We start from the raw sequence: 72,089 nt of genomic DNA, 5'->3' as shown, positions 1-72,089 counted from the left end.
ATTAGGTAGGGGTTATGTTTCATCAAAATAAATGAAGGTAAACTTCTAGAGTTCAAAAAGATAAAATTTAAAAATATATTTTATTGCTACGATGTCGCTCACAGCGACGGCAAACTATACGTCACTACTGGAACGACCCTCTTGCAGTACAACATGTCAGGAAAGTATGTTAAAAAGCTTTACGAACCGGAGAAGTCTTTGAGTAATGCCATTAGAAAATACCGTGACACAATTGTTAGTAAATGCGCTGTAAATGCTGACGGCAGTAGAATCTTCATTCTTGATAATATTGATAGCCAGATCGTCACGCTCGACCAACACGGCAGTATCTTATCAGTGGTAAAAGACGCCACCATAACGGAATTGTACGGTATTTGTGTGTCAACATTTGGGTATGTGTTTGTTGCATGCTCCGATATCGTGCTGCAAATAGACAGGAATGGACAAAATGAACTAATCAAGTAGGCCAAGTTATTACACTCTCAGAAGCCGGTATCATTATGCTATGTACAAAACAATACAGTCTCATCGATGGTCATAATGGAGTGAATAATAAGCAAGTCACGGTGCTCAAACTGAAATGAGCGTTAACATTGGTACATAGTATATTCCCTGAATGTATTTCTATTGTGTACTTATTTATTTAGACAGTACACTTAAATAAAGTTGACTATTAAAAATCGCACGCGGAGAGTCTGGTTACATCTGCTGAACTGAAAACTTCTGAATAATAAACTGGTAAGTATATAAGTTAGCTGTTAAATATTAGTTCTGACACTCTAGAGACAAAACAATATAACTTCAATGCTTTTCATCATTCAGATAAGTCAGATTAATGCCATTGTGAATACCATGATGTCTACTCATTTAGTTGTGCAAATAGGTTGCTTTAACAATAAAATATACTATATTAAATACTGAGTATATATATATATATATATATAATATATATATATATATATATATATATATATATATATATATATATATATATATATATAATATATATATATATATATACATAAGTAATAACGCTCCTGTTAAACCAACAATATAACTCATTCATATGATTGAGAAAAGAAATTGTGTAAAAAGTAAACCTTTTTCGACTTCATCAATTCTTTAAACACTTTTGATATTTAATTAAAAATATGCACATTTTAAGTTTATACTGCTTTCTTATACACTCTTCATAACCTTGTTTACAAATTGATCGCCGTTTAAAGATATTTTAACTTCAACCCTATATTGTGCACGTTAAACAACCTTTATAGTTTAGTGAAATGAATGGCTGCTGGGCTCGTCCCTGTAGTTTCATTTGTATTCCATTGTATTTTTATTTCCAATTGATAACATTTATTTTTATGATCAATATTTAATAGTATCATTTTTTTATTTAAACTAATTGTTGAACTGCTTATAGCTAACAGTTTAAAAGTTACATTTTGTTAATATCTCATGTGTATTGTAAATGAATGGCTTGAAAATAGTGTCATGCTTAAATATTATATATACCTAGGAATTGGCCTTAAACCATTCAAGATACAACAAATACGGTTATGATCAATCCTCTATTGTCTCTAAAAAGTAAACATCAGATTACATTGTCTACGGATAAATAGGCATTCAATCACCAACAACCTTACCGGGCTAGATAACAAAACAGCTGTCAAATAATGAAAATAAATTCAAAACCTTACCTTAAAATACTAGTTCAAAAATGCTGTTTTTCAAGCGTTCTTTGAAATAACGGGTATTCAGATATATGGTACAAAGATTGATACCAGTAAATAAAGTAAATCCACATTGTGCATTTATGACGTTTTTCTTGACTCTTTTTCTCCTATATTGAAATCAAAAGTAAACTTGGCGATTGTTTTGGAGGGTTCTAGTTCAAAAATGTTAATTTTCAAGGGTTCTTTGAAATAACGGGTATAAAATATTCAGATATAAAGTACAGCCGATGTTTGATTATAAGTAATTTGCAAAAAAGGTAAATCCACATTTTCTCGTTGTGTTTACCCTTAAAAGATGATCTGTCATACTTTTCTGCAAAAGTCGTTTGCGGGGATATAGAATTCTTGTACTTAAAACAACCAGAGATTGAAACATCTCGTTTCCGATACTTCTTTATTTGATTTCATTTTTTTATAATAGCGTTTTATGTCAGAATATTTGCTTAAAACATTGAAGTGTATATATTAAAATAAATATTTCCCTAAGACCATTTTTAATTTCGTTTCGTATAGATGGTCTATGAAAGATAGATAGTGTTTAACCTTTGATAGAATATGTACTGCTGCTATCTTTTTTTTGTTTTATTTTTACTGAATACCATTAAATAAGGGTGTTCGTATATAAAGGAAAAGTGTGTTATTATAAAACTGCACATATGATTTTAAAACACCTAGTTTACTGTCTATATATGTTCGACCCAACGGGGTTCAATTGTAGTTTTGTATCTTTTTTAAAAACAAACCAAAACAAAACATCATTTCTCAATGATCACTTTATTTCTGCATTAAAAATTTGTTACAATACACACGATATACAATTGAGCAGTTAATGTAATATCTGTCTTTGTCAAAACTACATCTGCATGCTTTGTCTTAAATATACAACATAATCAGTAATGCATTTGTACCGGAACTATTTTCATTCAAAGCGCTGAAAGCACTGAGGTATGATCTTTGTTACAAAACAAACGGGGATTTATTTGAATGTAAGGTCAGTATTCCATGCACACGCTTCCCATATCCAAAGTCTGCATATGTCTCACACAATTTTATTTCAAAACACAAACCATGTTTCCACAAATAATTTAAGCAAGTAGGTGGAATTTCTTGTTAGAAATTATCAGATGATTTTATATCATTATTAGTAATTGTTTCTACAGTTACCGTTATAAATTATTAATATTAATAATAACATAAGTATGCTTAGGCTGATGTTAAAAAACAACATCTGTTTGACTCTGATGTATCATCAATTAGCGGAAATCGTTCACAGCATGATTCCGAGGGCATTGTTCACATGGAACACCGGCCTATATGTTAAAACATTTCAATTTCAGTTTAAGAAAATGGCTTTGTCAGATAAGAGTTCATATTTTTCGTTATTACTTATGACTGTCAGTGTTCTAGGAGTATTGTTACTTACCATAACATATTCATGACATTAGAGAGAACATGAGTGATGCATATGCTACTCTCTAGGATTTTTTATAAAACAGTCAACATTGTTCATAAAGAAAAAAAAGTATATTACCTATATTCCAAAAATAGGACCGATTCTTTAGATTTTCTCATTTAAAGAAATTTCTTGAAATTTGCATTTTGAAAATAAAATCAGATATCAAACGCTTGGCGTAAAACATAGAGAAACGCGTGATTTACAGTTATTTTTCACTGAATATATTCCCCTTCGCTAATCCAGCGCGTTTCAAAAAGTTGTGTACTTGGGAACGCTGGCGCCATCAATGCATTTGACACAATATAACTTTCTTTAAACACACGCAAAAATCAACCGAAAAGATAATATAAATAAAATAGATATACTAGCATTGTATTTAAGAAATATAACATACCACTGAGGGCCATATGGCATTATAAGGACCGACCAGTCAGCCCCCGAAGGTGTTTATGGACCGAGGCGTTAGCATGAATTTCATTCATGTACATATGTTGCTAAAAATCTCATTTACTGTTTCACCGATATGGAGTGCCAAAATACATCAAACTTTATCTTTAAAATTGCTCTACAAATTACATATCACAGACAAACCATACAATATAAAAAGAAAACAAAAATACATTTCATAATGATAGTATGCTTAAAATAAAATTGCAATGCCTAATTGTAATTTCAAAAGAATTTTTTTTTATTGCAGGAACATTTTATGAATCATACATTACAAATATATTTACTATTATATGATATATTTATTTTAAATTATGTATTCGTATTTTTAATCGTCTTTTTATATGACTTAATTTCATGTTATAGATATTCAGTTCCCATATATTTCATTAAGATTTTCCGACCTACCTACCTTGGGGGCTAAAACAGAAAACAAGCATACAACTGTTTAAGCCGAATTACCTGTTTGTATAAAACAATTAATACTTTGCAGTATGTTCATATACAAATGGATATTAAATGCTTGTATATTACATCAATAAGATGATGTAGTTTCTGCATGTCATGTTTGTGATATTTGAAATTATCAGTAAAGACCCTGTAAGAACTTCACAATATTAAAAATGCCTTTGTATTTGTGTTTGTGTTCAAGAGCGCTAACACGATAATTTATTTTGTTGTTGTTGCTGCTGCTGTTGTTTATGTTGTTGTTTTTCTTGTTGATGTTAATATTGTTGTTAGTGTTGCTGCAACAAGGCATAACAGTTTCACAGTGAAGACATTATCAACTGTGCTGTAATCTCTGTGTTTCTAGTGACCACAGTTCGAGCCTATCAAAGAACAAATGCTAGTGCCCTTTTGATGAGGAAATTTTGTTTAAGATAATAGGTAGCATTAAAAGTCCCAAAACTGATTACTGAATAGAGTAGACACCCATTCATATTATTGCAGGACTTAAGCCTTTCGCTACAAATGTGTCCCTATGAAAGAAAGTATTTCAACTTGTAAACAAGCTGGGAAAAGTAAACTATTCGATTAGTAGGGCGTCTTGGAATCAATCAGACTTTCGGGGTCTATGAAGTATTCGTTGTAATCCGGCGGAGCGTACCCTTCCTTGCACTCAAGCCAATACGTCTTCACGTTGCCCTTGAACGTCAGCATTAGGTCACGGTCATTCTGTCAAAAAAAAAAATGTTAAGAACATCATATTGATGATACTTCTTTTTTTCGTTTTGTAATAATAAATAAATGTGTGGACAAATGTGAAGTTACGCATATATAAACTAGTTTAAAAAACGGAAACTCGTATTCTAGTAAACTCGTCCCATTACTAAAAATATACATTTACGAAAACATAAATGTGTTCAAACAATTCAAAGGGCAGATAGAAATCCAAACAAACGGGTTCTTATATGTATTACATGGATTGCTATTTTTTTATCCCATCAATGTATCCAGCTCACATGAGTCAATGAGATGGCGACGTTTGGGTAGAAATTGGCATAAATAATGATCAGCCTTGATTGAACAGCCTGTTACAGATGTTGGCAGATACATTTAACTTTTAACTATTGCAAAACTACACTTCAATATGTATGCGAAAAACTACAGAAACAAGCTCAGTAGCAAAAAGTTTAAACATAAACCCGATTTAATGGCACTGGGTAAACGCCAAAGACATAGAACATAAAAAACAAAAAAATCACCAAGAAGAAATATGGAAGAACAGCACAAAACTCCACAAACAGCACATTGCATACATACTATATATAAAAAACAACTAGGTATGTTTATCAAGGAGTGTTAGGTACCGCCTTGGAACGGTCAGTAAAATGTAAATTTACTGGGGGTTTAAACCAGTTTAAGTGCACAAACCTCACTCTTTTTCCAACAATCCGAAATAAAGAAAAAACGCAAAAGGTAAATCTTATCAAAGTATACATTAACTTGAGGAAACTTTATTACAAAACAAATAATAATAAACTAATAGGTAATACCCAAGTACTTCAATGATTAGGGATCCCAACTCTTTCTGCAGATGGAGGAATACAATTCAAAGTACCTAATGCAAAAACTTTTCAAAGATACGATGCAATTATTGTCTGAAACTATGAAGATCACACACAGTCTGCCTTAGAAAATAAAAGGTTTCAGACTGTGTGATCATATAGTTTCATAATAAAAAGCATCATTGTACTAACACTAGGAACAAATAAAGAAAACATTATTAAAACTAAAAACGACATATATTAGCTAAACCTTTCTTTCAAATGAATACCTATTTTAAATATTAAAAGAAAAAGACGTCACATGCCGGAAATTTCTAGCCAGTCCAAGACGGTTTTAAAGATATCTTGAATCTGCAAAATGTTCATAAAATCAAAGGACTGAAAGTTTAGTTATGTAAGGACGCTATATTCAACCCTATATTTTGTTTGAGGAATTCAATTTCAAAAACTAGAAGGCAAGGACTCTTCAAAGTATTGCCATTATATCAACGGTTTAAATAAATTCCAAGCAATTAATTAGAGTCTATCTGCCCAACTTCCTGCAACAATGATTTTTATTCAGTCGGAAATGTAATATCTGAAGTTTATAGTTCATTTTTCATTTGTTTTGGTATGTTATTGAAAGGTTGTAAATATTTCAAATAGTCGGCATTTGGGATTTGGTATAAGTCTTATCATTAAGGTTATAGTCAATGTAAAGGTAAAGTTTGAATTTAAACTTTTTTTAAATGAATCGGAGAACTGTCTTAACCAGTCCCTAAACTTACTTTTTTCACTCTACTCAGCATGTAACTACCACAAAGACATCGATGGTGTTGAAAATGTTGAAAACGATGACACCATTAAACTAAATTTCTACAGCAATTCGATTATTTTTTCAGCCGCTGTTCAGTCGTACATATCCCTGTCTTAGCTGTTTTAGGATTTCGCGAAACTGATGAGTTCAATAGACTGCCGGACGAGGTTGAAGAACTTAGGAACCAGCTCGAGGAATTCAGAGAGTCCAGGAAAAGGAGTAAAGAAAAGATTGAAACGTCTTGGTATAAAGCACTGATGGATATCAAAGTTCTCCGTGGAAAAATAATTGGACAACTGGATACAGTTGAAAAAAGAACGATAACAGAAATGATCAAAGTAATGGCGCCGTCAGTTGAAATTCTGACAAAAGATGTTGACAAGTGTAACGATATGCGCGATCGTCTTAAATGTTTTATAGATGAGATTAAGAGCAATAAAAGTGAATCTCTTTCGTACGTTGGATTCACAAAATGTAAGAGCTTGACGGCAGAGGCGAATATCGTATGCAAGGAAATGATAAAAACCAAAGACTTTGAAATAGTCTTTCAACCAGGGTCCAACGTAGAAACTACCGTTTCCTCCATTAACACTTTTGGAGCAATATTTGATGTGAATCATGTTTTTACGGTTCACTCAAAAAAGTCCATAACAATGGACATCTTTAGAAGAGGGTTCACAACAACTGGTGTTTGTGAAATGCCTAACGGAAATCTTGTCGTTTGTAATAGAAACCCTTACCGCGAAATTGTCTTGCTAGCTCAAAACTTTAAAGCTGTAACACGCCTCCAATTTCCCGAATATCCTGAAGCCATTTGTAACATTGGAGAAAATAAATAAGTTGGCGGTTGCTATAACAAGTGAAATGGGTTTACGTTTAATCCAAGTAACTGAAGGAAAACTTCTACAGACTAATAGTGTTCGTTTTGATCACTCATGCCTCAGTGTCGCTCACAATGATAATCATCTCTACGTCTCATCTGAAGCGGCTCTCTATCAGTACACAAAGACTGGCCAATTGGTCAAACAGTTGTACAATACAGGGAATGCAAAAAGGTGGGACATGAACGTTCTTAAATGCGCTCTAAACCATGACGGAAGTAAAATATTCATTCTTAATAAAATGGCTAACAAGATCCTTACACTCGACCGAGACGGAAATATTTTATCAGCGATAAAAGATTCAGATATAAGCGAACCATGTGGAATTTGTGTGTCATCATTTAGATATGTGTTTGTTGCCTGCTGAAAGTGTGTGGTGCAAATTGACAGGAATGGGCAAAAGAAACTGACCAGGTTGTTCGAGATTTCGCCAAATTGCATGGTGACGTCGCTGCGCCACGTAACGAACACAAACAGTCTGATCATGGGTCTAAGCGGACATATCGAGAAGGGAATAGCTGTACTCGAACTGAAGTAAATATCGCCATTGTTACACACTTTGTTTATTTTATATAACATATGCAGCAATGTATTTTTCGTTTAGACACAACACTTGTCTTTTAGTGAATTGTTCTGGTGTGTCATTTCCCAGGTTGCAACTTTTTGAGTGGAAACACGATCAGCACCTACATCCTTGATAAGCTATGATGAAGTCTTTTTTTTCCTTTTCACACTGCAATAAGTTTAAACATCATTGTTCGGCTAGTGAACACAAACTTTTTTTTCTTTTTATCGTGAGTTATTTTGTATTACATCAAAAGGTTTTTTCGACTGTGTATTGTTTTGGCTACTCATATCGTTTTTTTTAAATAAGTTATATTAGAAATCAACTACTATTTTGCTTGTTGTTCTCTTTTTTGCCATTGTTAAATATTATTTGTTCTTTTAACTATAATCATTTATAATCATCAAACAAAATAAGCATCAGACTATATTTTTTTATTGTAACACTTTGCTGAATTAATATAAACTTACATTAATATAATAAGGAAGTAACAAAAATTTGTGTGTGTGTTTGAACTAACTATTTCCAGTAATTCTATCTAATCATTAGCGGTTCCAGAGGGGAGGCGCATCCCGAAACTCGTCCAAGTTTACTTTTTATTTCAAAACAGGAGTAAAAAGTAATAAAATACGCCCAAAATTAACCATTTTGGACTAGAAACTGCAAAATATTTCTAGGGGGAGTACCCCCGCCAACATTTTATTCCCAATGTTATTGTTCGATTGCTTCTACATTCAATTAACTGAATGTGCATAGACTGCAATCGATAAGTTTAAATTTATGGAGTATTTTTATTCTCATTAGAAATTTATAATGAAAAGTACACATTGTTGATTTGTATTTATTACCGTATAGTTTGTTCAAATCTAGTTGTTCATTTTCAATTGACGGATGGCGCCATCTTTGATTAATTTCATCTTTGTTTGTTCTGGCACCGAGCGAATAAGACTCTGATATGATATGAATTCATTACCATTTATATTGTAAAGATACCTCGCTTGGTAATAGTCACAAAAATTGTTTGTTCTATAGTGAAATATACGTTTAAGATACTTAATGCCCTTTTCAAACAATTTGTTATAGAATAATGTATGGTTTATGTTACAAATATTTTATTGTTACATATAACTAGTCCTGCATGTAAAGTATAATTTAGATCATACAATTGTTAATAAAAAAAACTTTAAGGACGTGTTATATGAACTTTATTTAGAAATTCTATTTCATTTCTTTATTTCAAAATCAAAACTTAGTTCATTTCCAAAAGGCATCAACATCTAATGAAAGAATATTTTCCATTGACTTTTGTTTCTGTCGTCTAAATATATTTTTAACCAAGCACCTTATAAATTTTCAATATTTGTTATTTTTGTCCACCATTTTCAAGTTTTTTGTTATAATCTTTATCTTTTGATCTTACCAACCATTATTATTTTATTATTTTATTTTGGAGATGTTAAGATTGCTAATAGGTATTTAAGTTTTGAAAATGCATATGTTTTCACTATTATTACGCTCCCCATGAGTGTAAGTTTTCTGTGTTCCCATTGTTTTAATGTTTTATAGAAATCTTCGATCGTTTTATGAATATTTTCGTCTAGTTTTTTTCTATTATTATAAAATGTTATACCAAAAACTACGGAATAGTCTGAAGTCCAAATAAAAATATATTTTGGTGAATTTCAATGTTATATATATTTTTAATGTAATCACTCTCATGCTAATTGCTTGTTTAGGTTTAGAATAAACCATTTTGAAATGAATCCTATGTGAAAATTTAAGTTTCGAATGATTTTTCTGTACCGCACAGTACAGTACAAAGTAGAGTAATAACAAAATAGATATTTTAAAACTATGTGAAATGGCAGACTAAAAACTATTGCGTGTAGTGTATACTATACATGATGTATATTATACATGATTTATATTGTACTAGTTAATATGTATCAATATGCTTTTCTCAAACGCATATACTATAATTGTTGTTCGAATTTTACCTTACTTATAAATGACTCCCCCATGACTCTCACATGGTATTAAAAACACTTACAATGGTGTGACACTGTCCAATACCTCTGGGGAAGAATATATATTTATGGTGGCATACTCCTGTCGTAAAATAACCTGATAGCATTCGCGGAATGACTCGTGTTAACCACTTAATTTTCGCGATTATTATCTAGCTATCTAGTTAATATTCGCGATACCTTTTTGGTAAGATAAATATCGTTATACTAAAAACAAGTTTAAAAGTGCACAGAACTGTCACCTATTACCTTGTTTAGCTTTACAACACTAACAGGTAAACTAGTTATGGTTTGCGAATTCCACTTAATAAGTAACATAATAACTGGTTAACTAGATAAGATCCGTGATACCACTTATCTATAAATGCATTTTGGGCTTCTAGCAGTAACTGGTTATCTGGTTATTGTTTGCGAATTTCAATATGTCGTACAATTGAATCATAAAATGTAAGAGCTTGACGTAAAAGGCGAAAACCGTGTGTAATGAAATTATAAAAATCAAAGAATATGAACTTGTCTTCAAGTTCAAGGGTAGGAACTATCGTGCCTTCATCTATAAATCATGTTTTAACAGTACAGTCGTAGAAATCCACTTTCATTAATGAAATTTACCGAGACTAAAGCAAATGTGGTGTTTGTGACAGACTTAACGGGGTAATCGTCCTAAGCGTTGCAAAGCCAAACTTTCATGTAGACGTTTGCAAGATCGAGAAAAATGTTGGGGTCATTGCATCAAAGTATTTTTATTCTTGCTGCAGGTCACATTTCATCGAAAAACTGATTGCACTCTTAGACATACCAAAACAATAAAGTTCGAACACCCGTATAGTTGCGACTGTGTCGCCTCCTACGGCGACAAGCTATACGCTACTTCTGAAACGGTTCTCTGTCAGTACAGCATGTCTTGCGCGTGCCTCAAGAAGCTTTATGAATCACTGAATTCTATAAGTAATGAGATATCCCTACAGTACTGTTTTTAAATGTGCTGTAACCCTGATGGAAGAATATTCATTTTTAATGAAACTAAATGGCAGATCCTCACACTAGGCAAAGATGGAGTCATATTATCACTGCTAAACAATCCAGATATAATAGCGGTGTTTTTGTCTCAATATTTGGGTATGTGTTTGTCGTCTGCTTTGATTCCTAGATGCAAATAGATAGAAATGGGCAACGAGAATAGCAAAATTAGTCGAGTCTTCCAGCTATTTGAACTCGATGTCACCATGCTACTAGAGCACGTACATCCTCCTCCGTTGGTCATAACAGACAAACGGTTTAATAAGGACAAGGATTGTACGGTGTATTGTTTTCTTCACTTTACATGGGTGTATGTCTGCGTGCAATTAGGTGATTAACTGTTGACTATGTGAAACAGTTAAATAATTAGCACCTATAGACTTGATTGACCATAGAGCAATGACAATTTACACGTACTCAAATTGCAAAAAAAAAAAAACACCTTCCATTAGTGTTTTAAGTTGACAACAAAAAGTGAGGACGTGAAATATCCATTAAACTGTATACATATATGTTCTAAAGAAACTCTAGTCGCATTGTTTGATTTTTAAAGAATGGCACTTAAATTGAAACTGCAGTAAATGGCATAAGGAGCTCATAACGTTGGCCATACGGAAACTGAAGTTACCAAGTTTGACACTATAATAGCATCAGGAGAATTGATCATTCAATGGTATTCAAGTACAATGAGTAGAAAACGTGTCAACGCAGAGCGCGTTTGCTGCAATCTCGCCACCAGTAGGTCATAGTGTTATCTGACGTTTCCAAGTTAACCAAATATCTAATGAATTTCAAGTTTGTATAAATATATACTGGAATTTCTTGACATAAAGACTAATGGATTTCTTTGTATTTAAATTGTTTAACTGCTTGAAATATTGTTGTTGTTTTTTTTCCTTATTCTATCAAATAAGAAATTGTTATGCCATAACATTGAAACAAGCGTGTGCCATGTTTTATTTATCTTACAATGATGTGTGAAACAGGATGTTGAAATTGCTTTTATCTTCTTTAATGTCAATTGTATTAAAAAAATAAAACAACTTTTTTAATGATCATTTTATTTCTGCATTAAAATGTATTACGATATACAATAGAGTACATGAAACTGCCATCAAGCTTCATCGACTTGCTTTTTCTTAATTTTATTTGAATGTAAGGCCAGGATTCCATGTATACGCTTTCTGCATCCGGAGTCTGCATATGTGTTACACATAACACTTCAAAGCACAAAACATTTGTTCACAATGAAATATTGTGAGAAAGTTGTATTTTTAGTAAGAAAATGTCATATGATTTTATATCACGTGTCGCAATTAACATGACGCGGCCTGTCAGTCTAACTAGCCGGTCGATACTCGACCAACCAATCAACGTCTTGATTAGGCGGGGCTTATCAATTGCCCGTTGCTTTCCGCCATGACCACTGACAATCTGCATTTATCAACAGTAGTTTAATTACGCTGTTACGCAAATATGTTTCTCATAACTGAAATATTAAAGGCCCAGTTTAAAGAATGTTTGGCATGACAATCCCCTGTTGTGCATCTCCTGCTAATTGCACTTATGTCACAGTAAGGGCCAATTTCCTGTTTATTTGTTTATTGGCTCAGCGCCATTTAGGGTCCATTTCTATAATAAAACCTCTAAAACTGCACAGCAGGATACTCAGATCAGGGATCTGATAAGACAATTAGGCAATTAGATTAAGATCAATACACAGAGGTTGAGTACAGTACACTGTTGTTATTGTTGTAGCTTTTTGTTGTTGTTGTTGTCGTTGTTGTTTTTTGTTGTTGTTGTTTTGTTTTTTGTTTGTTTGTTGTTGTTGTTTTGTTTTTCTTGTTTTTTTTTGTTGTTGTTTTTTTTTTGGGGGGGGGGGTCACTTATAGAAGGATTTAACTAGGTCTTTAAGAAAATCCGAAATACTGACATTTCCCTTAATGTTGGTCAAATTATGCATTTCATTGTACTTAACAAAGTAACCTTTATGTAGACTATTTCAACCCTTCAAATCAAATGTATTAATCGTTTATGTATCCGTACATAATATGCGTATATTATCCATTAGTCTTTAAACAGGAAATATCATTAGAAGTTATCAGTGTTAGTGTAAAACATTGACGATATCATGCGATTAATTGATTTTTCTTTAGAAATTTGTCTCCTTTTTGTGCGTTGAATTTTAAATCCTACTTTAAGGAGAAACCGCAACTCAGCTGGTTCGCGTTACATATTATTATTTTTTAGCACAGATAAAATATCAAATATCATCCGGTATAGGTCCGTCATACCATATAACTAAAGATCACAAAACGTATATACGAATATATAAAACAAAATCATCTTTGTAAATGACGTAAATCGAATTATAAATTTGTGATATGGCTATGATCATTTCTAACTTCTTTGTTGCTTGTTAGAACAGTTTTGCATTTCGTTTACGGATATTTGTGAAATTTATGTTAAATTTGGCCAAAAGCATGCATTTAATGGTATTGCCAATAAACTGAAACTGAAACTGATATTCATACATTGAGAGAAACATTAAGGTAGTTATATCAATACTAATAATTCATTAAACTTGTAAAAAAACAAGTGAATTTTAATGGAGAAAGGAAGAAAAACAGCAACATCCATTTGGCTTTGACATTTGATATAAACAAACGTCGTTTTTGTTGACTTTCGTAAAGGAAATTAATACAGGTTTTGTTTCCCTAAATTTGAGTTTTTAAACGAGGCTTGCTGTAACAAAACTCTGATGTTATTTAAATATAAATTGTTTTAAAGTTTCGACATGAAATCATTTCTATTTGAATCATAAATTGCATTCAATTGATAATAATGAATTAATTTAATGCTATACTTGATTTTACTGCTATGTTTTACCAAGTTCTATGGGTTTTTTTATCTGGGTGTCAAGTATCACTTCGGTATTATTATCGTCTGTGTCTGTGTATTTGTCGTAGGTCCCTTACTAAGGCGTCACGTGACACTGTAGGCGTCGCTATCGGCGTGGTGTCAATTGTTTCCACAAGTTACAGTTATAATTGCTTGATATGGTAGGTCTGATAAGAATGATGGTAAATCACATCTGCTTGGCTTTGATGCATATAAGCAGAAATCGTTCACAGCATGATTACGTAGATAGGGTTTACATGGAAAACCAGCCTCTTTGTTAATGCATTTCAATTTCAGTATTATAAAAAATCTCGTTCGAACAATTTCATTCATGTGCATATATTACTAATCCACCGATATAATATACCAAAATACTTCAATTTTTGACTTTTAAAAGCGCTTTACAAACTACGTATCACAGATTATGGACAAACCAAACAATATTAAATAAAACAAAATTACATTTCATTAAAAAATAGTATGCTAAAAATAAATTTGCAACGCTTAGTTGTAATTTCAAAAGAACAAAATTTATAACAGGTACATTTTATAAAACATAAATTTCAAAATACTTATAATATTATATGAAATTGTTTTAATATTATATAAAATTAATTAACATTTTCTTTGATATCACTTTATATGTGATAGATATTCAGTTCCCATATACTTCATTCAGATTTTCCATCCTACCAACCCGAAACAGGACACAAACATATTATTTGTTTAAGTCATCTTACCTGTTTGTACAAAACCATGTATAATACACAGTACGTCTATGTACAAAAGGCAATTAAATGCTGTAGCTGCATGTCATGATTGAGGTACTTAAAATTATAAGTAAAAACCCGCCAGAACTTTACAATATTATAAATGCCTTTGTCTTTTTGTTGTTTTCTAAAACCCTCATACGAGAATTGTTATTGTTGTTGTGGTGGTGGTGTTGTGGTGGTTGCTGCTGTTGTTCTTATTGCTGTTAACATTAATATTGGAGCTGCTGCACTAAAACTAGGCATTTCACTGTGAAGAACATTATAAACAGTGCTGTTATCGCTGTGTGTCTAGTGGCCACAGCTCTGTATGTTATCACGTATAGATTCGAAACAACAGTATGCATTAAGGTGCAGTTCTATTTATTTTCGTTAAAAAATTATGTTTATCGATACCCAGCGTTTCAACTCTATCAAACAATAAAAGCTAGTGCCCCTTTGATGGTGAAATGATTTTGTTACTTATTTATGTGAATAGGTAGTAATAAAAATCCCAAAACAGTTTACTGAATAGTGTAGAAACATATTCGTACTGTTGCAGGACTTTTGCTTTTCGCTACAAACGTATTTCCAAGTCCAGAAGAAGTGTCCCGATAAAGGACAGTATTTCAACTTGTATGCAAGCTGGGAAAAGTAAACTATTCGATTAGTTAGCCGTCTTGGAATCAATCAGAATTTCGGGGTCTACGAAGTATTCGTCGTAATCCGGCGGAGCGTACCCTTCCTTGCACTCAAGCCAATATGTCTTCACGTTGCCCTTGAAAGTCAGCATCAGGTCACGGTCATTCTATCAAGGCAAATGTTAAGAACATCAGATTGATGATACTATTTTTCGTTTTGTAATTATTCATAAATTTGTGGACAAGTGTGAAGTAACGCGTTTTATAAACTAGTTTTAAAACAACGTGACTCATGAGTCAATGAGAAGGCGACGCAGTTACCTTTTCTGTGAGATCATCCCTCTCCCGAATGACGAAGCCGCCTACTTCTGTCAAATGATCAGCCGTCGACTTGCTAAGGTGGACCTTGCAAGCTGGAAAGATATGTGTTTGCTGAATGGGATGCTAAAATTGTGTATATTTTATGAACATCATTTCTCATTCCGTTTGTAAAGTATTTTCTCGGGACATAAAAGTTAATGTTTGTATGAAAACAAGGAAGAGCAATAGACAGAAAACCATTTAAATAATTACCATACCAATTAACCTTACGTTTAAGCTACTGATTAGCTTAATTTTAAAAACCTTGTTGGGAAAATAGCGTAGACCTAACAAATATTTGTATTAATATAAAGAAGGAAACACGCATGTCGTACGGGTTTTTCATTTTCGGATAACCGCTTGAAACCCGCTACTCCACATTCACCGAAGGATGTATTGTAGCTGACAACTCATTCATTTCCCATCGGTAACAACCTCGGATGCATATAGACGGTTTACAATGTCAAATTATCAGTCAATCATAAGGACTTTACTCTGAAAAATCTAAATATGATAAGCTTCACTTGGAATCAATTGCAACTGAATAATGCAAATTACACGAGTAATATTATCAATTTTACGATGCACTTGCATACATCCGAGGTTGTTTTTGATGAAAAATTCCAAAAAGTGATCCGATCTGCGCAAAGGGTATGTCGTGGTTATCTGACTTTGCGGTTGTTTTAAAGGTCTAGTTAAAGGCATACTGGCATCATAATCACCTGGCCCCAATTTCTCAAAACTTCTTAAGTCTCTTATAACAGGATTAAGTTAAATCCACTATTTTTGTCTTTCAGTATTTTGCATTTTATATACTCCTTTAATGTTTTAATACTAAAGATAGAAAGTATCGTTACAATTATCACAATTAACCATTTTTCATTTATAAAAAATCACTATAAGTTTGTATTTTGGCTAATTGAAATAAGCAACTTAAGCCTGTTAAGCTTAAGAAGATTCGAGAAATTGGGGCCTGCGGTGCATCTCCTGCGTATTGCACTGGTGCCGCAGTAGGGGCTAATTTCCTGTGTATTTGTTTATTAGCTCAGGGCCGTTTAGAGTCCATTTAAAAAAACCTCCAAAACGTCTCAGCAGGATACTCAGATCAGAGATCTGATAAGAGGGTACAAGGCAATTGAATTAAGATCAATACACAGAGGTTGTGTACTATATACAGATTGTGTGTGTGGGGGGGGGGGGTCACTTATAGAAGGCTTAAACTAGGCCTTTAAAGTTCAATTCATATTACGTTTTCCGAGCGCCTCCATCATGTTTGCGACATTCACTGCCTCTCCAAACACGCAGTAGTGTGGCATCTTCGTCCCCACCACACCAGCAACCACCGCTCCTGAAACGAAACAAAACGAATTTATATATTTATAAAATGTTATACATTGTTTCTAGTTAAAAAATACTAATCACATACCTTTCTGTATTACACATCTGTAGTATAACAATATCATTCTGCACTTTTGTAAACAATTTTATTGGAAACAAAAAAATGCTTTCTTAATATTCCAGCAAGCCATACCTGTATTGCTCATAAAGATGTATTTGATTAATAATAATATCAATTTCAATTCTAAGAGAGAAACGTGTTATTTTTTCTTGATTTCATGAAAAAACTTTCTTAAAAACTTTATTTTTCAAATTCAAAGAACGTCATGAACATATACCAAATAATTCATTTACTTCATATAAGCATTCAAAATAAATAAAATTTCATTCGTCCGTCTCTCGTTGAGCCTCGGTATATTAACGCTCAACAGTGCCCATGTTATTGCGTATATACATGGTTTAAAAATTGATACAGACATTCAAATATATTACTGTATGAATGAGAACTTGGAGGCACCATGTTCTACGTTTAGCATAATGGTTTCGGTACTATTTTTTGTTAAACAATAGTGTTCTTATTCTGCTATAAAGAAACGTTTCAGAAACTAGGGCCATAATCTTCTGGTAAATATCTGTATGTCAAAAGCTTTCAAATGAGAACAAAATTAACCAAATGATCAGCGAATGTTTTATTACGTAGCTTATTTTCATCACCGTCATACTTTTAAGACATGGGAGTGCCAAACTGTAAGTTCGCAAAATGTACCTGAATGGCAACCGATGCGTAGTCTGACGTTCGTCCCTGGAATATGGGGGATCTCCATCCGGTTGACGTGCTCCAGGATGTCAAGAGCAAGGGAGGCGATCTCAGAAGCGTGACGGTTACCGTTTGGCTTTGGAACACCTTTGGTAGTAAAAACGTATAAATAATATGTTAATAGTCAGATAACGATCTAAATAAAACGAAACAACAACAGGAAGGAGCAGCGTCATTTAAAAAAATTAAACCCTCGCTTTAAGGTAAGATTATCACAAGACAAACCAAAGCGATAAAGTAGAAGAACATGTTACAGAAAATCGTATTGAAAATGATGATATTTTGTATCATTCGGTACATCAGGACTTCACTTCCAGCTTAATTGTTCATGTTTCAAGCATATTATATAACTGTGTTTCAGTTTCATTTGTTTTCATTTAGAATGCTTTTTAAAGACTTTCGTGTTAGAGAATATTTTCAAATTAATAGCGAGAATCGATTTCCGCCGTCCTTAATCGATTTTCAACATTACCCGATTGGATAAGTCACTTTATTTACAGCAGCAATATAAACATTTCTAATAAATACATGCAATGTATAAAAGTATCCATGTATGTATTTTTATTGTTAAATGATGACGCAGTGTAGACGACGTAGGAAATCATAACTGCGAAATGTTTGCAAAAAATAAACGCTTTGAATGATCTTAAGCATTGCTTTGTCAGTTTGTGATATCAGCTCATCAACAGCGGAGGTGAAACTGGTAGGTCTTTTTGTTATTTATTACCGGAAAAAGGCATGTGATAAAAATAATATGCCAATAGTCATTATTTAATATACAGTTGTATTCAACTCGTTGAGTCAATATGTAAGTAAGCTAGCATTGTTGATTAAAATTGTGTTTCTACGTATTTATGAAGTTGCGCCCGTCTTGCTCTGACCTTTTATTTACAGCACCAATGAAAACCTAAATGCTTTATGCAATTGATTTTTTTTGTCTGTATTTTTAGTGTCATACAATGACGCATTGTAGAAAACGCAATAATAACTGCGAAATGTTTGAAAGAAAAAACGCTTGGAATGATCTTAAAGAGTAAATATCACCATTGCTGAAACAAACATAGTAACCGTCGACCCGTTCATCGAGAAACCAGTAAGAGTAAATATCTTCGTACCTGAAACGACGAGATATGCGTCGCCAATCGTCTCCACCTTGTACACGTCGTACACGTCTATCCGTTCATCCAGACACGAGTATATCGTGTTTAACATCTCGACGATCTGCAAAAAAGGTGATCATGGTAAAGATTTTGATCCGATTGTTCAGAACTGCGTTGAAGTTAAAACGTGATTAACGACATAATTGTTAAATTTTAAAAGTCTAAAATTTAATGACAAGATAATGTATTAAAACAAACAGATACAACTTATATATATAAAGCAGTTTTCTTAAATCTTGTTATTAAGATTTGAAAGGTAACAAGGATGAGGCTAAAAACGTTGTAAAAAAAGGTTTCGAACAATCGACTCAATATATTCAGTTAAAATATCAACGTTAAACATGCCATATACATATACATTATGTCCAAGGTGTAATATCATATGCAAGAATATATTGTAAAATGATTCTATGAAGTAATTCCAGTGATCTCCTGTGTCGCTCGTCGTTCCAAAGTCAAATCCCGAACATTTATACACATTTATTTTTGTTTATGTTGTATTGTGACGCTGAGTGTTTTTATGACATGAGTGTTCGGCCTTAACATCATGCCTATCTATCAACAGGGCAATCGTTCATTTTTAGATACTGAATAGTTTCCATCGTATGGTCATGATAAACACATACATAGTTGTAACCAGCAAACCGTGTTTGACTAACGTTTCATTCTCGAATCTACGAATGAAACATCAATAAGACTTTATTGATAACATGATATTTGTAATGGTTGTCGAACCTCTACAACATGTTTTTTCTTTCATTGAAAGCAATGTGTTTTTTACTCTCAGACCACTCGTTAAATGATTCGGTTCATTCAAATCTAAATTAAATGCAAATGCGATGTTAATTAAATATTCTGTATATATATATATATATATATATATATATATATATAGGAAGTAATAAAAAAATGCATGTATAAATAAAAGAACACATGTACCTGTAATGGCGAGCTGCGGGAACAGATGTTGGTGAACCCAACAATGTCAGAAAACATGATGGTAGCGTGTGGGAACTCCTCGGTGCTTACTTCTTGGTTCTGTTTCAGCTGTTCGGCTACCTCCTTCGGTAACATCTGGTACAGCAACGTGTCCGTCCGTCTTTTCTCTTTCGATAAGGCTTTAGTCCTGGAAAAGATCGGGAATAGGTTTGAGGACAAACTGTGTGAATGGCAGAATATATTCTATAACATAAGTTTAGGTATACCCTATTTAGTTTTCAGATTAATCTTTAATATTAAGGTTGTTTGTTATCTTTTATTGATATTATCATCAGAAAAGAATCCCAATTCCTTTGGAATTTAAACGTTTGGTGGAAAAAGACAAAAATAGAATATACTCTATGAACTTACTTTTGGTGCATTCGTGGAAGCCAATGGCAATCGAGATTTTGTTTTATTTAATTATTAAACATAATCAAAAACAAAACAAAAATAAATTTTCCATTGTCATCCTTCATGAAAATGCAAACACTATTGTAATGTTTAAACCTGTCGGCAATGTGAAGCGAGCATCTCTGAATCTCCACAGTGAGATTGTAGACTGCGTATATAATGACTGGACAGAGAATGAGCACTGCGCTGAAGATGATGCAGATGATGATGATGTTGGTCAGGTCCGTCTGTTGTCTGGCCGCTAACAAACCGTCGATTGTCAGAGCAAGAGAGACTTGTGCTTCTCGGATAATATCCTGAAATAAATTTAATGAATTTGATGGATAGTATATCCCATGTACAATCATAACAATTTGACTGTCTGGTGACCCAACATTGTTTTGGTATTATTTGAATTTTTTAGATGTGTAGTAAAGAATATGTAAAATTAAACAAACAAAAAATATTACAAACTAATTTTGCTGGCTATGCAGTAGTGCAAAATAGCTAGTTCTTTCATGTCCGATTTCAGTTGAATTAAAGAGCTAAAGTATACAAACTGCATTACCTTTTTCTACAATGTGTTGCCCAGTATAAATTTTACAACCCATATTCTTTCAACAAACCTTACCCGTACCTTTCCAAATGATATAGAAATTATATGGGTTTACTAGGCATCAACGTTTTCACATTACTACGGCAATAGCCGAATATAGTAAAAAATCGCACCTCGAAATGACAACTATTTAAACATCTGATACCTTAAATTATTTAAAGGAAAAAAATTAAAATGTATTGTTAAGTTTACCGCTCAAAATAACTTGAGGGTCACATTTATTGGTTGGTTTATCTTATATAATGTAAACTGCAATACAAGTTGTTTTAATAATAAAATGTACATAACTGGAGATTAGGCTAACATTTGAATAGAGAAGGAATACTGGAAAAGAAAATTAACAGCGAATGGGAGGGAAAAGTTCAGGCACCGGTCAAAAATACAATGATATCGACCATATGGCCAGTGTGCACGTAGTTTTTGAATGTCCATACACGTAGTACTGTGTCGCTGGTATACGTCTTAGTTATACACGTAGTACTGTGTCGCTGGTGTCGCTGGCATACGTGTAAGCTATACACGTATTACTGTGTCGCTGGTGTACGTCTAAGCTATACACTTAGTACTGTGTCGCTGGTGTACGTCTAAGCTATACACGTAGTACTGTGTCGCTGGTGTACGTCTAAGCTATACACGTAGTACTGTGTCGCTGGTGTACGTCTAAGCTATACACGCAGTACTGTGTCGCTGGTATACGTCTAAGTTATACACGCAGTACTGTGTCGCTGGTATACGTCTAAGTTATACACGCAGTACTGTGTCGCTGGTATACGTCTTAGCTATACACGCAGTACTGTGTCGCTGGTATACGTCTAAGCTATACTATACACGCAGTACTGTGTCGCTGGTATACGTCTAAGCTATACACGTAGTACTGTGTCGCTGGTATACGTCTTAGTTATACACGTAGTACTGTGTCGCTGGTATACGTCTAAGCTATACACGTAGTACTGTGTCGCTGGTATACGTCTAAGCTATACACGTAGTACTGTGTCGCTAATATACGTCTTAGCTCTACACGTAGTACTGTGTCGCTAATATACGTCTTAGCTGTACACGTAGTACTGTGTCGCTGGTATACGTCTTAGCTGTACACGTAGTACTGTGTCGCTGGTATACGTCTTAGCTGTACACGTTGTACTGTGTCGCTGGTATACGTCTTAGTTGTACACGTAGTACTGTGTCGCTGGTATACGTCTTAGTTGTACACGTAGTACTGTGTCGCTGGTATACGTCTAAGTTGTACACGTAGTACTGTGTAGCTGGTATACGTCTAAGTTGTACACGTAGTACTGTGTCGCTGGTATACGTCTAATTTGTACACGTAGTACTGTGTCGCTGCTATACGTCTTAGTTGTACACGCAGTACTGTGTCGCTGGTGTACGTCTAAGCTATACACGTAGTACTGTGTCGCTGGTATACGTGTAAGACTGTGTCGCTGGTATACGTGTAAGACTGTGTCGCTGATATACGTGTAAGACTGTGTCGCTGGTATACGTGTAAGACTGTGTCGCTGGTATACATCTAAGCTTCACGTAGTACTGTGTAGCTGTTTTACATCTAAGCTATACACGTAGTACTGTGTCGCTGTAATACGCGTAAGCTATACACGTAGTACTGTGTCGCTGGTATACGTCTAAGCTATACACGTAGTACTGTGTCGCTGGTATACGTCTAAGTTATACACGTAGTACTGTGTCGCTGGTATACGTCTAAGTTATACACGTAGTACTGTGTCGCTGGTATACGTCTTAGCTATACACGTAGTACTGTGTTGCTGGTATACGTCTAAGCTATACACGTAGTACTGTGTCGCTGGTATACGTCTTAGTTATACACGTAGTACTGTGTCGCTGGTATACGTCTAAGCTGTACACGTAGTACTGTGTCACTGGTATACGTCTTAGTTATACACGTAGTACTGTGTCGCTGGTATACATCTAAGTTATACACGTAGTACTGTGTCGCTGGTATACGTCTTAGTTATACACGTAGTACTGTGTCGCTGGTATACGTCTAAGCTATACACGTAGTACTGTGTCGCTGGTATACGTCTAAGCTATACACGTAGTACTGTGTCGCTGGTGTACGTCTTAGTTATACACGTAGTACTGTGTCGCTGGTATACATCTAAGCTATACACGTAGTACTGTGTCGCTGGTATACGTCTTAGTTATACACGTAGTACTGTGTCGCTGGTATACGTTTAAGCTATACACGTAGTACTGTGTCGCTGGTATACGTCTTAGTTATACACGTAGTACTGTGTCGCTGGTATACGTCTTAGTTATACACGTAGTACTGTGTCGCTGGTATACGTCTTAGTTATACACGTAGTACTGTGTCGCTGTTATACATCTAAGCTATACACGTAGTACTGTGTCGCTGGTATACATCTAAGCTATACACGTAGTACTGTGTCGCTGGTATACGTCTTAGTTATACACGTAGTACTGTGTCGCTGGTATACGTCTAAGCTTTACACGTAGTACTGTGTCGCTGGTATACGTCTAAGCTATACACGTAGTACTGTGTCGCTGGTATACGTCTAAGCTATACAGTAGTACTGTGTCGCTGGTATACGTCTAAGCTATACACGTAGTACTGTGTCGCTGGTATACGTGTAAGCTATACACGTAGTACTGTGTCGCTGGTATACGTGTAAGCTATACACGTAGTACTGTGTCGCTGGTATACATCTAAGCTATACAGTAGTACTGTGTCGCTGGTGTTCGTGTAAGCTATACACGTAGTACTGTGTCCCTGGTATACGTGTAAGACTCTGTCGCTGGTATTATCTAAGCTATACACGTAGTACTATGTCGTTGTTATACGTGTAAGCTATACACGTAGTACTGTGTCGCTGGTATACGTCTAAGACTCTGTCGCTGGCATTCATCTAAGCTATACACGTAGTACTGTGTCGCTGGTATACGTGTAAGCTATACACGTAGTACTGTGTCGCTGTTATACGTGTAAGCTATAAACGTAGTACTGTGTCGCTTGTATACGTCTAAGCTATACACATAGTACTGTAATTCTTTGTCGCAGTGTTAACTTCACAAAAAGAACTATATCGCTGTTATATGCATAAGCAAAACCAGTAGTGCTTCGTCGCTGTTATACGTGTAAGCAATGAAAGTAGTACTTCGTCACTGTTAGATATGTAAGATACACAAGAAGTACTGTGTCGCTGTTATACATGTATAACTGTAGACAGTATAAGATGAAACATAACATTTATCTCGAAGTGTAGTTAAAAAGGTATCGTACCTGAAAGTATGTCATGTTCTCAAACCAGAACTTTGCATCCTTGAGAGACCCAACTGTGTTAATAACTGCTCCTGAATTTCTCGAGCGAATCTCTCCCCTTTTGTTCTGGATAGTCCTCATGATCTCGGGATTGCCCCTGATCTTTGCATCGTAGATTTCCTTTGCAATAGTGGAGTATTGCCTAGCAGCAGCGAATGAGGCGTTGGATGTGTCCTTTAACGGATAAATTGATTTTCCTTTATGAACGATAATTATACTCTTTGGTGAATATCAACGTTTAGAAAAATAAATAAATAGCATAGCAGAACATACAAAGGCCTAAAAAATGTTTGTTTCGTGAAACATAACATTACCTTTTAAAAGCCGCACACCGTAGTAAAAAACGAGGAAAAACAAGAAAACAAATTGCAAGCAATAGGGTTATTTGCAAGAAAATGATCTTGGCATGAAGTGTTTTCGAAAAAATATCCCTACCTAACCCACTGTAACGGTCCGCCATATGCGAATGTTCAAAGTATAACATTCCGTTATAGACGGAAGAACGTTCATAGAACGTTGATGTACTTGTTTGGTAATATGCAAATTAACAAAGTCCGGGCTCCGTGTGGATTGAGAATTTACTGTATACAAAGACCAGTCGACCGCTTCAGAGTTGAGCATGTTTTTCACTAAAGGGATCTGTTGGCCTTGATTGCGTCGCATATTACACCACCAAATACTTGTCGAGAAACAAACATTTATAAGCCAATGTAACGATTAAGAATAATTATATAGAGACATATGTGGGGGCCATATTATCAATGCACGTATCCTACGAGCGCATTTCGAATAAATATTTAAAGGATACATTCTCTCTGTTTCGAAACTAAAAGCTTTATTTGTCAGGTTTTGGAATGTTTGTTTGATTTTGCTATCTTAAAGTTTAATTAAATTGATATGTAAAATATAAAATAATTTAACTGAAATGTTTTTATATGACGATATGTTGTCGTTCGATCGTTACTGAGATGCTTAGATAAGTTTTTACTCTTGTCTTTATAACTGTATTTTTGATATTCCCTTACAACGCTTTTACCATTTAACAGTTAAAGAAAGGCTTTTTTTATCATTTTACGATCTTACACAAGAGAAAATAGTTAGGACTTCGGCTCTTAGTAACCTGTTTTATCGCTGCATTATTTACTAATCAAACGTCGACTATTAGTTGGGTGTGACATACGCATAATATACCGAAGGAAATGATGACGTTACTTCCTTCCCCTTTCTGAAATTCTCTGAGGTTGACACATTTTTTCCTAATTTAAAATACCTACCTGACTTTCGACGAAGTACAGATACTCTTCTCGGGTAGGAAACTCCCCCAGGGTGTAGAAGATGACGCCCATTGCCCGCTCTCTTCCCAGATATTCCGAGGCTACCAGCAACTCTTGATATGCCACGAAGGCTTTCCAGACCTGTAGCAAAATGATAAATTTTGTCGATATTAAGGTATTCGATCAACAAATAGTTCTCCAATAGTTACATTAATCTTAATAGTTAAAATCTGAAGCGTGGTACCCTAACATAATGTTGGTAGCATTTGAAAGGTATTTGACTGCTGGTTATAACATAAAGAAAATGACTAAAGGTATGTCATACATAAAGTTAATCCAGTTTTTTTATACAAGCCCTTTATTATAAATAAAATCGGACGTAGCTCTTTCACTAAGAAGTACGAGCTTTGTAAGGAAATAAAATCCAGTTGAAATAAAAGTCTAATCAGCCAGTTTGTGGCAAGAACAGATAGAGGGCACATGTTCCTATAGATGTTGTGGGCTTTCGTGCACTAGTGAGAACCCCCTCTTGGCCTATCAAAATGGACACCAGACCCCAATTTCTTTACACAAAATTTTAGTCACTCATAATAGGATAAAGCTAAGGTCTGTATTTTTGTTTTGGTATAATTATTGTTATATTTGCAATCTTAAGAAATTTAGAAAAATAGATCAATTATCTTAAGATGATCACAATAAAATAATTTGTATTTAATAAATTCAAGATTTACTAAAAATGGCTTAATAAAATAAGCTACTTAAGAACTTTCGAGAATTTGAGGCCGGTACTGGTATTTACCAAGAAAACAGAATCAAGGACGATTCATATCAAAATATAGGTCGTCGCCGTTGAGCTAATATAAATAATAATAAACTCAGTTAATGGCCAGAAGAACTCATTTCTACACTGGCAGCAGCCCCGCGAAGCGTCATGAAAATGATAAAAGTGGTTACAGAACGATTACATAAAGACCGATTGTTGAAAACTTAACAACGGTGTTTACGGTATCGTTGCTAACTTTAAAGGTGAACTATTTCATGGTGTGCTCATATATTTGCATTAAACAAGAACAGCTAAAAATGTCTCAAATCTTGTTAGAAATACTGTGATCACAAGTGTTTCAATTTAACGTCCAGCACAGTAACGGTTTTAAAGTTAACAACGACGGCGTTAACCACATTGTTAACCTAATTTTGGAAACAATCAGCCGAAAGGGTATAAGAAAATGTTGAGGTTACCGCCTTGAGACGTTGCGTTCATTTGGAAATAAACCTTAAAAAGTTAAAACGTTCACCTTTTCTGCCCTGGCTTCTGTGATGGATTTGTAGAACCACTTGATGAAGACCTCGATCCAGTCAGAGTACGTGATCAGTTCCTCGTGGAATGTCACCTTTAACGTGTCCAACTCGTACCTAAAGCACGTGTGAATGGAAGTTGAGGAAAAAAGGTCACCATGCAGATCTGATTACGCTTACAACAGAGTAACGGTAAGCAAATGGCACTGTTACTTCTTAATGTTATTTTTTATCATTGATATGTTTTACCTTATGTTTTTACAACTTGTATAAAATGCAGACCGACACAAAGACACGTGCCAAATCGCCTACAAATATATATATAACTGTACTGAAATTACCATTGACTATGTAGAATGGCACTTTATGTTTTATATTTAACATTTTCTAACGAATGTAACTTCTTAATGCTATTTTTTATCATTTATATGTTTTACCTTATGTTTTATACAACTAATATAAGTGCAGACCGATACAAAGACACGTGCCAAATCGCCTACAAATATATAACTGTAATGAAATTATCACTGACTGTGGAGAATATGCCAGTTACCTGTGCCTGTTGAGCGTCTTCAGAAACGTCTCGCTCGAGTCAAACTCCGACCTCGTGTTACTCAGCGAAGAAGGCCACTCTGGTAGATTCTGTACGGCAAATAACACCAATTAGGAAGTGGCTACTCAGTGAAAGGTATGTTTTATTCATTCAAGCATGAAAGTTAATCAAAGCAGCCATGTTTATACCCTATCAGACAACTGGCTTCTCCCCATCTGTGTAGGTTTGGAGCTGAATGGTTTGTGGTTTAAAAGACTTGCTAAAAAGCTTGATCTTCTTGATCATTTTTTATGTTTACATTTTCACCACAGGGAGGTATTGTGCAACTTAAACTTGATCGAAGACGTAGTGGTTACGTTCAACTGGTTTTATATTTCTTATAAGAAACATTTTTTTCTAATGTTGTTTAATGTTTTGATTAAAATGGAACTTGCATCCAATATGTTTGGGGTCTTGAAATACCAGAAATCAATGTTATTTAGTGTTTAAATCGGCAAATCCACCACATCATGTTAAGGAAATATATTCAGTGGTTTATTACCTGTACCGCTTCATCAGTATCGAGGTAGCGCTGTAACAGGAATCCCTTGGTCTCTGGTCTTATGGAGCTGAGGTATAGGGCGCTACCATCTCTCTCACGTTGGAGCGAGCGAATCATGTACGCCATGTCGAGGCTAAAGAAAAGAAAGTATGTTATTTTGATGTATTCTTTATTCTATACGAACAGTACAGAATGGCAAGTGTATTAAAAGGGTAATAAAATATAAGTACTTTTATTCACAGTGGTGTGAGGATTACAAATGACAACAAACGAAATTTACCTGAAAAGTAGCGTTGAACGTATCGACGTCGAGTATAAGTAATTGTTGAGGGTCGTCCCAAACGAGTTGCCAGTGAGACCAATGAGGATGGAGACAGGAATTAGGATGATGGCTAACATCTTTATCATTTGGTTACGTTGGCCTGCAGCCGTGATGGGGTCACCTTTTCAATTCAATTAGAGTAATTAAACATTATCTATGATATCAGTTTATGAACAAGTAAAAGTTTAAGGATTGAACAAGTAACATCAGTGTAACAAGGTGCTATGCTTTTTCGTTTCAGAGAAAAGAGAGATGTATGAAATGTTATATAACACAGTCATGGCGCGGGCAATTAAACATCAACAATTGAAGGGGTTACTAAGGGTTGAGCCAAGCACAAGAACAAGTCATAAGATCCCTTTTTAACCAACTTATAAATCACAATACTGTATACTCAAAATCACATACCCCTGCAGGCGTTCAGACACTGATTCCCCGAATTGCTCACATGCAGCATGTCCATGATGGCGGTATTCAGTTGCGAGGGCGACAGAGACGTCGTTGAACCGGGCATGGGAGACATTCCCTTTTTAGCCGGAGCCACTTTTCCGGCCGCCTTTTGAAAGAACGGCATTTTTGGTGCCACTTGTGAGGGTTGTTTCTTTTGAGGTTGTAGTTTTTTCTTCTTTTTTAGATAATTTATGTTGTATTTATGTGTATTTGTAAGGATTCACTAATATTTATTGAACTGTTAACAACTTGATATTACAACTTTAATAACGCTTAGTTCTAGTTATGTAATGTGAACTGTTTCGCTGAATAAAAAATTAAACGAATTGAGACGCATACATTTACACTGCGATCTTTATGACAATTACTTATCCTTATTCAAGGCATTTTAAGTCCATTGCTAATTAAACAAATATTTTAGAACTAAGACAAGTTTTTAATGTACAGAAAATATCCTTCCATTGTCAAGGAAATAAAACGATGCAGCACTCAAATAGACGAAAACATGTGATAATTGTTACCATGGAAACGATACTTTTATGTATTGATATCATCTTCGACGGTTTGGTAGAAATGTTGAAAGGTACTAATATGGACCATCTTGTGATTTTTTTCTGTTAATATGTTTAGTATTGATTTACTTGTTTCTTAGCATTCGTGGCCAAACATACGTCCGTCTTTGAAGGGTTATGATATTCTGATAAACAATGCTCAGTTTAACTTGCCTTCTGTATTTGTAAATATGTTATATCATATTCCTCTTACATACATTTCTTCACGGACATATGAACCATATGTGTATATTTCTTTAACATTGAAAATATTAACTTCCGATTTAAGTTTCATTATGAAAAGTGTAAAGGCATACAATTTGCATTCTCTTAAAATATGACCCTACTTGTCATATTACAAAAAAAAACGTTTTAAAAACATAAATATTCTGCATTAAACGCAGCGGTATATTGGCACCGTATTTAAGCACATTGTCCTTTTACCGAATTTTACTTAGAATTTTATTCTGTTTTAATGCATAAACAGTTTGGTGTTTTTTTTTTTTTTTTATTAAATACGCTATTAAAGTGCACCTAAGAACAGTGAAAATTCGGTTATCGTACAGAAAATACACATTGAAATGTGTCTTGTGATACATAAAATACACCTTAAATGCAGGAAAATTCGCTTAAATGCAAACAAAATCGTTTATGGTTTTAAAAATGTGCATTTAAAAAAAAAACATAAATGGCTTTTAAATCAATCTGTAAAATTACTCTAAAATGCGGCGCCTATCCGCATGCTTTTAATTCAGATTAAACGCTTATTTAATATGTACACTTTTTTGAGAAGGGGACAAAAAATCGATGAACTTGTGACTGAATACCTCTACGACCCACTGACTGACTAACATATACGATACATGTCAATGCACACTATTTACAGTCCTTTTATGAGTCCTATGGTAAACATATATTCTTTAAAAGGCATATGGCGTCGACAAAATAAGTGATGGCATTGACGATGCCTCTGTTCAAACTGTCGAATTTATACGGCATTCAACTATGCGTTATTTTAGCATTGTAGATTATCCCAAAGAAACTTCGCAGGTAATAAGTGTGATTGGAATAATCTGTGTGTGAGACGTTTGGTTAGTGCGCGTATAATCGTAAAGTCTTTTGGGTCGAACAAATGTGTTCATGCGCCGATGAACCGCATTACCAAAAACATGCAACCATTAAATATGTGTTTGGTTAAAAATTAAACAACATTACAGGGATATTTTTATTTTTACTTTCGACAGAGCTATTTTAAAAGTCTTAAGTGCTGGACAGTATTTAATATCTTCCATATATTCTGAGATATGCTTCAGTGATTCCAATCAGTCTATTGGCAGTTTTGTTTTAGTCCCAGGTATCAAAACACTCTGATTCTAATTTTGATATTCGGTTAGATCTAAGTTGGTTATTGTGTACGGACCATGGATTTCTCACACACATAATTACATATATTCCTATATTTTCCAACCATGGTAAAAGTACTTCATATAATTTACTTTCTTTTCTAGTCAGTTGTAAAGTTCATTTAACTAATCTAATCATAGCCAAAATTACTTCACATGGTTTACATTCTTCCTACATGTAACTATGTCAAACGTATGTTACATTGTGAACCTAACTTAATTTCTTTTCTGTATATAGTTCATAGAGTACCATGGTAATACTTTACCCTCTATAATAACCATGGTAATCGTTTATTCTCTTTACTAATCATGGCAATATTTACTCACTTTATTAACCATTAGTTTACTCTCTTAACTGACCATGGTAATAGTTTATTCTCTTAACTTACCATGATAATAGTTTTCTCTCTTTAATAACCATGGTAATAATTTACTCTCTTTACTGACCATGGTAATAGTTCACACTCTTCAAAAACCATGGTAATAGTTTATTCACTTAACTTACCATGATAATAGTCTTCTCTCTTTAATAACCATGGTAATAGTTTACTCTCTTTACTAACGATGGTAATAGTTTAATCTCTAAACTAACAATGGTAATATTTTCCTCCCTTTAATAACCATGGTAATAAGTTACTCTCTTTACTTACCATGGTAATAGTTTATTCTCTTAACTTACCATGGTAATAGTTTATTCTCTTAACTTACCATGGTAATAGTTTATTCTCTTAACTTACCATGGTAATAGTTTACTCTCTTTAATAACCATGGTAATAGTTTACTCTCTTTACTGACCATGGTAATAGTTCACTCTCTGTACTGACCATGGTAATATAGTTCACTCTCTTCAATAACCATGGTAATAGTTTATTCTCTTAACTTACCATGGTAATAGTTTACTCTCTTTACTAACCATGGTTGCTCATTTTTAAATTGTTGCCAGCTCATATATTGATACCTGCTTATTGTTATGTTGTTGCCTGCTTATAGTCATATTGTTGCCTGCTTATAGTCAAATTGTTGCCTGCTTATAGCTGTATTGTTGCCTGCTTATTGTTAAATTGTTGCATTCGTATAGTCATAGTGTTGCCTGCTTATAGTTACATTGATGCCATATTGTTGCCTGCTTATTGTTAAATTGTTGCATTCGTATAGTCATAGTGTTGCCTGCTTATAGTTATATTGATGCCATATTGTTGCCTTCTTATAGTCAAATTGTTGCCTGCTTATAGCTGTATTGTTGCCTGCTTATTGTTAAATTGGTGCATGCTCCAAGTTACATTTTTGCCTTCTTATAGTCATAGTGTTGCCTGCTTATAGTTATGTTGATGCCATATTGTTGCCTTCTTATAGTTATAGTGTTGCCAGTACTTATTGTTCAAATGTGGCCTGCTTAGTCATATTGTTGCCAGTTTATTCTAAAATTGTTGCCATCTCATAGCTATATTGTTGCCTGCTTAGTTATATTCTTGCCTTTTATTCTAAAATTGTTGCCAGCTGATAGCTATATTGTTGCCTTTTATTCTAAAATTGTTGCCAGCTCATAGCTATATTGTTGCCTGCTTAGTTCTATTGTTGCCAGTTTATTCTTAAATTGTTGTCAACTCATAGCTATATTGTTGCCTGCTTATTGTCATATTGTTGCCCTGCTTATTGTCATATTGTTGCCTGCTTTTAGTTATATTCCAATTCAATGGCGTCCGGAAGTATAACAATGTTTATCATTGGTCCCAACCGTTATGTTTTTTTTACTTAATTATCAAACCATGGGACTTCAATACAAGGCCAACATTATTTTAAACGTTTATTTGCCAGATCTGCAATATAAAATAAACAAAAACACACCCACCCTAGCATACAATATCATTCTTATAATATGAAAAATGTAACATAACTAATTATACATGTACATACATGTCTTATACTTGATATACAACATTTCTAATAGTCTATATCTATACAATGATTTAAATATTCTATATTAGTAAGATTAATCACCCAAAATAACTACATGTTGTATGTGCATTTTTTTATAAACGGTTTAAAACATGACATGTACAAATATGTGAATTTTGGATGCCTGCTGACCACATAATATTTTGGACACATTTGAAAGGGTTTGTAAGGTAGAGAAATAATATGGAAAAATTAAAGCAAATTTCAAAAAGAAAATTGCTAAAAAGGAAACAGTTTGATTAAAGTTGTAATGTACATTTTTAATCATTTAATTAACCTACCAATAACCTTTCAAATAATTCCAACATTATAAGGAGACACCAGGCAAATATTATCTCCAATTGCCTCATAAAACAACTAGTTTTATATATGGATACCTTAGTTTGTGTGTTCTGGTGTACTCTTCATTTTAGAGATCACACAATTCTTTAACCCCAGCCATTTTGTTTGATAACAACCTCGGATATATATGGACGGTTTACAATGTCAGAATTCTTTATGCTGCAAGTAGATCGCATAGTAATTTCAATTTAGCAGTTAACCTAATAACTTAACTCTTAGGATACTTAATGGTATATGCAATAATGCACTGAACAAGGAAATCATTTTGGTCTTAGTAATAAAAATTGCTCGTAAAAACACTACAATTAATTAATTCTATTATAACTATTTTTACCAATGCACCAGCATACATGATCAGACAAGGCTTGTCGTATGGCGGAGATGGCCGAGGCGTTCCGATTGTATTCTTTACTTTACTAATATCCTGATGTTACGTAAATACAAACAAGATTTTCCAAATAGCCTACAATTGTAAATTCATGTCACCTGACCATTTTGCAATTCAAAGAGCTACATAGTTAGGAATCCTAACTAAGGATAACAATTCATTAATTGAGATTCTATCCAATTCAATTCAATGCCATCGAAAGTTGTGATTCCAAATCGATCTTGTATCCGAATATCTTCAAGACTTAGTCTAACAATTTTAGAGCACAACTTTAATGTAAAACTACAATGCTAGTTTCAAACACCGAACTTCAGAAAAATGAAAACATGACACAGCAAAACCAAAATTACACAATAGGCACACATATTCACACTCATTCTGAAAAAAGTACAAAGGTATTCAATAATCTTGTAATCAAAAACAAATTGGATTATATTTTGCTTTAACACAGACTAACTGAAGCCAAGTGTATAAACCTGGATAATTTATTCACTTCAAAGCAATTTGATTGGTCAAAAGTTATTACTGGATACATAATGACAAGTCAATAAATAGTTTGGTCAACTTAAACCGAATCAAAGACTTAACCAATTTTATACAAATGGCTGCTGATGGGTTAATATGCTCAAACAAACTAAAGTGAAAACACACAACAGTAACACTGGAATGCAAGTTTGTGTCAAAAAAAAATGACATTAACATGAAAAAGCAATGAATATGAAAACGAGAAAACAATGAACCTTAACATGAGAAAGCAATTTATCTTAACATGAGAAAACAATGTACCTTAACATGAGGAAGCTATGTACCTTAACATGAGAAAGTAATGAAGGCAAATGTATCCTAACATGAGAAAGCAGTGTACCTTAATATGAGAAAGCAGTGTACCTTAACATTAGAAGCAGTGTATCTTATTAACATGAGAAAGCAGTGTATCTTGATAAGTACTTGTAGGGATTACATATAAAATAAATCAGCATTAGATGTGCACAAGCATTTAACATGATTGAATTTCACTATGTGATAAACAAAATACAAATTTATACATTGTGGAATATTACTACTGGTATATAAATCCTGAAGTAGTTAATCAATGACATTACAGGCAAAAGCAACCATCCTTTGAAGACTTGTTTCATTGCATAATAAAAAAAAGGATTTCTTTTCAATCTTTCCTTGAGGTAAGCCATCCATCATTAGGATGCAAAGATGTATTAGTGCATATGAAAGATGTATTAGTGCATTTTAGATGTGGACACTGATTAGTTTCTATGTTTGATTACTGAATACCGATCAACCATAATGTTCTTTTTGCATGGATTACATTAAAGGGAGAAAATTAAACAATATTTTACTAGGATTACACGGCAATTTCATTAATTTGTTTCTGAGATAATCTAAATTAATGCCTATACAAAAATGTCCTCTGTGAAAACTTTAAAATAAAACTTTACCAGAAGCAAGTTTTTGTATTAATGATGGATGAATTACCTTAAACAGAATTGTTCACAGATTTTATGATGGCACTTTTTTAAACTTTTGGAATAGTATTACGGGTACCAATAAATAAACCCTGAAAGAATTAATTTGTGCTATTTACAGGCAAAGCCAAATGCCATTTGAATACTTGTTTCATTTCTCACTGAAAACAATTTTTAAATCTTTAAATGTTTCTTTATAGAGAATCACATATTTTGTGATGATAATGGTTTATTTTAAAACTTTGTTGAACTCACAGATTTTGTGTTAGCAGTAATTTATTTTGAACTTTATCCAAGTTTAGTTATTTCACTTACTTTATATACAAACAGCAACTGATAGATGTTCATGTACTCATTTGAACAGAATATTATAAATCCAAGCCTTGTGATTGTAAAATTGATTTGATCTTGCAAAGTTTTCTTTCTCATAGCAAAAGATTTTCTAGAATCATACCTGAATGCCTTTAACGCTAGACATTGCGTAGATACATGAAAATGAAAAACAGGGATTATAAAAAAAAATGTTAAGCTAAAATACAGTTGCTAGTGATTTTCACTTGGGTTTTGAATAGATGATCAAAAAGAATTGTCACCATTTTCATCGAGATTCCAAAATCTAGATAGCTTTTACATAAATTCAGTTTCAATCAGGTCATATCAAATACAAAATAGTTTCCATATGATTTATCACACATATTTACAAAACTAAGCTAAAAAATATTTTAAGAAAATTTACAATAATATTATAAACTGCCACAAATTAAACACAAACATATTTTAAATAAATGTATGTATATATTAGGCACTAGGATTGGCCGGGACAAAAAAGTTAAATAAAATGTCGCTAGATCTTAATGTTTACAGAATTCAAAAGAATCTTCCTATGATGTGTGCTGTTGTTTTTTTACGAATTTTAAAACCTTTTCTTTTATAACTACAAATGTGAATTTCCGTTCTTAATGTTTTATATCAACAAATATTAAATCATGATTTGAGGACTTTTCTTTTAGTCTAATAAACTATAAAAACTTTGATTGTCACATCTTTATTCCCCACCTATATTCTCAGAAATGTTGCACTTTTCATGCAGCTTTTTTCTCTCTGACAATCAAATTTGAAAATAATCATACCAAACTAGATATTTTTTTGGATCGCAGTACTATTCTTTTAATGTTTTTTTTTGTTTTAATTAATTCAAAATTCAATAGCCATTATAAGACAATTAATATCCAAATATTCCCTGAAAAAAATGTGACTGGAATACAAATTGATGAAGGTGCAAAAAATGAAATACAAAAATACTACATATACTTAAAACAGGGGTTCAAACAGCTGAGAATTGTCAATCCTGAAAAAAAGTGAAAGGTCTGTTCGAGTGTGAGGTATGTATGCCAAAAGCAGTTAAGACCCCTTTTGAAATTGTTTCCATTATATTAATTTCAAAATACTTCTTTTTGCTTTTTATGCACAAGTATGAGCACAAAAAATATCTTTTTGACTGAACAAAAGTCTGATTTTAAAAGCTCAAAATCCTGATCTTAGGAATAATCCTGAACATAAGAGCCCCTGTTTTAACAACTTTACATCATCATAATTATGCTTAAACAAGTATTTTCATTACAAATTTTATGCAACTTATGCATCCCATCAAACTCTTTATTTCCTTAAATGTTTACTAATAGCCACAAACAATTACTTCAAAAATAGAATGCATCTTTATTACATACTTACCAAACATAATATCATGCCTTTTACGAAAAAATGATCATAGTATTTCACTAATAAGCCTAAAAAAAGTAAAGCAAATTTTGCTTTGGTTTTAAAAACAACAACATGTATTGAAATGTTTGGTGAACCATTGAATGATTATCTACAAAATGCAACAAGTAATGGATAAACTGTTTGTAACATTGCAACACCGAAACAACACCAATTCTGATAAATACCAAGGCATAGATATTATGTCCAAAAACAAAAAATAATTTCACACAATTTGAACAATGGTCTCAATCAGACAAGCTACAAAATGTATTCTTTACTTACATTTACAATAACAGAGTAACCTTTAAGCTTTGTTTTTCAATTAGTTTAAATTTGTGGTGGCTGAAGAAAGAATTGTTAAAAATGTTTTTTCTTCTTATAACAGTTTGCAAAGTGTATTCAACAAAACTTAAGCAAGTTAATGGGATATTTCAATAACAAAAAACATTTCACAAAAAATATCAATATAGATTTACAGGTTACAATCCACTACACTCAGGTTACCCTCAACTAAGCATGTTGGAGGCTACACTCTACTATTTTTTATTCTAGACAGAGGTTGGTAACACTGCACTATATTCTCTGCTGGTCAGTCGGGCCAGAGGTTGCACCAGAAAACTCTGGAGGCTTGGACTGGTTCACCTTATGCCAGGGGGTTTCCTTGAACAGGAACCACATGTTACCAGCCCAGACAACCATGTTCAGGAAGCCAAATATCTAAAAATAGAATATAAAGCTGTAAAGGGGCACAATAAGCAATGATGCGAAACATATATCTTGGTGCTAATTTAAATGGGAATTTTGTGAGTATGAAGCTATTAATTAAGAAAAACACATTTATGAAGCCTTATGTATTTTAACTGTACACAAATCATTGCTTTTTCATTGTTTTGATCATGAAATTTAAATGAGTTAAACATATGATAATAATGCATTAAAATAAAAAAAATAGAAAATTTCATCAACCTATATAATGCCTCTTTCAATAGAAGATTAGATTTCTTCAAGCTCAAAAAACAGGAGCAACTCTTATCACTTGTGCCTTTTTACCCTCAGTAGATCAGGAGAAATTATTCCACAATTATTTTTGCCGAAGTGCTCAGACTTACTACACATTATATGCATTGTTAAATGTTGAACAAGTTTCATGTCAATATTTTTAAAGTTTTTTTTATATATGACAAACTAAAATTAAAAAACTTATTGCATGAGTAAAGAACCAATGCCAAGGCTGTTGTCATGGATGTTAACCGGGGCTTCTAAAGATGAACAATTTGCCGGTCTGGACAAATTCGACCAAGCCGGTCTGAAATAGATTTATTTCTTTATTTTTCCTGTCCAAAAGTCAGGAAAAATTCTAATACAGAAACCTGGCTTGTCACATGATAACCATCAGATGAACGCGACCAGCTGCTTTGTTTTGCTACGATGAACACTCGATACCTCCTTATTGGCAGACGCTTGTAATCAGTCAAAACACATGGTACTTCATAGGAGTCACATTTTTCTGACTATTTAAATATTATGGATATTGTTTGCCTTTTCATTTTTTCCTTTGTCCGAAATAAAACTTACTTTTTTCTTACGATCAGGCTTTGCATATATACACACTAAATGGCAGGTTTCATTACACAATTAATTTATCATTACATTAATTTATCCGCAATTATCAATGGTTATTTATTTCGCTTAATATAAGTCCCATCAACTGCAATCGAAACTAACACCTGCGCGAGTTTAACCTATTTACACATGTATTAAAATGTGTCGTATATGTTGGCTGCAGATCAAATGTTACACTGTCAGATATCAGAGCCCGAGCAGTGTCAACATTAAAGGCGCATGGTAAATTGGTAATGTATTGCGACACCAATACTTTTCACTACTTTCAATGCAATACCGTAAATGTCCAGCAGAAGACTTGTATAAAAATATACATCAGCCTAAAAATGGATAGCCTTCAGTCCAAACTTCTTATAAATCCCAATTTTAATCAATAATTATCTCAGTATTCCTAATAAAATCATATCCTTGTCAATTCAGAATAAAGGTTCTTACAATGGAGACGTTCAGGCTCGCGAAGTTGGCATTCCTGGTCTGCACGCAGGTGTTTCCATTACTACAGACACTCTTGATATGTGTGAAATAGCCAGACTCCTCGAGGTTGGTGTAGTACTTCAGATCCGTCACACCCTGGGCCCATGCTGAGGATCCGATAAGCCACAGGGCTACAATCACACCAGATATGATGAAGTCCTGGAATTAAGAATAAAAAGTTTATTTGCATAGATAACTATCTTTATTATTAATACCTGTATAAGGCCCTTTCAACATTATGTATTAGTATAAATAGTGGAAATGGTGGCCTTTTGATTAGGGAAAAGTAATATAAAAAGTTGCTTTGCAAAAAAGGGGAAAATACAACATGATTCATTTAATGTTCCACTTGTTTTGAAACCTTTTATTTACCAACTGTATCAACATATTCATGAATGTCACTAAAGTGCTACATTTGCTAAATGGTAAGAGGTCAATGACCCTTATTTTTTTTTAAAGGAGTTTTTCTAATTGGGTAGGGGAAAATTATATACATTTCAGGAATGGGGTCAAATATCAGCCCCAAAAAGGGCTGAATAGAAACACTGTGAATGTCATTGTTGTAAACTCTCAAATTGTTAACTGCTGTGGAGGTTTAATGGCTACACTGTGGTCTGCTGTATTTCTAACAAGACTTGTTAGACTGAGACAACTGTTTCAGTTGTACTGGTTTATATTTTTATGCCCCCACAAAGTGGCGGCATATAGGGTTGCCCTTGTCCGTACGTACGTACGTACGTCTGTCTGTCTGTCTGTCTGTACGTCCCGAAGATTGTTTCCGATCTAATTCTTGAAAACCGTTTGTCCAATCCTCACCAAACTTTAAACACATGTTTGTGACCATAATATCTTGATCAAGTTCGATAGTCATGGAAATCGCTTTAGTCATTTAGGAGTTACGGCCCTTTTTTGCCAAAAATACTTCAAAAATATGTTTCCGATCTAATTCTTGAAAACCGTTTGTCCAATCCTCACCAAACTTTAAACACATGTTTGTGACCATAATATCTTGATCAAGTTCGATAGTCATGGAAATCGCTTTAGTCATTTAGGAGTTACGGTCCTTTTTTGCCAAAAATACTTCAAAAATATATGTTTCTAATCTAATTCTTGAAAAGAATGTGTCCAATCCTCACCAAACTTTACATACATGATTGTGACCATAATATCTTGATCAAGTTCGATAGCCATGGAAATCGCTTTAATCATTTAGGAGTTAGGGCCCTTTATTTCCCAACAATACTTAAACAAGAGATGTTAGTGAAACATTTATGCCCCCTTGGGAGCCAAATTGTTAGTAGGATTTGGACACTTAAATAAAATATGGACAATCAGAAAACCTTTTTTCAGCTTACAGTCACACTGACCTTGACCTTTGACCCACTGACCTCAAAATCAATAGGGTTCATCTGCTGGTCATGACCAATAAGCCTACCTAGTATGAGGTCCCTGGGTCAAAGCGTTCTCAAGTTATTGATCGGAAACCGTTTTTCATGTTAAGGTCACACTGACCTTGACCTTTGACCCACTGACCTCAAAATCAATAGGGTTCATCTGCTGGTCATGACCAATACACCTACCAAGTATGAGGTTCCTGGGTCAAAGCGTTCTCAAGTTATTGATCGGAAACCGTTTTTCATGTAAAGGTCACACTGACCTTGACCTTTGACCCACTGACCTCAAAATCAATAGGGTTCATCTGCTGGTGATGACCAATACACATACCAAGTATGAGGTCCCTCGGTCAAAGCGTTCTCAAGTTATTGATCGGAAACCATTTGGTATTCCGACCGACCGACAGACAGACAGACCGACCGACCGACCGACCGACCGACATGTGCAAAACAATATACCCCACTTTTTTCAAAAGGGGGCATAAAAATATCATCTCGATGTAAATGAGATGTGGATCCAACAAGTTTTTTCCTGCCTGAATGGCGCCATATAACCTATACAGTCTTGCGATGCCGTAAAACCCAACTCAACTCAACTTATCCTATATGTGCAGATTATCCTGAATAATCATTATGGCTTATTTTCTGTGACAAAAAATCAAAGTGGGGGCATCCGTGTCCTATGGACACATTTTTTTAAGTCACTATGCACATCATCAAATCTGTAAAGTCATTAATCATGTTGTTAACTTAAACAAAATTTTCTAAACAATCGGTCAATTAGTTGTTTCATTATTGCATTCTGATTGGATGAGAGCAACATCATTTAACCAATGGTATAAGACGTGGGCCATTATTTTATTCAACCATATGTTATCGATAGCCATTCTTTAACAATAGCACTAAACTGCTTAAATTTTTCAATTTTAATTGCAATGAATAATTATTTAAAATGAAACTAGAAATGTGTCCATAGGACACGGATGCCCCCACTTCGATTTTTTGTCACAGAAAATAAGCCATAATGATTATTCAGGATAATCTGAGGGCCCTAACTCCTAAATGATTAAAGCGATTTCCATGGCTATCGAACTTGATCAAGATATTATGGTCACAAACATGTGTTAAAAGTTTGGTGAGGATTGGACAAACAGTTTTCAAGAATTAGATCGGAAACAATCTTCGGGACGTATTTTTCAAGTCTTTTTTTGCAAATTAAGGGCCGTAACTCCTAAATGACAAAAGCGATTTCCATGGCTATCGAACTTGATCAAGATATTATGGTCACAATCATGTATGTAAAGTTTGGTGAGGATTGGACACATACTTTTCAAGAATTAGATTGGAAACATATATTTTTGAAGTATTTTTGGCAAAAAAGGGCCGTAACTCCTAAATGACTAAAGCGATTTCCATGGCTATCGAACTTGATCAAGATATTATGGTCACAAACATGTGTTTAAAGTTTGGTGAGGATTGGACAAACACTTTTCAAGAATTAGATCGGAAACAATCTTCGGGAATTTTTGGCAAAAAAGGGCCGTAACTCCTAAATGACTAAAGCGATTTCCATGACTATCGAACTTGATCAAGATATTATGGTCACAAACATGTGTTTAAAGTTTGGTGAGGATTGGACAAACGGTTTTCAAGAATTAGATCGGAAACAATCTTCGGGACGTACGTACGTACGTACGGACGGACAAGGGCAACCCTATATGCCGCCACTTTGTGGGGGCATAAAAATAAGGATTGATCACAACTTAAAAAATGTGTTTATGCTGAATGAACGCAGGAGGGGAAGAGAGCAATTTCCAAATATATGTGTGCATGATACATCTTTAAATAAACAGGGACAATTAGGGAAGTTGAATTAAACAATAGTGACAAACTGATTGTAAGTACTTGTTCCAGCTCAAGGGAAAATGAAATCAACATCTAAAAGAGCTGGCCAAGCTATAATTTTAGTTGTGTGACTTGTCTAGAAAGTCATAGGCCTTATATTTCTCAGATAGAAAATGGTGATCAATGATTTATAATGGGGATTTTAAGCCATAAGTGATAATAGAAACCTATTACCAAGTTCTTGTCTTGGACAATGTAGTTATATAGATTTATCCATTAGCAACCCCTCCTTAAGTGAAGATGACAATTTTTGTCATGATATACCGTATATGTCCTATCAAATGCTTGCATGTCTTTGTGCATTGGGGTATGTATTTGTGTTCAGTGTCCAGGAACAGCGTTTATTCATACCAGCTGGTGTTGATGTAAACATTCACATATAAATATGGAGAAATATGTCTAGAGAAAAAAATGTGCATGGTCTATTGTGCAATAAGAAACAGCAAAGAAATAGAACAAAAAGACCTTTAAAGATCTGATTTCAGCTAAAACAAAGAACAAATAGAATTGTGTCAATAGGATGCCCCCACTTTCCTAATGTGACATAGGAAATGTTTACTAGTTCTTATTTATTTCCAACCAAAAATTGCAATATTTTCATCTGTAATATATTTATGATCAGTTAGCAAATCTCTTCAAAACCATAAATTATAGTAGAGAATTGTAATTATAAAGTTGTCAAATTTAACAAGTTAACACAAGTAAATGCACATTTTCTACGAATTAAAATTAAAATCCATACTACGGCAAAAAAAGTGCATGGTCAGGACGAAATAATAGGGTCAGTCAGGTCACTGGGAAAAAAAATATAAATGCCCTTTTGTGAACCTACTCATAGTGTATTCTCCTATTAAAATAAGTCCATGAATTGCTATTTTTTCACATTCGAAAAAAATCCAAGATGAATTTATTACCCTTCATTTTCGAGTGAATACAATTACTGTCTATAAGATTGTAATCAATGTTGAAACATTCCATCTCCATTTTGTGTCCTTAAAGAAAGCAAATTGTCAACTTGATTGATAGCATTGTCTTAAGGAAGAATTCCATTTAATAAACAGTTCTTAACACAAAACATGCATTACGGTTGAGTTCTATCTATCACTCTTGAAGCATTTAGTTGAACTCTCAAAATACCAGAAAAAATGTTACATTAGTCATAAGAATAATGCTATCACTTCATATGATCAATACCTACATTTCATCACCTTCTTGTAATTAGAATTATCACTGGAAGTGATTTATGCTCCTTTAATGCCCGTGTAGACTTGCACACAATTTGTCATTTGTGTAGTTGAAGTCAGTACCACAAAAACATACAAAGTTAAGGAGACAATAAAAAAATAAGTATAAAAATAACCAAAGGGCAATGACTCTAAATATACCATATACAAAATATACCTAAAAAACATATTGAGAAAAGTAGACCTGTACTGATGTCCCAGGATGGAAGGATGGGACAAGTGGTCAGGGTTTAATAAAGTAATGACACTTTTGATATTTTACAGATATAAGTCTTAAATAAAAAATGATACTCCTTTCCTACGAAACCCTTTGGTAAATCTCAAATATCAAATCTTACACATTATTTTACACCTCTTTTATGAATATTTGTCAAAACTTTGCCTATTTCTGTATTGCTGCTGCGCCCGGTATATTCAATATCGGATCACCTACAAACCCCATAACATACATATCATATTTAAATTGAAGAATGTTTCAATTATTCATCTGAACAGGATGAAAGACGCCATTTTGGTACGATATAAAGATTAGTGACCCAATACAAAAAATATTAAGAGCAGTCCTGGACCAGTGCCGTTGCATCATTCACGTGTGAGGCGTGATATAGAATAATATTGGTTGTAAAAACAGAATACCCACCCCGATGGTGCAGGCGTTATGTTTGCGGTACGTCTGGTCGAACATGATGTAGAGCACAAGGGCGGCCATACAGTAGAGGAAGACCATGACCCCGACAAACACATAGAATTGTGACGAGCCACCAGCACCCTGCAGCAGTGCTTGGCTCACAGACTGGTTGCACAATTGAGTTTCAATCTTGGCATCTTCTAGCCTGGAAGAGATTAGAAATGAATGTTTATGAAAAAGAAGACCATAACTTTGACATATAGAATCAGGATGAGCCACCTCCACCTTAATATTGAGCTTGGCTTTTAGTTCAATCTTGGCATCTTCTAGCCTCGAAGAGAAAATTATTATATTTAAATAGATTTGGAACAAGCCTTGTGCGTCCTGAAGAAGTGCTTGGCTCACTGACTGGTTGTATACTTAAGCGGCAATTTTGTTGCCTTTGACCCTGGAAGGAAGCATAATTAAATGTATAATTTATAAAAATAGGAGACAACGTCAACATCAACAAACACAAACAGTTTGGATAAGCCTACTGCGCCCTGAAGTTAAGTGCCTTGATAACACACTGGTTGCATACTTAAGCTTCTATCTAGCCTGAAAATGAGAATTCAATGTTTATTTGGACGAGCTGCTTGGGCCTTCAAATAGTGCTCGTCTCACTGACTGGTTGCACACTGTTGTGACAATGTTGGAATCATCATGACAGGAATTGAAATTTATGAATGTAAGATATCAAGACACAATAATGCCCACAAAATTATCAAATTGGGACAAGCCACCCATGCCCTACTGCTTTACTCATAGACTGGTTGCACACTGTTGCATCAATCTTGGCATCTTCTAGCCTTTAAGAGAAAAAAACTTAAATATTCATTAAATAGAAAACCATAAGATCATTAAGAAAACGGAAGGAAGAGCTGCCCAAAAACAAATAAAAGATTGGTAACATTATAGTTCAGTTTAATCTGTGCACAGTAGTAATTTCTGAATATCCAGGCTTCTGACAATGGACTGAAAACTCTTCAGATGCATTTTTTTTAAAGCTTACCTGTAGGGGTAGGAAGAGGACAATTGTAAGTTGACAGGTGCTTGAGTAACGTTGCCATCTTTACAAGTCACATCAAATGCTATGTTGAGCTGCGATCCCGTCATGGTTGCAAATGCAAATATAGCCAGCAGCTGGAAATAGACAAATGATTGTGAAAGTACTGGTTTAGATTAGTGTTAACTTTTGCTTTACAATGATTGAAACAAGTTAATTCAACATTATATTAAACACTCTTGTTGGCATGTTTTTATGTACGAAAGTTGGTCTTGTATTGTAGGGGAAACCTACTTGGTGACCAAAACAGGGATAATTCTATGTCAGATTTTCAATGAGAGAATTGCTCCCATTTGTCCAAAATTGGTGAGAGAATTTTAATTTCAGTGAGATTTTTTTATAATACATGGATAACGCAGTGATAAAACAATGCATAACAGTAACTTGTTTTATGAATATCAATATATTTACAAATTTACAATGTATAGGTATATAGATATAATATATACACTTGTTTGACTAGAAGGAAACACTTGTTAACAGTTCAGACAGCATGAACATTCATACACCTTATATTTGAGCAAAAAATAGGATTTAGCCATTTTTGCTGAAAGGTGCATTGACTTTTTTTGGGAGATGAAGGCTTTCCATTGTTGTTTTCATCTGAACCTGGTATTTTATTTTGGTCCAGAGGCTTTTTTCAAGGAATACAAACAACGTTTTCTGATTAGACATTTTGACGCTTCCGATATTGTAGATGCATTTAAAATGCAGTGGTAACCCGCGTAAACAAAATTATACTTGCCGGGTCACAAAAACACTTGAAAACAAGACTTAGTGCGTGGACGATATCATTCAAAACATTCGATAAGACAAATGCATTCAATGTAGGGGAGGCAATTCGTGAGTAATTCAATAAATATAAACAAGAAGCTATCTGCGACTACGATGCTTTATTTTGTAAAACAACAAAAGGGAAAAGGCACAAAATACACAAACTGCGATCAAGCGCGAGAATATCTCGCATTTAAGTCATTTTGATGCGATTTGAGCGATTTTTATGCGAGATATCGCGGAAAACGCTTCCTAGAATTATCCCTGCAAAAACCAAACTCACATGCGCCCAAACTGAAAAACAACCTGGATCGCAATAGGAGACAAGTGAGTGCGCTAACCACTGCGCTAACCATACAACCATTTGGCTAACTGGACTACCATTGTGACAGTGCTGGGAGTTTAATAATATCGTACATGTGACACTATATAATTGTTTAAATGATGATCCTTAATGGTTCCAATGTTTGTTCATTTGAGTTTATTTTGGTCTGCACACATCAAGGCTTTACCCGCTGTGACGCCATTACCACTTCAATTGTGTTCAAGGGATAAAGTTCAATGTGTAGTATACAATAGTATCAGTTTTATGTAAGACTTTGACAATTTTCTTTTTCTCTTGCAAATTTATCATCTGGTGTCTAGTCCCTTTAATAAATTCTACTTTCATTCATTTCACGTTCTAAAATGAAATAAGCATGTCAAAAAATATTTAGAAATTTAGAAACAAAAATCTAGAAATAATGGGTTGCTTTTCTGTATTTAAATAACAAAATCAGCACCAGACCTGTTAAATTGAATTAGAGGCTTCACAAACAAACTCTTCCTCAGAGACCAAAACAGGCCCTGAGGAAAATTTCACCACTTGCAGTTGCTTTAACCAGAACTCTGAGTTTGCAAAACACTTAAATTGAAACCCTGAAGCTTGAATCCTTAATGTAATAGTGCATCCAACGCATAATTATTTTTTTTGTCCCTTTGGAAATTTTTTGAAATGAAAGTGTCATTTAAGCCCTAACAGAAAATTCTGTGTTCTGGGAATAATGTGACAAAAGAGTGGAATATATCATAAGAACTTGATTATATGGGATTCACGTGAGGATTAAGATCTATTACAGATAGATAATGACAGTCTCCCCGTAAAAGGAGGGGCGTTTATTAAGTTACACCCATGAGAATTCATGACACTTGCAAACCTTTAGAAATTTTGTAACATTCCTGTTAACTGTTAAGTCGAGATAGGCATGACAAGAGGCAGTAAAGAATCGACCCATACATAAGACAGTCATTTTGATTATGTACGACTTCGGTATCAAACATGTTGTGTGGATTTCAATTAACAAAATTCAAAGCGTAAATCTTTGTGCGAGTTCATCTTAGAAAAATTGATCTAAAGCCTGTTCAACTGCCATTTTTAATGGGATAAACGTTTCAGGCTTATAGATTGTCTTTCCACCTACTAATTTAAAAACCAGGTCAAATGTGTACTGACATAAAAACTATTTGGCCTCACATAGAAGTGATAGAAATCACAAAAAATAAACATATACCACATGCTTTATATATTTGAAATTTAAAATCCACACACCTGCTTATTGTTTAAGGCTAGCTTAAAATTATTATTCATTGTGATCTACTCTGACAAAGAGCAAACCAGATCACTCAGGAGTGAATGCCAAAGTTCATTTGTTGTTTTTCAGTCATTAAAGGGATATAACTAAACAATTATTGCAGCCAGAGTTATGGGCCTTGCTGTACATGTGCATACTTTCTCTGGCAACATGTATTCCAAGTTACATTAGACCATTTTTAATATCTTCAATTGAGGTCAAGGTTAAAGTTTTTGCTGGACCATATGACACCAGGGCTATCACGATGTCACAACTTTTATTCTTTGAAAACAGATAAAATTACAAAAAAATCATTACAAAACAAAATGTGATGCCCTCTTTTTAATATGTCACAATATATGACTTCATCAAATCATACCTGGCAAAGTCTTTAAAAAATCACTTAATCTACCTACAGACTACAATAAATAACAATTAGATGTTAATTAACCAATCTGGCAAATCAATATGTCAGTTGCAAAACTGCAGGAAAGGCAGTAATTTAATTATTCAGAGGTTCATTACATACAAGCCAGAACAGTTATACAGATAAAAGCAAGTAATGTGCATGACAACAAATAAAATAACTGAGCAAAATGAATTACCATCAACTGTATGGTACTAGAAATAATGAAGTAAAACAAGAATCATTTAACAGAACAGAGTTTTCACACAACTGTCAGAAACAACCTTGACTTTTAACCAAGATACCACAAAATCAATAATGATATTTTTGGTCAACAATTTTACCAAATTTTATGACCACATGTCCTCCTGTTTGTCCTTATTGCCACACAGAACTAAAGTTTCCACCATCATGGCTACAGTGATCTTTGACCATTTAAGAGGTCACTGTATTAAAATTCTGAAATAATTGCTCTGACAAGGTTTCCACAATAACAATGACCTTAACCTTTTCATTTGAATCTCAACATCAGGAGTCTTCTGGTGAATATTGACAACCTTGCTTGTGGTGCATCATATGATACAATCCTCTAGTTAATATGATAAATTCTATTCACTTTTTCCAACAATGACCTTGACCTTTTTCTTTTGAATCACAACATCAGGAGTCATCTTTTGGAGCATATTGACAATCTTGCTTGTGATACAAACCTCTAGTTAATATGATCAATTCTATTCACTTTTTTCCAACAATGACCTTAACCTTGGACCCAATGACTGATATCATTTGACAGTCATGCGATGTTTCATGACTCTATGTCAAACTACCAGTAGACAGTCACTGTTTAGCAATCAATCAACCTTTTGCTAAGCTATATATGGTAAAATAATCTACTTCTTTGGATGGTTATACAAGAGTGCCACAGACAAATGCAAAGGCTAGTCCAAACAAGAGCAAAATACACCCATCCTACTCTTAGGACATCATATGTTGGTGTATGATAAGCCACATTTAGTGAGTGCACTATGGTCATTACTAAACACAATCTGACCAAATTTGGTGATAATTTGACAGAAAAATTATTGATGAGATTATAGACCAATTTTAGGTTATATCTTATTTATTAAAAAGTGATAACTCTCAAACTGCTATGGCAATATTGCAGAATTACAAACTTGTTTAAGAAATTATGTCCATAAACATTTTGACCAAATTAAGTGATGATTGGACAAAGGTTTCAAAAATTATTGATCAGGCAAGACAGTAATTTCTATAATTAAAGAAAGATTAATGACAACAATAAAGCCAATGCTGTGACTATACCTCGCTGACAACAATAAAGCCAGTGCTGTGACTATAACTCACTGACAACAATAAAGCCAATGCTATGACTATACCTCGCTGACAACAATAAAGCCACTGCTGTGACTAAACCTCGCTGACAACAACGAAGCCAATGCTGTGACTATACCTCGCTGACAACAACAAAGCCAATGCTATGACTATACCTCGCTGACAACAACGAAGCCAATGCAATGACTATACCTCGCTGACAACAACAAAGCCAATGCTATGACTATACCTCACTGACAACAATAAAGCCAATGCTATGACTATACCTCACTGACAACAATAAAGCCAATGCTATGACTATACCTTGCTGACAACAACAAAGCCAATGCTATGACTATACCTCAAAACAAGACAACAATAAAGCCAATGCTATAACTATAACTCAACCATTTTTCTTTCTTTCAAAAAGTGTCTATCATGTTCTTAAAAGCTAAAATAAAAATATTAATTTTTATTACACATTTTAAAATTGATTTTGGGCAGTTGTTCAATCACCAAAATGAAATGCCAATTCTTTTACAATAAGGACAACAAATGTGAAGCTGTTTTTAACTATTTACAACTATTTACATATTTGTAATAAGCATATTTTTTACAGCACAATTTGAATAATCTACCAAAGACACAATAAAACTCACCACGCCAAATATTTTGAGAAAAATGATCATCACAATCATTTTTCTTCATGTTGATATTTTCTTAATGCCAGAAAAAGTAAGTATCCTATTCATCCAATTTATTTTCGAGCATCCTGCAATTTTCAATACAAGTCCCAGCAAGTTAAAAAGTAGTGCATTGCAATTATTGTTCTTTTCTACATAATTAAAGAGAGAAAAGCACTTTCAAATCAGTTAAATATCCCTGGTTTTCAATAGCACTGATGATCACTGACGACCGGTAAAACAATTTGTTGCCTTATACTCAATGGATGGAGTCTTCAATACAATTTTCCAGCAAAACAAAAGTAGTCCGAAAGATTTTTTGTCACAAAATAATTGTTTTCTTTTCTCTATAATTAACTAGAGAAAAGTTATTTCCCAGTACTCCTAAATCAGCTAGATATGCCTGGTTATCAAAAGCGCTGAAGTCCCTTAACTAAGACAATTTATTGCCTTATATACTTAAGATGCAAACTTCAATGAAATTTTCCAGCAAATAAAAAAGTAGTTCATAATATTTTCTGCTCACAATAATTGTTTTTTTCTACTGAATTAACTAGAGAAAAAGTAATTTCCAGTACTTTCAAAATCAGTTAGATATGGCTGGTTCTCAATAGCGCCGATGATTTCTAACTAAAACAATTTGTTGCCCTTAAAATACTGTAGATGGCTTTCATTTTGCAAGAGTTTTATTTTCATAAAAATCAGTGGTCATGGTATTAACAGGCTCATTGTATCCTTATATCAATTTTGCAACATATTATAAGACAAATAACACAAATGAGGAGATAGAATAGTCATAGAATATCATTAACGCACATTGGAATGGATTGATTCAGGGAAATTTGCATACTTCTAAAGAGAAAGCAGTTACATTATTCATTTAATCATTTCTTATCAAAATAATCAGGCTGCTAACATTCAAGATTCCATTACGTAATGAATAAAAAAATAAAATATTATTATGAAAACCGCATATTTGGACTTAATATGTTCTTCAAAATAGTTATTTTACTGAATTCCTGAGTTAATTGGTCAAAAAGCTTTCAAGATATACTTGCCCAGAAACTTTACCGAAAAAGTAAATAAGCAATGAAGCAGTTTCTGTTAATTTATTCATTCTCTAAATGACAGAACCTATGGAATTTAACAAAAACAGTATGTATAACTTGTACAATGGCAAACCTGAACTGAACCTTGCCCATTCCGCTAGTACTAGACATGGTAAGTTTTCTTTTCTCAGGCTTAAGATAGGTGGGTGTTTTCGAATGCTGGGTATACAAAGGCATGAATTATGGGTGAAACAAAAATTCACGGAAAAAAGTATCGTTTAAATGTAAAGCCATCTACAATACAGTATCCATTTCTGATAATGGTAAGTTTCCACTCCCCAATGCCAAGATTTTTTCACCATATTCTCGGCATTAGACCACATTTTGTCTTCCATTTCATAATTTCAGTAAATTCCTAGATAAAAACCCAGACACATTATGATATCTACCATTATCATGTAAGTGAAAAATGCCTTGAATATATCTTTTCCATATAAATTCCCTTATGAGCGAAATAATTCTATAATGTAACACTCTAATGCATGCAACCTTTACATTTTCCACTATATCTGACAAAAAAAGTTAGCGATAATCACTGAAAAAGACTGAAGCTCAACTTCTATTATATTATGATATTTTATTTACTAAAGTATGAAAATCGCCATCGATCCCATGAGTCGACATGCAGGCACCAGAGCTGGTTTTCAAATTTCACAGTTTCAGGGGTGGATAAATAAATCACAAAGAATCTTAAGTTAAGAAATACAAGTCAGAAATTAATAGTTATATTCATCTGTTACATATGAAACATGGTAAAAGTTCCATGTGTATATATTCTAAAAGTAAAACATTATATTCATTCTTCACCCAAAAACATCAAAATCTTGAAAATGAACCTAGCAAATTATTTTAATTCACCCCCCCCCCTCCCATTTTTTTTTTAAGAGATATCTTAGTCATAAATCTTACGCTGCTTAGGAGTTCAGGAGCACCTTTATGAATGCAGTTTTCAATAAAATGTTACATATAAGCCACAAATTCCCCAGTTAAAAAGCGCCAAAATATTGCTGATATATTTTGTATCTGTACAGTACACTAATCATACACTTCTTTTATCATGAAGTCAAATGAGCGTATTATAATATTGTATTAAAATTTAAAAAATTGCATCTATCAAGGGTAACTAAGCTATATTGTGCCACTTTAATGGATTTATTTAATAAAGAATTAAAAAATGAAAGATATATATATTATATATAAGAGTCAGCATTAGTTTTTTCTCCAATACATTTTATGCACTAAACATTTAAATTCTATAAGACATTGTAATCATAGAACTGTTCTTCCATACTGGGTACGCCAAATTTAATCACTTTCACTAATGAATGCCCTTTTCCAACTTATATCACACTTCACTTTCTCCTCTCCAAGAAATAATCAACCGCCTTTACGTTTACACGCTATATAATGGTCACTCAAAATTCCGTCATCCGGGAAGCTATATAAGGATACAATGCTGCGGATATGGCGTAGTCAGAAACACAATTTCCTTTCTGTTTCCATTTTTCTCGCTTGTCAGAGCACTAATTACGAGGATTTGCCACATTTTCATGAACACTTTTCCCGTTGTTATGTGGTAATATCCAATAATTTACAGCCTTCATTATGAGTTTTTCCTCATATTAATTAAGGTGACATGGAAATCATCTTTTACACTTCATCTCATCTGACACAGTATTAACACATTCGATGCATTTTAATACAAGAGCTTCATAACTTGATCCTAATGCTCATATAATTTACTCAGTTAATCAAGGAATGTAACTCGAGCATACTTTTGCCAGAGTGAGAGACCTTGCTTGGGTACACAAAGGGCCACTGCTACTCTAATAAAGAAATACAAACTTGACTGTACATGTGTGGGTTTCCTTCCCATTACAACAAGGGTATCTTTTTCATACTTAATTTTTTTTTATGCAAATTTGGTTTCAAAAAGTTAAAATATTTGTTATTTTTAATATTATAAGTGTGAGCAAATGCATAACAGTCAAACAAAAAATAGGTCCAAAAACATGAGCTAGTCATTTTAAACCTAAGCGTCCAGACACTGGTTTTTGTTTAAAAGTTTATTGTTTTACAATGATTATGCAGAAAGTTATAGAACTTATGCTTAGTCACTCTCATTGGTTGATTTCGCGAAAGAGTAGGCTCTTGCGGTGTGGGGAAAAATCGAATAACCTTGAGAAAACCAACGTGTCTGGCTTGATCGACCACCAACAAAACACACACATGTCAAAGCCCAGAATCAAACCCGAGGCTGCCTTAAGTTGAGAAGCGAGTGCACTTAAAACAATTTGCGCTAAATACCTGACTGGAAAATTACCAAAAGAAGAGGTTACACTTTTGGTTTATAATAATGTATAAAATGGATTTGGAAGACAGCTGAAAGTTGATACGAACCAGGTCTGATTCTAGGACAGAAAGTAGTACTGGGGCCATGATCAGGAACAGTCTCAAGGTTAAGTCTAAGTTAAGAATCAAGTGGAAAAACTGTCAATCTTCATTTCATTGTAATTTTCCTTCTAGTTGCATATTGGTGATGAAATTTGATGATTTTTTTACTATTCTAAATTGTTCATTTTCTTACCTTTATTTTTGTTTAAAATGGAAAGAAGATGATTTTTAATAGAATGAAAGTGCTAAGTATGATTCAAAACTTGGACTTGAAACTGTTGTAGTCATGATCTCTGGTGTCCATTTTATGAGGCCAAGTAGGGATCTTAAACCCAATAACTCTCAGCTGAGAGGCGGACACCTCTACCACTCTCACCCTATTTAAACACTGATTATCTGATGATCAGGTCGAAAAAAATAGGTATATGCTGAATTCATAACAGTCTAAAAAATATATGAGTCTACAATAAGAGATTTTTTTTCAGAAAAAATGAACAAAAATAGTTTTGCCTAACACAATAATAGAGCCTAAACAAGAATAGGAACAATTTGTCTGCACATGAATCATTGGAAACAGCTTCAACGAAACCTACAAGAGAATCTAACATGGCAAACATTCAGTGGGGAAGATCACATTTAGCAGTACTACACCCTAGGGTACCATTGCCATGAAAATTCAAAGCCAAATCTATACAAATATGTTTAAGTCAAGCATCTATACAAATATGTTTAAGTCAAGCATCTATACAAATATGTTTAAGTCAAGCATCTATACAAATATGTTTAAGTCAAGCATCTATACAAATATGTTTAAGTCAAGCATCTATACAAATATGTTTAAGTCAAGCATCTATACAAATATGTTTAAGTCAAGCATCTATACAAATATGTTTAAGTCAAGCATCTATACAAATATGTTTAAGTCAAGCATATTTTGCAATTCAATTCAGTTCAATCAATATGACCAGGAGACGTTCAATAATCCTGTAAAATCTTGTGTCCATTAAATAACAAATACCTTTTTGCTGGTGAAGATAACTATGGTTTTATTTCTGTTTAGAAGTGCATAATATTGAAAAATAGGGCTGTAGGTATGTCAAGGTAAATCGATGCAAAATATAAAAAAACCTGTATGAATGTAGGCACTCCTGCAGTCTCTGGTAGAAAGGTGGAAATACAATGTAATAGCTTTAATGACAAGCTTGTGGAGGAAAGAAGGAGTGATTATGGGCCAAAAGGAGGTAAATAAGTTGTTTTTTTGTGTGTTTTTTTAACAATGAAGTTTTGAAAGCTGCACTCTCACAGATTGACTGTTATGACAACTTTTTATATTTTTGTCTTGGAATGAGCCAATTTATGCATCAATGTCTGAAAAACAGTGATATAAGACTGTTGATAAAAGATCAGATCGCAGATTTTAATATCTAAGTTTAAAAATTTATGTTTTTATAATGGCTAAAAGCTTTACTAATGCTTAACGAAGAATATTTTTTTTGCAGTTTTCAAAAGCAATTGAGAGTTATCTTATATGATTGAATTGAAAACATTGATGCCAAAATCAGCTGATTCTGAGACAAAAAATAAACAAAAGTTGTCAAATCGGTCTATTCTGTCAGAGCGCAGCTTAAATGTCTTATACCTATATTTCATACAAAATTTGATGAAACTAAGCCCTGAATGACAGTTTCAAATTGTTGAGAAGTGTATGCCATCAAGCCATCTCAGGTCAATGATTAATATGTACTGCTTTAGACCACATGGTATTCACTGATCAAAATAAATGAACAAGATAAAAAACTTACCTTTAAATCAGCATTTTTCACATAAAAGAACGAATAATAGGCAGATTTAACAAAGAGGTAGGAATTATAGGAGGCCGTTTCAAAAAGCAGGAAAAAGTAGGAGAACAAAGAAAAAGTAGAAGGAAAAAGTAAGAAAACAAAGAAAAAGTAGAAGGAACAAGAGCTGTCACAGTATGTGACGAATGCCCCCGAATGTGACATTGACCTACGAACAAGGTCAGTACATGAAAAGTTGATCTTGCCTTTACGTGTCAATTACGTGAGGTAGGGACATGGGTCTTGCACACGACACGTCGTCTTCGTATGTGGAACACATGTAGCAAGTTATTTTAAAATCTGTCCATACAAGAGAAAGTTACAGCCCAGACACGACAACCTATACTCTATGTCCTTATATGCAGCACTCCATTGTGAATAAACACTAAGTGTGACCTTGACCTTTGAGGTACGGACACGTGTTTTGCACGCGACACGTCATCTTGGTATGTGGAACACATTTGGCAAGTTATTTTAAAATCTGTCCATACAAGAGAAAGTTACAGCCCGGACACGACAACCTATACTCTATGTCCTTATATGCAGCACTCCATTGTGAATAAACACTAAGTGTGACCTTGACCTTTAAGGTAGGGACATGGGTCTTGCACGCGACACGTCGTCTTGGTATGTGGAACACATGTGGCAAGTTATTTTAAAATCTGTCCATACAAGAGAAAGTTACAGCCCGGACACGACAACCTATACTCTATGTCCTTATATGCAGCACTCCATTGTGTATAAACACTAAGTGTGACCTTGACCTCTGAGGTAGGGACATGGGTCTTGGACGCGACACGTCGTCTTGGTATGTGGAACACATGTGGCAAGTTATTTTAAAATCTGTCCATACAAGAGAAAGTTACAGCCCGGACACGACAACCTATACTCTATGTCCTTATATGCAGCACTCCATTGTGAATAAACACTAAGTGTGACCTTGACCTTTGAGGTAGGGACACGGGTCTTGCACGCGACACGTTGTCTTGGTATGTGGAACACATGTGGCAAGTTATTTTAAAATCTGTCCATACAAGGGAAAGTTACAGCCCGGACACGACAACCTATACTCTATGTCCTTATATGCAGCACTCCATTGTGAATAAACACTAAGTGTGACCTTGACCTTTGAGGTAGGGACACGGGTCTTGCACGCGAAACATCGTCTTGGTATGTGGTACACATGTGGCAAGTTATTTTAAAATCTGTCCATACAAGGGAAAGTTACAGCCCGGACACGACAACCTATACTCTATGTCCTTATATGCAGCACTCCATTGTGAATAAACACAAAATGTGACCTTGACCTTTGAGGTAGGGACACGAGTCTTGCACACCACACGTCGTCTTGGTATGTGGAACACATGTGGCAGGTTATTTCAAAATCCGTCCATACAAGGGAAAGTTACAGAGCCGGACGGACGGACGGACGGTGCGATTTTAATATGCCCACCTTTGGGGGCATAAAAAGTAGAAGGAAAATGTTGGAAAAGTAGGAATGCTGGAGAGCCTGTTAATAATGTAACGGTGCAATTTATTTTCAAAATGCCAATCACAGCACTTTCTCATAAAGGAAGCATTTAATCCATTTGAACAACCATAATTGCATGTGTTTTTAATTAACAGGTGTTTCTTCAATTAATAAAGCTTAAACGAGCCAAGAACATTGAAATCAAACAATTGTTTTGTGTTTGCATAATGATTATCATAAAAGGTGAGAAAAAAAATCTAATTCTCAGAAAACTGCTTGGATAATACATATTTAAGGGACTTTCTCATGTTTTGTGACAAAATAAAGTGTTATAATAAAAATACTGTCAGCTGGAATCCATCAGCAAGTGTTGTTATATGCTCAAATATTGTCTTTAAAGTCCTCAATTTAAATGGCTGTAGTTACCCTTTTCCACAAAAGGCTTATGGGTTAAGTTATCCCTCAGATTATGTAACTCCTTGTGGGCGAGTGGTTTTGTGTACCGTATTCTAATTTTTCTTGACTGTAACTGCATGGGTTACGTCCCCACTTACACCAGATTTTTTTTCATACTTAAATTGTATTTTTTTCAGCAATTTCAGTATCAAAGAGTAAAATTATTATAATATTCAAGTGTTTCTAGATATATGACCATGAAAAAAGTTGGTCCAAAAACATAAGCAAGTCCCTTTAATGCAGCCTGTTTCTCCCGTAATTTGTTGTTCATTTCATGGAAAGCCGAACAAGTTTAAGTATATATCTGCAGACAGATACAATAAATAATCATGGAAAACAAGACCTGTAAGAACAAATGAGCGGAAGACCACTAAATTGGTCACATTCCCCCTATAACTGTTGGACACCATTAAACCTGATTGAAAAATACGACCGGGAGAAATCTCCCGTGCAACCCTAATTAAGACTTCCTAATGAATACAATCTTGTTCCGAGGGCTTCCCATATAGCGAACATAAAGTCGGCACTTAGGAATAATGTCACGGCTATTTGTCATTTGTCACAGTGCGGAGATAGGCCCTCACTCTTCGTGGCGATTGGATGATAGGTCAATGTGTTTTTCTCAGAGTTCTTACGAAAAGCCAACTTCATTAGATGCATTGGTTAAGACAGGGAAAATGACAATTTATCAATAAACGGGGTTTCACGGCACTATCATTTCTTAAATAAGTAATTAGGCAGACAGAGAAAAAAACACTACTATTCTGTCATAGAAATGAGACTTTTGGATGAACACACCTGATTTCTTACACAAGTGCTTCTAATCAAAAATGTTCAAAAAGCCTTGCTATTTCAAATATATAGCCCAGAAAATAAGCAAACCCAGAAAGCATTTAACCAGCGCAGTGCTAATGCAAGCTTGTGCTCCTTTAGCCAAAAATGTACAGCATGCATGCCCAACTTGCTAAAGGGCTCCCATAATTTGTATAAAGTAAGATTTGTTGGATGTGCTCTGTTCAAAACAAAAATAAAATAAAATAGGGTGTACGCTACTAATTTAATTTCCATCTCGGATTTTTTTCTTTCCATAAAACACAGGCCTTTAAAAGGCTCTTCCCCACTGCAAATGTCCTAGCAAGCATGCAGTTACACTATATCCAGAAGGTTCGTTCCAGTGCCAGCTTTCACATGCTCCTTTTAAATACCATAAAATAGAGGGCTTGGGCACCTTTCTCAAGCCAGAGAAAAATCCTACCAGCAGCATCTACAAGCTAGCTTAGATATATTGACAGGCTATCACATATCTATCTACAGACTAGCAAAACTATATCTTCAGGTTAGCTAAGTACTATCTACAGGCTAGAAAATCAATATCTACAGGTTATCCATATATATACAATTTAGAGGCTAGCAAAACTATATACGGCAAAGATCTATTTTCATGTAATCTTATATATACCTACAGACTAGCTTAAATCTACCTTCAGACTGCTAAGCTCTAATCATGGGCTAGGTTATCTCTATCTACTTGTAAGTTCTATATAAAAGTTACACCAGCATTACATATAAAGCAAGATATGATTAATCTACTGGTCACCCAGTAAGATCTTTCTACAGACTAGCCAAGCTACGTATATATAGGTCAGTTAAGCCATATCTACAGACTATTTCAGCTATATCTATAGCTCACCCCTATCTATAGACAGGCTTAGATTTTTTTAAGGAATGAATTCAGGGTTCGAATTTAGCACTCGCACACTCGCAAAATGCGAGCCAAAATTGAAATATGCGAGTTGAATTTAAAGACACTCGCAAAAATTTGCGAGTTCAAAATTTGCAGAAAATATGCAATCCTCGAAATAGATATGATCATAAACGATGATGAATTCCTGCACAATAGATATAAAACTAATTTTAGAAATGCCTTCTTTCGTTTTCCCATAATCACACAGAAATTGATGACGTAGATTAACGTAATGCGCACAGACAGGTACTCGTTACTATGTGGCAGGTACTCGTTACTATGTATTTTTGTAGACTGGTCTTTCGTTTCCATTTTTGGTGGCGGTATTTAGCGATAATCGTATCGAGACACAGTCTGTATAATGATGACAAGCTAAAAGATAAGTTTTTTACGCGTGTTGATTATAAAATCGCCGACGGCTGATGGCAATGATCAATCAGTTCCAAAAAAGAAGCCAAAATGAAATAATTCGTCCGTTAAAACTGTTACTATGTGGAAGAGGGAGTGGAACATTAAATTGACCCTCAACACAGATGACGATAGGAACATTTTGCACAGACCAATACTGGCCTGATCAGACTTCCGCAGTTGGTACTGTCAGTGTTACATATATGATGATATTGTTTATTGTACAATTACATGATCATTCATTAAAAGAATTAAACTATACCTTAAGCCATTGTTTTCAATTAAATATATATACTTTTTCCTAGCAAACATAAAGGTTTGCCTTAAAAAATGCGAGTGAGTGTCTGGTTTTGCGAGTTGAAAATTTGAGCACTAGCAAAAATTTGAGAGTATCAAAAAAAGTTAAATTCGAACCCTGGAATTGCAGGGTTGATGTCATTATCGGGGTATGAACGCAATTGGGTTGGACTAAGTGTGTGGAGTCCAAAGAACTCCACGCGTACTTTGACCAGCCCAGTTGAGTTACACCAAATTTACACTAATAGTTCATTATTTAATTAAAAAAATGTTAAAAAATAATTCTTTACAGTAAAAAAAAACTTAAAGTACTCCTTTCTTACCCATTCTGTAAATCGAATGACCCGACTGTAACCAGAAACATTTTTTTTCAAATGACGTCACAATAACACGGGAAAAGATCAACCACTTGAAATCACCTTAAAACGTAAAATTGAAACACTTTTGGTAACATTACATTTAAAAAAATTCTAAAATGTTGATTTATATTTACGGGACCTGCTGACACAATACAAACAATAAAAAGATCAATAGTGGTTCATGTTTATTGTTATGCTATGAATTGCGATCCTAACATATCCGAAGATGTTGTGTTCATCGATTGATAAACCCAATTGCCGAAAGGCAGTTCATTTAAGGAATGGAAATTGAGGTGTAAATATTAACTGCCTAAGCTGTATCAACAGACTATCTTAGCTCTATCCACATACAAGCTCTAAGCTATATCTACAGACTAGTTTAGCTATAATTAGCTGTGTCTACTGGATAACAAATCCAGAACAAGCAATTAGTAGCAAATCAATGTACAGTAATGTTATTTACCTAATTCTTATAAAATATTCAAATTGAGAAAGTCGTTCTGATTATTTCCCCAAGGAAAAGTTAGTTGTGTTGTGATGCTGAAGTAATACAATGAGTATCACATACAAAACAACGAGAGCACAATATGGTAAATGTGCACGTTCACCTGCTGCTGTGCAATATAAGTCAAACAGGGTATAACTTAACTATTATTAACGCCAGAGATGTAAGCATTGCTATACATGTGCCTATTGTCACAATTAACAAGTGGAAATGTAGTAAGTTTCATTTGACTAAATATCTTGCTCGCCACGGTGAAAGTGTTTCAAGGCAACAACAAATGGGCTATGATAAAATTTGAAAAACAAACAAGAAAATTCATGCTCTATTCTACGCATGAAAAACAGTGCTTTGGAGGTTCGAGTATATGAAAATTATAGAATAACTTTACAAAGGGGGACAAGTCTTGTTTCTTATCATTGCAAAATCAAGAGTTGTCTTTCTTTCAAATTCCATTACATAAAGCAACAAATTAATATGGATGAGCATGAATTGTTGAGGGGGAAGGGACATCGTCGTCATGAGACCATAGACAGACAATGTTTCATTTGAAGAATTGTTCTCAGTAAATTACAAAAATGTGTGTCTGCAGTGGAAATCATGTCTACCATCAAAATAATGGAATGTTTTGGTGGAGTAAAAAAGAGGCGGAATTGAAATAGCTTTTTATCTTTTTATATATGCCAAATAAGTCATTCACAGAAGCTTTGTTTGGGGGGAATGGATACTTTTTGGATAAAAATCCCCTTTAACCCTTTAATGCATGTCTACGAGTTTGGCCAACATAGCCGATTAGCAGATGTTGCCGCATCCGGCCGAGTCTATTCACTACTGGACGTAAACGCATCGCCCACATATTTCAATAGGATCATTTCACTATTTCAATTTTGCATCTTTCTTTTTGTAAACAATATCTCGGATGTTTATAAAACTGAAGCTTAACCTTTTGTGTATTTATTTTCACTTGAAAATATCGTCTGCTAAAATAAGAAGGTAATTTTTTATACTGCCAATCGCAGGTGTGATATCCCACTGTGACGTAATAAGACCACGAGGCCGAGAACTGTATGGAAAATCCCCAAATGCATTGATGCGTAAATCATTAAATATATTATGTCAGTTCAATTTACCATTAAACTCAATAAATATTATAATTATTTGAAGATAATATTTTGTTTACAAACAATAGAAACGATAAGTAGCTGAGAAAATGATGAGTAAATTTTCTGTGGAGCTGATTATTGTCAGGCATGGTTCCGGCTAACACTCCACATGTAGTTGATTATTCAGACAAACAATGACAAGGAGAACGCCATAAAGAGAATGCTAACACTCAACTGTAGTTGATTTATCAGACAAACAATGACAAGGAGAACACCATGAAGAAAACACGTACGCTTATATGTAGTTGATTATACAGACAAACATTGACAAGGAGAATGCCATGAAAAGAACACTAACACTCATCTGTAGTTGATTATACAGACAAACAATGACAAGGAGAACGCCATGAAGAGAACGCTAACACTCAACTGTAGTTGATTTATCAGACAAACAATGACAAGGAGAACGCCATGAAGAGATCACTTACGCTCATCTGGAGTTAATTTACTAGACAAACAATGACAAGGAGAACGCCATGAAGAGAACGCTAACACTCAACTGTAGTTGATTTATTAGACAAACATGACAAGGAGAACGCCATGAAGAGAACGCTAACACTCAACTGTAGTTGATTTATCAGACAAACAATGACAAGGAGAACGCCATGAAGAGAACGCTAACACTCAACTGTAGTTGATTTATCTGACAAACAATGACAAGGAGAACGCCATGAAGAGAACGCTAACACTCATCTGTAGTTGATTTATCAGACAAACAATGACAAGGAGAACGCCATGAAGAGAACGCTAACACTCAACTGTAGTTGATTTATCTGACAAACAATGACAAGGAGAACACCATGAAGAGAACAAATGACAAGGAGAACGCCATGAAGAGAATACTGACCCTCAACTGTAGTTGATTTATCAGACAAACAATGACAAGGAAAGGGCAATGAAAAGAACACTGACGCTCATCTGTTGTTGTTTTATCAAACAAACTATAAGCATAACTTAACTATTTAGGCCAGAGTTATGTGCCTTGATATACATGTGCTTATTGTATCTGATAATATGTGTACCAAGTTTTATTTGAATATCAAGAACAGTTTGGGTTTTTGCAAGAAATGCCGCTGTCAACATCAAGGCTATGATCTTTCTTTCTCAATAATAGATGAAATTGCTTCGAAAAACAGAAAAAACTAACACGAAACTGTACAAGAATGTTACATCACTTTGATTCTTACCCATTCTATCGGCTTTAGGATACCTCTTGGTTCCTTTAGGACTCCAAAGAACATCTGAAAAGGAAAACAAACTTATTTAGATTATACTAATTCATTGAAGCTTAATTTTGGGGCATCTGTAAGCTATATGAACCACCCTTGCTGTGATTAACTCTTAGGACTCACAAATTTCATAACCATGGTTCTTTATTAAAAATCTCCCAAGATTTGTTTTGTGCACATATTACTTGAAAACAATGCATCCTGTTGATGCATATGTTGAAAAATAATGGGTCCTCGAGAAAAACAATGAAAATAGAACCTGGGATATCAGTCTTGTGGGCTTATGCTTATGTCAACCGGGCTTATGCTTATGTCAACCGGGCTTATGCTTATGTCAACCGGGCTAATGCTTATGTCAACCGGGCTTATGCTTATGTCAACCGGGCTTATGCTTATGTCAACCGGGCTTATGCTTATGTCAACCGGGCTTATGCTTATGTCAACCGGGCTAATGCTTATGTCAACCGGGCTTATGCGTATGTCAACCAGGCTTATGCTTATGTCAACCGACTTATGCTTATGTCAACCGGGCTTATGCTTATGTCATGCACTGGGATGCCGAGCAACATGGATCAAGCCAAACCAAAAAATTGTGTTATTCAGGGTAACATGTAGGAAGTTAGTTCTTTTTGGTTTTGTCCTTTATAAGGCTGTAAGTTGGAATGTTATTATCCTCATCTGGGAATGGCGTAAAAGTAATCTTCAGTATAGCTTTTTAAACTACAGATCTAACAAAAGCTGCCACAGAGACAGCATGCTCAGTCATTTGGGTGACTTTAAGTTTAATGATTGCAAAGTTTGTTTAAACATACATGGATCCCTGTAAAATTAGATAAAAGGCAAAACCTTAAACAGTAAAAACATAATGGGTCAAAATTTGCAAGATTAGGATGGTTGGGCGCCCTTGTTTAAAGTTTCAATGCATTACATGATTATTTTGCTGAGATATTGTCTTAAATGTGGTTACATGCAAAACCTTAACAATAATATCTTAAGTCAAATAATAAACAGCCATTATTTGCATAAAAGGCAAACAGTTATCTTTTTTCTATTAAAGTTGGATGGATGTTCCAGTATCGTTGTATAAAGTCTCAATGAAATACATCAAGTATTTGCTCAGATATTAGCCTATGAAACCTTAAACAGAATTTCTATGTCGAATAATAAAGGGCAATAATTTGCATTATATGCAAGATAGAATGATATAACTTGATTAATTTAGTTGATTGGATAGTTGGAAACGCTTGACTAAATTTCCAATGCAAAACATGACGTATTTCCTGAGATAATGACTTAAATGTGGTAACATTCAAAAACCTTAAACAGAATTTCTAAGTCAAAAATGAATGGACATAATTAGCATTATATGCAAAATAGATCTAACAGACTCTGTTATTCACATAGGTTGGATGGTTGAATGATATTGTATAAAGACTGAATGCAATACTTCAAGAACTTGCTGAGATATTAACCTATGTGTGCTTTACAGGTAACATACAAAACCTTACCCAGAACTTCTATGTCCAATAACAGGGCAATAATTTGCATTATATGCAGATAGAGTTATCTAACTTGATTAATTAAGGTTGTTGGATAATTGAGAACACATAACTTTCATTACAATACATGATATATTTGCTGAGATGCTAATATGCAAAACCTTAACCATTATGAGACACAAACACTAGGGTGAGTAATATAGCTATCCTTATTTTTTGAAAAGTGAGCTAAAACCCTTTTCTTTAAATTAAGAAAAGTGTTTGTTTAGAGGTTAGGGTCGGTGCCTATTTCGTAGGAAGGGCTGGGTAACCTGAATCATTTTTATACAGGCCTCACTGCTCATGAGTACAAACCAGTGCCAGTACCAGAGTCTTTTTATAACAAGAGCCGTCGTAAGACAGCGCGCTTGACTACGTCGCTTTGACTTAGAATACAATAACGATGTAATAATACCAAGTTTGGTCTCTTTATGTCAAACCTAACTAAAATTATTCGATACATAAGGTGACTTTGATGCTGCCCTCCCACCAGCCCGCCCAAACAATGACGCAAGTCATTCAAATAACTTGATTTCCCGTTATGAAAATGTGGTTAAGAATATACAAATATGCCTTTCAAAGGAAATTTAAAAAAAAAAAAAAAAAAAAAAAAAAAATCAAGGGTCATAATTTGTCTTTTGGGTTAAAACGGAGTTATATTTCTTGTTGTAAGATGGTCATAAATAATTTTGAATTTTATTAAGTGCATTTAATGAAAGGTATAGAAGTTTTTTTAATTAAAATCACAACTTGCCTTTAACTTTTACTTGCCTAAATCTTTAACCTAAGTCAATCAGGGGCCATAACTTGTATTAAGGATATGGAGTTATGTAACCTCATTGGGTGATGGTCCTGAACAATTGTGTGAAGTATTAAGTCAATTGAATGAAGGGTATAAAAGTTATTAAACAGTATCCCAACCTGCCCTAAAACTTTAACCTAAGTTCCATAGTCAATCAGGGGCCATAATTTGTATAAAAGATAATATGGAGTTATCTAACCTCATTATGTGATGGCTTTGAACATCTGTGTGAAGTATTAAGTCAATTAAATGAATGGTATTGGAGTTTTGAGTGAAAATCCCAACTTGCCCTAAAACTTTGACCTGCTCTAAAACTTTAACCTAAGTCAATCAGGGAGCATAACTTGTATTTAGGATAATATGGAGTTATGTAACCTCATTGTGTGATGGTCCTGAACAACTGTGTGAAGTATTAAGTCAATTAAACAAAGGATATAGAAGTTATTAATAAATATTCCAACTTGCCCTAAAACTTTAACCTAAGTTCCATAGTCAATCAGGGGCCATAATCTGTGTAAAGAATAATATGGAGTTATCTAACCTCATCATGTGATGGCCCTGAACAACTGTGTGAAGTATTAAGTCAATTGATGGTAGGTTATTGGACTTATAAGTGAAAATCCCAACTTGCCCTAAAACTTTAACCTGACGCCGACGCCGACGCTGGGGCAAGTTGTATAGCCCACCTATTCTGCAATAGTCGAGCTAAAAAGGCCTTGAGAATTATTCCCTAGTGGGGTTTGAACCAACGACCTACTGGTTGACAGTTGGACTTCTTACTCCAGCCTACTCCCACACTTAATATATACACTATCAACAGCTACAAATAAATAACAATCCTCTTTCTAATACAAGCTTTTATTTTGTTTACATCAAATTAGCCTTTTCCAAATTCTGTGAATGACATATTGCAACATTAAGGGAATGATCTTTTTTGAGAACATTCAGCATTTCATTTTTTGGGGAAAAAAGAGAGGAAAATTGCAAAAAGGTCAAATTATAATTGAAAGGCCTACATTTCTTTTTAACTGGGGAATTCCTGGCCACATAGCTATTAATTTGAAGAAATAAACAACAACATTGATTTAATAATAGTTGACTCATACTTTTTAACAGTTCATAAATCACACTGTTTGGTGTTGTTGTTTTTTTTGTGGGGGTTTTTGGGGGGACCATTAAAGTCAAATTAGTTAAACATAATAATGAATAATAATTAAACTGCTTCAGCTTATATTGCGTCCCTTTAAGAACCTTAGATCTGATAATAGCAGAAAAGCAGGATATTTAGCCAGCCTAACTGACAAAATAGTCAGCTACAGGATATTCAGAATCGTTCTGTATCCTTTTGCAAATGGGGAAAAACATATCCTGGTTCAAGTTATAGCAGTTGGATTTTACAACAATATAGAGCAATGTTAAATGAGAATTAATACCTCCCATAGATAGGTAAAAACATTTCATTGATATTTTTTCAATGGATATTAGCCTATGAGATCTACAGGCAGACTGAAAATCACCAGACTCAAGCCTAAAATTGTGACTTTGGCCTTAAGCTGGCATGGCTCCATCATGATTTTGGAACATTGCCGTGATGTGACTCATGTGAAAACGTGACTCAGCCCCATTTAAATATTGTGTGTATAGGGTATTACCTTGTCCAAAACAGTAGGGTAGGTATTATATTTATTTTCATCATTTTTTTTTAATATTTAAGGCATTATATCATAACGTTTTTGTCATCATTGGGGAATGGCATTAAAGTAATCTTCAGTATAAAGCTTTTTAAACTACATATTAAAACACACAAATTCTTATTTATTTTTTAAGAAAAAGTTCAAACAGTAAGGTTGGCGCCTATTTCATAAAAGGGTCGGTTCACCCAAACCAGAAGTATTTTTTTAGGCCTCATGCCAACACATGACTCGGCATTGTCCTTCAATGAGTATACTGGCCTTCACTTTGACTCCAGGCATCATTTGCCTAATGCTATATGCTCATCATTGGAACATAATGGTCTACTTTTCCGTGTTGAGGTATAAATGTGTCATAAGTTTATGTATTTTTATATTGGTAAATTGGTTAGAATTTATTTTCAAAAAGACCAGTTATAGAATAAGAATCAACTAAGCAAAATATGTGTGATGATACCCTTAAATAATCAAGAAATGTATGTAAGACTTTAATAGCATGAGTTCAATGATAGAGTGATTTGGTCCATGATCATTAAAATTTAATATATATATATTAACATATATTCAGTCGCAGTGTTATTGTGTTCTGCTTGTTTTTGTTATTCTTTACACATTATAATCAATACAGTGACTGCACTCGCTACCCAAATTAATGAAATTATACACAATGAATGGTGTGAGTGTGTTATTTCAATCACAATGGTAGAGGGTAATTTGTTTCAAACTATATTGTCAAGGAGAGCATTCAATATGAAGTGTGCGTTTATTGATTCGTATTGCACACTTAGAGCTAGTGTGCGTTTATTGATTCGTATTGCACACTTAGAGGTGCTATATTAAGAATAATTAATAATTAATGAATAATTCTATTTATCTGGAATGTTCTGAGACTCAATAGAGGTATGTAATGCACGAGCAGTCTGACAAATTAAATTTATGAGCTCATAGTTAACTAAGTGGAAAAAATGCTATCCCAGTATTTTGTATGACACAAAAGGCAATCGGAGTGACAAAGTCCAAGCTCTCATATAATGCACCAGTCAATTGTAACCATGGCCCCCACCCCCCAGGCCTGGCGAATAGCGGAGACTTCAACTTTTGGTCCAGCCCATCTCGGGTAAAATCCTCACCCTGAGGAGACAAACTGCTGGTAAAACCCCCCTGCACTCTAGGGACATCCAAGATAAGGCCCATTCCCCGCTATTTTCTGAGCGAAAACAAAACCACCGCATTCTCCCGGCACTGCGGGGCAACCTGGAAGGTAATAACACAGCCTATTTCCCCTGCTACCCCCAATACACCCCCAGACCGGAAGAGTAGTGGTTACAATTGACTGATGCATAATTAGAATGTAAAATAGGAAGAATGAACCAATAAATGCATACTGGTTGAGAAGCAGTTTCTGACAGTTTTTATACGTTTTTATTGAATTATTTATACATGTTTAAATACCTACTAATATTGTTAACATTTTAGAGAACTACAGCTCAAGCTGCTATTGTCGATAAATTTTTCACATGTGTGACGTCACATATAGTGTATCTAATAGGGGCGCAAAGAGGGTACTGACACTGTTCTGATTAGCTGGTAATGAGAAGGGGCGCAAAGAGGGTACTGACACTGTTCTGATTAGCTGGTAATGAGAAGCATGTTTCTCACAAATCAAATGCGGGGCAGATTTAAGGTGCCTATTGTGTGCTTTTATTATCCGTTTATTAAATATACTAAATATTAGACTGTAATAAGAGAAATATTATTTCATTCTTCAGCGTTTACGAAAAATTTAAACCTTAAAATTTACGACAGTCAATTCATACTCGAAATCAGGCAGACACTAAATACCAATGATATTTTGTTCATTTCTGATAGAAACTTGTGTTTAAGTGAATATGTGGGTGCGAAATAAGCATGACACCAGTGTTCACAAATATGTACACAATATCATCGTTTGTATAAATCAATTTAGGAAAACCTTGTAGCTATTCATAGATATGCAAATTAGGTTCACACGCATGCGCAAAACGCTGCGTGTGACGTTCCCCCACGTGTAAGTTTGTGTACAAAATGAAAAATAAACATTAAACATAAGATAATAATAAAAGATACTAACGTGTCTCGGTAAGAATTTCAACTTTTGATTGCCTAGTTAGCATATAGTTAAATTGCAATACCTTCTTTATGAAGATCTAAAGAAAGTACGCGAAAAAGCGATTAGTCGGAAACTGCTTCTCAACCAGTATCTATATTTTCTTCATACAAAGCTTTGGCCAGGAAATAAAATCGAAGTCCCACATAAAATTCAGCTGAATTAGGGATATAGCGCTGCCATACAGTTCATCACATGAATTACGGACACAACGGACCATGGACATTACGGACCAGACATTACGGACCAGATTTAGGGACACTACGGACCAGATTTAGGGACATTACGGACCAGATTTAGGGACATTACGGACCATCTTCAGAAACTTACGGACCATGATTTATAATGTTTTTAAACATTTTTTTATTAATTTATTCACTCATTGGTCTTAAATTTGTTAATAAATACTTGAATATGAGTGCTCAGTATGACAATTATCTTTAATGTAACTGTGAAAAATCCCGTGAAATTCCAATGTTAAACATGTATTTTTAATAAATTATTATAATAATGTGAATAATAATGAACGAAATATGTTTTTATCTTATAATGTACCATATTTCGGAACATTACGTACCATGAACTAAACATTACTCACAGTTTGTTTAAGAACAAAATATATAATATAATTGAGATAATTATGGGCATTGATTTATAATTTTACATACAACTTATGTGTATTTGAAAATGTGAATATTAATGTTTTCATATGTGATCGATTGCTTTCTGAAATAAACTTTGGATCGTCATATTTGTTTGTTTTCCGTTTCATCTCTTTTAATTGAAAGGTTCAGTGAAAGTGCGCCGTCACTATGGGTTTTCACACTTTCATGATTGCCAATTAAAGGTTGTCATTATGATGTTTGTTTCTTTTGTAATATACCGCCAGGTACAATTATAACTAATAAACACTAATTAAGGCAACATAAATTGCCAGTTTTAAACATCAGTTTGCAAGAATTGCAACAAACACACATCGTTTATTTAATATAAAGCAAGAGTTGAGGTTTACATCCTCACAATTTCCAATGCCACAAAACTGACTAGATCTATAAGTATGCCTTGCGCACGTTGTATCCACTGTTCTAGAGGTGTTTATGCAAACCACCGCGCTGTGGAATGCGACATATGTGAACGTTGGCAACATCTACGCTGTGGTACAGGTATAACCACTGCCCAGTATGATGCCGCGAACCTGGATGGTACCGAGTTAGAATTCACGTGCATCACGTGTTATGATGAAGCTCGGCCAGAGGAGTCTATGAAAGTCCAGGTATGTTACAGTTTTCTCATAAGATTGGATGATGAACTTGGTAAACATATAACTAACATAGATTTCAAATTTCAGTTTCGGGAATGGTTTAAACTGATTAACCAATAGCTTGTGTTTAAAACATATCATTTTAACATTATAGGACGAGACGATCAAAAACAGTGACGTCCCAAGGACACCAGACCACATCATGCGGCTGCCAACAGCAGACAGTGTTCTTGAGGGTAGCCAGATGTCCGCAGCCGCCGGTATCACCCATGAACAGGCATCTTTAAGGTATGGTCCTTAACTTTTATTTTCGGGAATCAATTTACATAAAAGGTTACAAGTAGTAGTAAAGGTTATATGTTTTTATTTATGTAATATTTATAAAAAGAATAGCAATAAAACACTTCAATTCAAATGGAATCGCGGACATTGAAAATGTGTAATTCTTTTTCAGAGACGAGTACGACATGGACACGTCTGATTTTGATGTGACCCAGCCCGACCGTGAACTGCTCCAAGAAAATCATGAAACGTAAGTTGTATATATCATGTATACACTGATATGTTCTTATATGTGCTTGATTTATTTTGGGAAATAAACTGTTTTGGAAAATATTTCTTCTGTTGCTTTTAACTGATTTAACTGCCAATCTTTCAAATTTCGTTCATTATTATTCACATAATTGTTAAAAAAAACATAGGTCTTTAACACTTTTTGGAATTTCACAAGATTTTATATTGAACCATTGATCTATTTGAATTTCACAGGATTTTTCACAGTTATATGGAAGATATAACGTCATACTGAGCACTCATATTCAAGTATTTATTAACAAATTAAAAACTAATGAGTGAATAATTTAAAAAAAATGTTTAAATCATGGTCCGTAAGTTTCTGAAGATGGTCCGTAATGTCCCTAAATCTGGTCCGTACTGTCCCTAAATCTGGTCCGTAATGTCTGGTCCGTAATGTCCATGGTCTGTGACCCCATCACATGAGTCATGACTAATATTACAATTAAGATGTCAAGGCAAAAAAATGGACAAAAAAGTTATAATATTTGCTTCCAACGCAGTGTTAGCCAGGAATTAATAGATAAGTCCCACATGAATAATCGCCAATAAAGGGATAGGCGCTATCCTATAGTCATGCACATGACCAATCTGTCATTTCCAAATATTCTAGATCTTTGCAATTGATTTTTGACGCCGATTTTTCAATTTTAATGATTGCATGGGGTTATGAAGATAATGACATTTAGCTAGAACCATTCAAAATGTAATAGCTATCAAATGGCATAAATGAATGTGCTGTTATGACAGTAAAGGATAAAAATAAAAGGAAAAGTTGACGTTTCTGAATTACCTGATCCATTTTGATTGGTATAGTAAACAAATGTATCGAATGCCAAAGGTCGACCGTCTTCTTGGTCAAACTATAACTTCGACGCAGTAGTCTCCCCTAATAGTATCTGAAATCAAGGAGTTCTAAGATAATGTGCTTTCTTTGCTCTTGTGTAATTGGTAAAGAAACACGTGGCGTACCATGCACTTGTGCATTTGCATACGTTCTGGTTGTTTTCCCAGTTTTTGTTGGTACTTTGAACAAATGTGAATGAAAAAAGTACTGTATGTATATGTAAAAATCGGGAGTTTAATAAATAAATAATCAGACAGGCTGTGCAACCAACACGGCCCCTAAGATATTTCGGTCCCGCCATTTCGGCCCCGTACAAATATTTACTCGAGACTTTTTTGCCCCATACTGATTTTCAAAAGAGACATTTCGCTTCTTTTTTTTTCTTCTTTTAAATGACAGTTCATATATATGTTCAAATTTTAATAGAAGATGTAAAGAGAATTTTAGTTGAACATAACAAATATTAACAAGAATATGGATTAAATATTGGAAGAAACAAAACAATTATAATTGCATTTATGAGAATTAGTAACTGTACTATATTATGAAAGTACATAAAAAA

The 72,089-nt window shown here is 34.1% G+C and overlaps 2 protein-coding genes and 1 long non-coding RNA gene across 3 annotated transcripts in view; 1 reads left to right on the top strand and 2 right to left on the bottom strand.

The window, feature by feature from the left end:
- The window catches only part of LOC128218152 (uncharacterized), a 17,324-nt gene extending 8,311 nt beyond the window's left edge, over positions 1-9,013 (top strand). The window contains exons 2-3 of the long non-coding RNA XR_008258332.1: positions 1-738; positions 6,530-9,013. The exon at positions 1-738 is cut by the window's left edge and continues 777 nt beyond it. This is a non-coding gene — a long non-coding RNA (uncharacterized LOC128218152). The remainder of the gene's footprint in view (positions 739-6,529) is intronic.
- A 5,806-nt stretch (positions 9,014-14,819) lies between these two features.
- On the bottom strand, positions 14,820-28,763 carry LOC128215801 (uncharacterized). Its single transcript, XM_052922405.1, has 14 exons — positions 28,598-28,763; positions 28,148-28,310; positions 27,868-28,000; positions 27,327-27,415; positions 26,773-26,890; positions 25,478-25,618; positions 24,165-24,377; positions 20,392-20,591; positions 19,843-20,029; positions 18,859-18,964; positions 17,693-17,830; positions 16,838-16,936; positions 15,550-15,641; positions 14,820-15,395 (listed from the first exon to the last, which is right to left on the bottom strand). Exons 1-14 carry the CDS (start codon positions 28,761-28,763, stop codon positions 15,255-15,257), a joined length of 1,986 nt encoding a protein of 661 aa, XP_052778365.1. The 3' UTR covers positions 14,820-15,254.
- Positions 28,764-32,384: 3,621 nt separating this feature from the next.
- LOC128217331 (synaptophysin-like) lies at positions 32,385-71,548 on the bottom strand. The gene is made up of 6 exons (XM_052924418.1): positions 71,474-71,548; positions 62,628-62,681; positions 44,841-44,971; positions 43,802-43,994; positions 38,580-38,777; positions 32,385-37,238 (listed from the first exon to the last, which is right to left on the bottom strand). The coding sequence occupies exons 1-6, from the start codon at positions 71,480-71,482 to the stop codon at positions 37,095-37,097; spliced, it is 729 nt and encodes a 242-aa protein (XP_052780378.1). The 5' UTR covers positions 71,483-71,548; the 3' UTR covers positions 32,385-37,094.
- Positions 71,549-72,089: the final 541 nt, after the last annotated feature.

This window comes from Mya arenaria, chromosome 14 (genome assembly GCF_026914265.1).
Source record: "Mya arenaria isolate MELC-2E11 chromosome 14, ASM2691426v1".
In the NCBI taxonomy this organism is placed as follows: domain Eukaryota; kingdom Metazoa; phylum Mollusca; class Bivalvia; order Myida; family Myidae; genus Mya; species Mya arenaria.
This window is presented reverse-complemented; position numbering and strand designations above follow the sequence as displayed.

Coding starts and splice junctions, on each gene's coding strand:
- LOC128215801 (XM_052922405.1), bottom strand. CDS start 28,763: ATGCCGTTCTTTCAAAAGGCGGCCGGAAAAGTGGCTCCGGCTAAAAAG. Junction 24,378..25,477: donor TGTACTTCGTCGAAAGTCAG/GTAGGTATTTTA, acceptor TATCCGTTAAAG/GACACATCCAACGCCTCATT. Junction 17,831..18,858: donor CGCATATCTCGTCGTTTCAG/GTACGAAGATAT, acceptor TTACTACCAAAG/GTGTTCCAAAGCCAAACGGT.
- LOC128217331 (XM_052924418.1), bottom strand. Junction 43,995..44,840: donor TCCTCTTCCTACCCCTACAG/GTAAGCTTTAAA, acceptor AATCTCTTCCAG/GCTAGAAGATGCCAAGATTG. Junction 38,778..43,801: donor ATAACGCCTGCACCATCGGG/GTGGGTATTCTG, acceptor TCTTAATTCCAG/GACTTCATCATATCTGGTGT.